The 60,948-nt window shown below is 35.8% G+C and overlaps 1 protein-coding gene across 1 annotated transcript; it reads right to left on the bottom strand.

The window, feature by feature from the left end:
• Positions 1–38,257: 38,257 nt before the first annotated feature.
• On the bottom strand, positions 38,258–41,550 carry zfp36l2 (zinc finger protein 36, C3H type-like 2). Its single transcript, XM_073828279.1, has 2 exons — positions 41,324–41,550; positions 38,258–40,644 (listed from the first exon to the last, which is right to left on the bottom strand). The coding sequence occupies exons 1-2, from the start codon at positions 41,363–41,365 to the stop codon at positions 39,544–39,546; spliced, it is 1,143 nt and encodes a 380-aa protein (XP_073684380.1). The 5' UTR covers positions 41,366–41,550; the 3' UTR covers positions 38,258–39,543.
• Between the last annotated feature and the right edge of the window lie 19,398 nt (positions 41,551–60,948).

The following is a 60,948-nucleotide window of genomic DNA, read 5'->3' on the forward strand; positions in this document are numbered from 1 at the left end:
AGCTGCTGCACGCCTATATATATCTGAGATATCATCACTGAGATATCAAGTTTCTTTTTTAAGTTCAGACTGAACAAAAAATGTATCTTTTGACAACAGAGGCCTCATTTATAAGACTATGTGGCCCAAATCCGATTTTTTGCTCACATGTGATTCAGATCTGTTTTTCACGACAGTGTGAATAGCACAAATCACATGAAATCTGATAGAGGTCAGATGTTTTGCAATGTGACCACAGTCGGAATTCACACGACTTTTATGTCCCTCTAGATCAACATTCATCACTATTCTGCACAAAAGACAGCCACTGCAAGGATTTTACAAACCTAAAGTTGGCGAGACATTTGCAAAAGGTAATTGTTGAAAGTGTGATGTCTCAGAACTCATAAGTATTACAGTGACAGCTCTGTATACAAGCAAAACATGAGGACTTGTATCATAAATGACTCTCTGTGGTCATTAAAAATCCCAGGATGTCTTTCGAAAAGAGTAGAGGTGTGACCTCGGCATCCTGGCCAAATTTACCCATTGGCCTCTGACCATCATGGCCCCCGAATCATCCCCATATTCCGATTGGCTTCATCACTCTGTCTCCTCTCCACCAGTCAGCTGGTGTGTGGTGGGCGTTCTGGCGCACTATGGCTGCCGTCGCATCATCCAGGTGGATGCTGCACACTGGTGGTGGATGAGGAGATACCCCTGACACTGTAAGCGCTTTGAGTGTCTAGAAAAGCGCTATATAAATGTAATGAATTATTATTATTATAAAAGTTTTAAAACTCTTCTTTCAGATCTTTGTCGTTTTTATATTGCCTGCTGGCTTCTGCTGTAGGTCACACTATAAATAAACGAATAATCGCTTACTTTATACTTTCATATTACTTACGTATGACAGCGCGCTGTGTAAGTGTTGCCAATTTCACAGTTTTGCCGTGGGTTTTTCAACTCCGTGGGTTGAAGCAACCCCACTAACGTGAGATTTATCCCCTGGAACGCGATTGGGCTAGTTTTGGACTAGATTTGAGAAGCAATTGGACAGATTTTATTGTAAAAACCTGGCAACCCTGTTCGTATTGGATCAAGCTCACACTGGAAATCTGATATTGGCTACATTTAAAACAACAATGTAAACAGCTATACAGAAAAATTGGATTTGTGCAAAAATCTGCAAAAAGTGAGCACTAAAGGCCTTTCCACAAAACGCAAGGCGAATCGCTGCAAAATGGTGCTTTTACACCGAGCGCGAAGCAAATGTTACCCTTTTGCTAATTTACGCCTGCATGCTAGGTGGCGTCGACCAACAATGCATTTTCCCTCAGATATGTATCTTGTATATGGATTTAACATCGCCCATTGAGTGCTTGTAATAACTTCTGATTGTGATCTGCAGTTGATTTTGATTATATAATAGGCAGACATGCACTCTTTGTATGTTTAATAATGCCACACTTCTAATACGGAAGACCTAGAGCAGGGGTGCCCAAGCCTGTTCCTGGAGATCTACCTTCCTGCAGAGTTCAGTTCCAACCCTAATCAAACACACTTGTATGTAATTATCAAGTGCTCCTTCAGATCCTAATTAGCTGGTTCAGTTGTGTTTGATCAGGGTTGGAGCTGAATTCTGCAGAAAGGTAGATCTCCAGGAACAGGGTTGGGCACCCCGATCTAGAGAGTGAATGTGCTATGACTCATATAACACTCACGTGGAAGAAAACGGACAGTGTTCTCCTCCAGATCACATAATTCAGTGGAGAATTAACAGAAATTATATAAAGAACATGTGAGAATAACCATCTGTTCTCAGATGTGATGATAACAAGAGCGCATCCTCTTCTCTCTTGGAATACTTTTCTTCTGTGTTTGTTTACACTGGTTTTAGAAATAGCGCCACCACTCTCATCCCTTTGTGCAAGAGCAGCTGCTCCGGGCACGTGATGTAATGCTCAAATCTTATTGGACGGCCTTGTTTTCGCTCTGCGAAACTGAAAAGATTCGTTGTACTGGTTATTAAAAAACATTCGCTTTTTCAGTGCACAAATGTTTACGGTCTATGTGGAACCATCCAAAGGAATCCATTTTTTTTATTTTTTTTTATTCCAGTGCGTCATCGCGATATTCGTTTTGCTTTTTCCTGCTCAGTGTGGAAAGGCCTTAAGGCTTGTGTGAAGGTAGCCTAAAAGTGTGTCTTAAGTAGCCTAAAATCCACACCAACATTCAGACTTATAAAAACAGTCTTTGAAGCGGGAAAAGTGCTTAGCGACATGTTGGGTATAAGCAGGCGTAAACACTTTTCCTTGTTGTGGTGTCAGAGTACTGCATGTATTTGGAAATCAATAACCTTAATTAGGAGGCGTTTACAAGGTAGAGATCTAAAACCTTTCAGCTGCGCACAATTTTAAGATCATTTTCTAGATTGGATGTAGAAAAAAGGTGTATTTGTTTCTCTGAATCACATGTATGCACAATTGAGAAATGATCTTAGATCAAATGTAGGACATTCTCTATGCAACATTTTGTAAATGAGGCCAGATGGGGAAGATAAACACACACACACACACACACACACACACACACACACACAGACACAGTGTTGCTTTAGTTTGATTTTGATTGAATCTGATTGCATAATGATTGATTTGATAGAGGTTTCTACCACCACCCCCATAAAACACAATGCCAGCCCTACTTTTAAAAAGCCATCTACATCTGGAGATGATTGGAACTTCACACATTTCTGTCTTTACAATAAAAGCTTTAGACAAAACCACGTACATTATTATAGCCTTTGAAATTAGTAGATTGGTACTTTCATTAAACCAAAAGGTATAACATTTCTTTCCTTTTATTCGATAAAAACTGAAGTTCTAACAATTGCGTACTTTTGTTCATTTTTGTTAATGTGTTAATTTCTGTCACCGTTTACATACTCTCATGTTGTTTCAAACCTGTATGTATGACTTACTTTCTTCTGGGGTACATAAAACAAGATATTTTAAGGCGTCTCAGTTTTATTTATTTTTTGGCCAATCAATGGTCATCAAAACTCTTACCAAAATTCCTCAAAATAACTTCTTTTGTGTTCCTCTGAAGTCATAAAGGTTTGGAAGAATTTAAGGGTGATACCACTTTAAGACATATCGCTGTGCTCCTTGGCAAAGCTGCATATATTGAACCCATCTGTTAAATGTTATGGATGCCACAAGAGCTAAAGAGGAAACTGTTTATTGGCTGTAAAATGCAGGTGATAGAAGCTCAGTGGAGAAGTTGGCGTGGGATATAACAGCACCCTCAAATACCTACAGCGTAATGTAGCATAATGTAGCCTGTCAATGAAATGGGTAGTTGGACAGTCTTTCTTAGATCAAAGCTCCATATCTTCCCTCACTGGGACTAGAGAGAGTTACATTGAAGAGTTAAAGGGACTTTTTTTAGTGAGGTTAGCTAGGCATGCATGATATATCAGTATCATATAAGTTGGGCCTATTGGTCGACATTTTTGTATTATATTGTATCATTTTGCATTGTATCATAGTGTAATGTTGTGGTGCCTGAATTTAATTTGAAATTAAGGTTTTTAAGGAAAACATTTCAGGATTTTTCTCTATATAGTGGACTTCAAGCGGGATCAGCGGGTGTTTACAAAGCAAACATGCAAAGAAAGTCAAACGACTTTTACAAAAAAGGTAAAACTACGATGTTGGGCGTTTTTGAAGTTGGAGGACAAAATGAGATGTTGTAGAGTTTTTCACCCTATCCTTCCCTTTTATACCAGAGTACACAGACCAAAAACTAACCATGCGTGACCTTTCCAGTGTGACGTAATGCATGAAGTCATGGATGTGCATCGCAAAGCTAGTGCAAGATGAGCTTTTGTTGTTAAAAGTCTTAAGTCTTTCACTCTTTGCTGCTTCCTGACATCTTATCTCAAAGACCACTCCTGAACCCCCTACTGTTCTTCTCCTTTAGAAACAGGAAGGACCCTTCTCGACAACTCTGAGCTTTCCACTTACCACTGTATCTCAGCCATCTTTCCACAACTTTGTTAAAAGACGAATGTCACCTTTTTGTGAAGGCTAACATAAAAAGTTCTAGAGTGGGGGTGGTGTTTATCTGTGTTGATGGTCTTACACTAGTGCTTTGCTATGGCTAGTTTCCTATGTCCTTTCCAGCGTTGAGGGATGAGTCCTGGGAGGGGAAGTGACCCTGTTGCTGTTGGCTATGCTAGTGTTGGTTGCTCAGCAGGAGTCTAGGTCTGTCCACCTGGAGAGGGCAGGGGGCACTGGGGAAAGGGTCAATGACAACGCTCTCAGAGCAGTTTCCTGCGTTCTTCCACATCTGCAGCCCACTGGGGTTACATCACTCAGCGTCATCTGCAGCTGTCAACCCCAGCACACCAGCTTCCCCAATGTGCCCGGATCCTGCTCCTGACCCCCTTCCTGCCTGCCCCACACCGTTCGGTGCGCCTGTGCAACCCCTCCAACCCTAGAGATAAACAGCAGCGAGTCAGATTACACAGAGTCCCCACTCCTCTGAAGCAGCCCATTCACAGGCCTCTGGATAGCGATAAGAAGATGAATCACAGCACTGTTCTGAACGCTTTGTGGAAGCCGCACCGCTCCATCTAAGAGGCTCTCTTTGTGTGTTGATGCTTCAGCTGTGTGTGTATCTGTGTCCATGTGTTTCAAGAGTTTGTATGTGTGTGCACTGGCAATGCAACTATTTCTTGTGAATTAGAGGCCAAGATGAGCAACTCTTTAAATTGTAACGAATGACCTGGGACAGGATGACCTGAGTGTTCTGGACAAAAACATACTGAGTAGGGCTCAACAATAAGGATGGATGCCTGCTGGCCATTAGCCAACATGGGAGAATTTCAGGCCAGTTGATGATACTGGCACTTGCTCTTTAGAAACAGGGTTGCAGTGAAATTGAAAATGTAACATTCATTGATCTCATACATTCATTTTAAACCTTGCTAATTTAATATTAGGCTGCCTGTCACGGATTTTACATTGTTGTTGCAAATTTTAGAGATTTGTTGAGGTTTTGCTAACCAATTGCTAACGTTTTACAACAAATTATTCATCATTATAGTTAAGTTATAATTTGTGAGTTATATTTTTATTTATATAGTTAAGACAAAAATAATAATTTAAAAGAACAAAAACTTGAAAAATATGAAAATGTAAGATTTTGAATATAAAAGGCAGAAAAAATGATATACAGTTGAGGTCAAAAGTTTACACCCCCCTTTCAAAATCTGCAAAATGTAAATTATTTTACCAAAATAAGAGGGATCATACAAAACACATTTTATTGTGTATTAGTACTGACCTGAATAAAATATTTCACATAAAAGATGTTTACATATAGTCCACCATAGAAAATAGTGAATGAAAAAAAAATGAAAAAAAATATGATGATTAGGCAAAATAAGAAAAATATACACCATCTCCATTCTGTTCAAAAGTTTTCAGTTTTAATAATGAGAATTGGTTCTCAAACGTAAATGTGATGCAAATTGTTTTGTAGTGGGGCCAATAAAAATGTTGCCAAGTATCAGAATTACTGAAGAAAAAAAAATGTTGAGGCCTATATTGACCGACTTCTCATTATTTAAGTGCAGAAAAGTGCAAAAAAAGTAATTTGCACAGCTGCTAAATGTTTCCCACCAAACTAATTGCCATGACTTATAAAGACTCTCATCTTTTGTTGTATTTCTGTTCGACAATTTTGTCTTGATCCAGGTTCAGATGACTGTAGTCATTAACAACACCCAACCAATCCAAGGATAATTTGTAACCCTCAACCACAAAACCAATCATAAGGGTCTTTTTTTTTTTTAAACTGAGATTTATGCATCACCTGAAAGCTGACTAAAAAAGATTTCCATTGTTGTGTGGTTTGTTAGAATGGAACATCTTTACTAATATCCTAATGATTTTTGGCATAAAAGAAAAATAGATAATTTTGGCTATTGCTATAAATATACTTGTGCTACTTAAGACTGGTTTTGTGGTCCAGGGTCACATTTTACCATTTACATATGTAACTGCATTGCAAAAAAAAAAAAAAAAAATAGTGTAACAAAAATTCATTGTGTCCACATATTGAGTAACATTGCTCGTCTTAATGAGGCAAAACACACAACCAACTGTTCGCCACTAATTGTGGTGAGTTAAATAAAGGTCAGGCTAGGTGCAGGGTCTAGACAGACTTTAAGTTTTACCCTGTCACTCCATCTTTAACGTGTTTTATGAGCCTCCGTTAGGACCGCAGGCTTGTGCAGCCGTAAACTAGCAACCTGCGTGTCACTCTCGAATGTGCGCTTGGCAGAGATACACAGTTTGTGGCCGGATGGGAATTCTATTTACAGATGCTCTGTCAGCCCAAACCATATTCAAAATGTTGGATTTCCCCTCTTGCACTGGATTGCTATGTTTGTAATCAAGTTACTCATCCACATGGCTGGAGTCAATGGCATTTAGTCATAATGGTTCCATTCAAGTCTTCATTTTCAGTTTGTTGCACTTGCATCGAAAAAGCATGATCACGATGATGAACTTTGAACTGATCATTTTAATCTTTTTTTAACCTCTTCATAGGAAGTAGACTATTGAATTATTGAAGCCTAGTCTTTTGTACTGAAAGGGTGGTGAATTTGTACCATAATCAACAGGATTCAGCAAGTAATTATGAGTCATTTGTCATGAAGTGGCAGGATGAGCAGAAAGCTTAATTGTAACTTGCAGTAAATCCCTGACTTAGCTAAGTTTCCACACCCTGTCACACCTGATTTTCATTCTCATGGGTGCACCGGCTCTGGGTAACCCCACTCACCCATCATTTGTTTGAATAACATGAAGGGTTGAGCTAATCGTTCAAGCTGACACAGATAGTGTCTGTGCTCAATTCTTAAGTATATACAAGAAATGGGTGTGGTGTGTGAACTGTTTGAAAGTTGTTGTTGTTATCACTTTGAGGTAGATTTTTCATGGACCATGGTTAGTAAAAATGGTAAACCGGTTTGAATTACCAAAAACAGTATGGAAAAAAAAAAGCGGCATAGCACTACAAGTGCGAAAGCAATGTACACAGAATTGAGAGGAGATCCATGCTAACTGCATACACATCTGACTAATGGTTGGAAAACTTTTAGAACTAATAATAACACAATTCATTCTATATCTGGGCAAATAAACCAACTGTGAATGGCCATTAAACATAGCCAGGGACGCTAAAGACGGACACAATACTGTAGCAGGCAGATCATTCATTAAATATAGGAAGAAAATATATGTGACCCTGGAACACAAACCCAGCCATATGGGTCAATTTTTTGAAATTTAGATTTATACATCACCTGAAAGCTGAATAAATAAGCTTTACATTGATGTATGGTTTGGATAGGACAATATTTGTCTGAGATACTATTTGAAAACCAGGAATCTGAGGGTGCAAAAGAATCAAAATATTGAGAAAATCGCCTTTAAAGTTGTTCAAATGAAGTTCTTAGCAAGGCATATTAACTAATCAAAAATTAAGTTTTTATATATTTATGATAGGAAATGTACAAAATATCTTCATGGAACATGATGTTTACTTAATATCCTAAGGATTTTGGGCATAAAAAAATAAATAATGTTGACCCAAACAATGTACTTTTGGCTATTGCTACAAATATGCCCATGTTACTTAAGACTTAAAGTCTTAAAAATATCTTAAAATATATTTATATAAATATATCTCTGAGGGGAACAGACTGTTTTCTGAAAAGTTTTGATGTATTTTCTTCTCATCTTATCTCCATGTAATGCATATTAATGTAGTATTTAAAGGCGCAGAGCTGCTTTGTTTGAAGCGGTAACCAAGAAATTGCTGTGTTGCTTCTGTTCCACAAGCGCCACCTGCTGTCAGAAAGTGAATTTGCGTCTCATTCAGCCTGTTTGCTGTTTTTGTTTCTTTCAGATGTTTTATGTAGCATGATATCACAAAGCATTTTGCTTAAAATTCTGAAATTATACAATCTAATAATTTACATTAAAAACTTATAATGCTATATGTAGTATGTTTGTTTGGATTGTGATAAAAATGCAGTGGTTATGCAACTGTTTCATGCATTCTGATTAACATAAAGGCACAGTCTGGGAACAGTTTTTAAAGAAGTCTCATCTGCTCACCAAGCCTGCATTTATTTGATTTGAGTACAGCAAAAACGGTACAATTTTGAAATATTTTTACTATTTTAAATTACTGTTTTCTATTTGAATATATTTTAAAATGTAATTTATTCCTGTGATTTAAAAGCTGAAATTTTAGCATCATTACTCCAGTCACACGATCCTTCAGAAATCATTCTAATAGTCTGATTTGCTGCTCAAAAACATTTATTATTATTAGTATTAATTTTATTATGTTAAAAAAAGTTCTCTTTTAAAAAAAATCTTTCTCTTCATTAAAGAATCCTGAACAAAATGTACTCAACTGTTTTAAATATTGATAATAATAATAATAATAATAATAATAATAATACAGTTTCTTGAACAGCAAATCAGCATATTAGAATGATTTCTGAAGGATCATGTGACACTGAAGACTGGAGTAATGATGCTGAAAATTTAGCTTTGATCACAGGAATAATTGACATTTTAAAATATATTCAAATAGAAAGCAGTTATTTTAAATAGTAAAAACTTTTCACAGTATTACTGCTTTTGCTGTATTTTGGATCAAGTTAACTCAGGCTTGGTGAGCAGAAGAGACTTCTTTAAAAAACATTAAAATCTTACTGTCCAAAATCTTTTGACTGGTAGTGAAAGTACTAAGTTTGTCTCAAATATACTGCTAAAATGATCACAGACTCTTTAAATGTATCTCAGATGTTTCCTAATCCCATTGCTAGAAACATTTGAGACATCAGAAATCTCATTTGAATTTGATGATTTTTATGAATCCACATCTATCCTTAATTTTTACAGCAGACACAACAAACCTGATGACAGATCAGCATAAAGAGGGAATTTCTCTTTTATGCCCAGGCCCTGTGCCACAGAACTGGCAAAGCCCTCGTAGGAAAATAGTTTCCATAAGATGGCTCCCATGGGTTTATAAATAAAGCACATGCTGAGTGAGTTACTCATAATCTTCTCCATGAAAAATCAATCTGACTTGTTTGGAGAGAAGTTGTGTGGGGGTAATAGAATATTGTAAACCGTGCTAACTTGTACCATCTGTGGCGATCTCTCTCCGACTTTTGTAAATCTAGAGTTATTTTTGGTCTGAGCCATAGTGATGAAGGACATATGGACAGCTGCAGTGAAGAATGATTCTGCTGATAGTTTTCCTATGGTGAAATATTTCAACAGTATCTTTGACAGATACTTTTGCATGATTAGATTTGCAATAATGCTGAATGTATATAAACATGAAAATATATCTCACAGTATTGAGTAAAAATATTGACTTTTCCATTTGATTGCTATCTCACATGGTAACAAATTCACATTTTACACAAGTTTGCAGTTGGAATTGAATGGCTGTACTGAACAATTGTGAAAAAGAAAACATGTCTTTCTGCTGAGCTGTACTCGCAGACTGCACGCAATACAAACAAATGATTCTTTTGATCTGGCCCTTTTAATGATTAATTCCAAATGATTCATAAACTGAACTGCTTTAATCAATCTGACGAATCATTCACTGAATAAGTCAGATGATGGAATATTTTAATATATTACATGATTGATAAATGAAATATGTTATATATAAACAGCGCTCATGCTGTTTACAGTTGAAATCAAAAGTTTACATACACCTTGCAGAATCTGCTAAATGTTATTTTACCAAAATGCATGTTATTGTTTACTTAGTACTGACCTGAATAAGATATTTCATGTTAAAAAAATGTTTACATGTAGTCCACAAGAGAAAATAGTTTAATTTATAAAAATTACCCTGTATAAAAGTTTACATACGCTTGATTCTTAATACTGTGTTGTTACCTGAATAATCCACAGCTGTGTTTTTTTGGTTTAGTGATAGTTGTTCATGAGTTAAACTGTTTGTCCCAGTTAAACTGCCTGCTGTTCCTCAGAAAAATCCTTCAGGTCCCACAAATTCTGTTTTTTCAGCGTTTTTGTGTATTTGAAACCTTTCTAACAATGACAATGAGATCCATCTTTTCACACTGAGGACAACTGAGGGACTCATATGCAACTATTACAGAAGGTTCAAACACTTGTTGGTGCTTCAGAAGAAAAAAAACGATACATTAAGAGCCAGGGGGTGAAAACTTTTTGAACATCATGGTCAATTTTCGCTCATTTTGTCTTATGGGGAACATGTATCATCTTCTGTAGCTTCTGAAGGGCAGTACTAAATAAAAAATATGATGTTTAGCTAAATAAGAAAAATGTACACATCTTCATTCTATTCAAAAGTTTTCACTCCTTGCCCTTAATGCATTGTTTTTCCTTCGGAAGCATTAGTGAGCATTTAAACTTTCTGTAATAGTTGCATTTGAGTGTCTCAGTTGTCCTCAGTGTGAAAAGATAGATCTCAAAATCATACAGTCATTGTTGGAAAGGGTTCAAATACACAAAAATGCTGAAAAATCAAAGAATTTGAACAACGGGCAGTTTAACTGTTCTGGACAAACAAAGGACTCATGAACAACTATTACTAAACAAACAAACAAAAAAAAACCTGTGGATCATTCAGATAACCACACAGTATTAAGAATCAAGTGTATGTAAACTTTTGAACAGGGTTATTTTTATAAATTCAACTATTCTCTTGTGGACTATATGTAAATGTCTTTTATGTGAAATGTCTTATTCAGGTCAGTACTAAATAAAAAATAACATGCATATTGTATGATCCCTCTTAGTTTGGTAAAATAACATTTTGTAGATTCTACAAAGTGTATGTAAACTTTTGACTTCAACTGTATATATACATGCTAATTGAAAAGCATGGGATCAGAATGAATTAGATGAACTTCACAGCCATACAGAAGCAAAGTGTGACTAACTTTATGTTCTCACAGCTGTATTTTTACATATATGGATGTGGCAAAAAGGCAAGGGCTGGATAATATTCTCTCCAGATGTATTCCATCTCAGAAAGATCTCTTCTCCCCTGACCCAACTCCCTCCTCTGCCTCTGATGTCGTAGGCCATATAAACGCCTCCTCTCATAAATATTATTTCAAAATGGGATTTAATAACCGGCCCATGACGCATTCTCCCCTCTTGAGATCCCTCAGTGCACATCAGAGAACACCATAGGGGGAAGAAGCACAGAAAAGCCAGAGAGTGAGCTCCAGAAATATCATACAAAGTAAGGGTAAGGTATCAATCATAATAACAAATCTTAATCTTAGCAGTTAGATGCATACTGAAAATGACTTTGAGAAAGAATGTGTGTGTAGACGATGCTAAACCAGGCACAATAAATAATCTAAAGGTGCTCAGAGGTTACCCATCTGGATTTCCCTTTTCACCATCCAAAAAAAGGTTACGGCCCCCATCAGTGTCAAACCGTTGAATATATAAAGCTTAAAGTTTGTTCTTTTTTGCATGACCCTTGTCTTTGTTTTTGAAGAGTTCATTCTTCACACTGTAATGCATTAAACTGACAGGCTTTAAAACAGAGGCAGACGTAAGGAGGTTTTCAAGCTTGATACTGTGTGTGCAGGACACCAAGGAGAAAAAGATGAAGTCCAGACCTCTGAAAAGACCCACATATGCAATCCAGGCAGGGGAGGGTTTGACCCAGAGCCTCTCTAATCTCCAGCTGAATTATCCAGAAGAAATATGTTAGAGCGCTGCGTGTGTGTGTGTGCGCACAGGAAAAGAAGAGGGCAGGTCAGTGGAAATAAGTTATGTAACCGACTCAAGGGACGCAGAGGAATAGGAGGTCATAGGAGGGGCCGACAGTGAAGCGGTAGGAGCGAGGGGGAAGGAAAACTAAACACAGAGCTCCTGTGACACCTAAACATGGTTTTATTCTGCTGCATCAACACATTAGGCCTAAACCTAAATCAATGGATTGAATTCATGCTGTTTTTTTTCCCCTCCGGCTATTGTATACGAAAGCTGTTCGATTTACAAAAGAAAGGTCTATGCTGCCACCAGCGTAGCAAAATGAGCACAATGTTCCTGTTTACAAAGAGCTCCTTAGAAAGCAAATTGATTTCTCACACTCTTTATGCCCGTATGCTTTATCCATGTTCTGGGCAACTAGGTTTGCATGCTAGCACCGATTTCTTTTTCCTCTTTATTTAAGAAGCAATTCAGGACCGTATTCATCTTTCCGCCAGTGTTCCAGTGTCTTTTAGCGAAAGCAAAAGGCTTTCATAAGAGCCGTGCAGCTGTTTGTCTGCATAAGACTGGACATCAAAAGCGTCTTTGGGAGCTCTTTTCTCTATTAGAGGAGAGAGTGGAGCATGCAGGGGTTTGGGGCTACATTCCACTAGATCATTGTTCCCAGAATGCACCTTTATCTTCAACTTGGGGGACCCAGCGGAAAAAGGGGTTTTAATCACCGCAAAGCCTTTTCAGGGAAATATTGTAAGGGCTTGTGAGCACATGAGAGAGAGAAGAGTAGAAGGAGAATTGGGTTCATTCTTTTTTGCTCCCATTCAGGTACTATAGTCATCATTCTTGCAGAAGTAATAATGGTAATAGCTGGTAAGCCTTGCTGGTTTATATCTTGCACTTGTCACATGCATTAACAAACCTTTTAGGAGTGACATAATGAGCAGCTGGCTTTATTAACCAGCAGAATGGGAAGACACATCCCTGTATTCAGGGTTTTGTACATGTATGATCACACACACCTAATATGACACATCTAGAACTGCTGGTCAGTTTTAAAGAGAGGGTTGACCCAAAAATGAAACTTTAGTTATTATCTACACACCCTCTTGTCATTTCTAACCCTGTATAGGACATTTATTTTTAACTTTGATTTTTTTCCCTGCTGTGGAACAAAAAAGATCTTGAACTTGTCCATGCAATGAAAATCAGTGGGTATTTGTATATAACATTTATGTTTTTGTAGATTTGAATGTACAGTTGAAAAGTACAGTCAAAAGTTTATATACACCTTGCAGAATCTGCAAAATGTTAATTGTTTAACCAAAATAAAAGGGATCATACAAAATGCATGTTATTTTTTATTTACTACTGGCCTGAATAAGATATTTTATGTAAACAATAACGTTTACATATAGTCCACAAGAGAAAATAATAGTTGAATTTATAAAAATGACCCCATTCAAAAGTTTATATACACTTGATTCTTTTTTTTAATTTAATTGTTAATGAGTCTCTTGTTTTGTCCAGAACAGTTAAACTGCCGGCTGTTTTTTCAGAAAAGTCTTTTAGGTCCCCAAAAATCTGCATTTTTGTGTATTGGAACCCTTTCCAACAATTACTGTATGATTGTTTTTTGTTTAGTACTGCATTTCAAAAGCTACAGAAGATACTTACTCTTTTTCCAGAAGACAAAATAAGTTAAATTTACCCTGATCCTTGAATTCAAAAGCTTTCACCCCCAGGCTCTTAATGCATTGTGTTTCTTTTTGAGCATTTGAACCTTCTGTAATAGTTGCATATGTGTCCCTCAGTTGTCCTCAGTGTAAAAAGATGAATCTCAAAATCATACAGTCATTGTTGGAAAGGGTTCAAATACACAATAATGCTGAAAAACTAAAGAATTTGTGGGACCTGAGGAATTTAAATAGCAAGCAGTTTAACTGTTCAGGACAAACAAGGGACTCATGAACAACTATCACTAAAAAAAAAAAAAGCACACACAGCTGTGGATCATTCAGGTAACAACACAGTATTAAGAATCAAGTGTATTTAAACTTTTGAATGGGGTAATTTTTATAAATTCATCTATTATTTTTTTCTGTGAACTATATGTAAATGTCTTTTATGTCAAATATCTTATTAAGGTCAGTACTAAATAAAAAATAACATGCATTTTGTATGATCCCTCTTATTTTGGTAAAATAATTCACATTTTGCAGATTCTGCTGATTCTAATTTAACATTTTAATTTTAAAGCACAGCCACCACAAAATCAGACTTTAGCACCCTTTTTTTATTTTGAGATTGTTCTAAGGTTAAATACAGAATTAAAATTATGATACTGTTGAAATCAAATCTTTGCATCTTTATGACAGGAAACCCTGGCATCTTACAATGCCTTGGGAAAAGTTAATTTAAAAAAATAAAGCATATACACAAACCCAAATAGGAAATAAAACAGTTATAGAATAACCATGTGTCCTAAGCTTCTAAAACATTGGTGTCTCATATTTTAAAGGCAGTCAATGCAATTTATAAAATAAATCAATTACATCTGTATGTGGGTGTGTATGAAAAAAAAAAACAGATGTAACCCCCTCTGTAATTGTTAACATTTTCATAAGTAGCTGTAATTTAATGACACATTTTTTATCAGTAACTGATTACAGTTACATTTATTTTGTAATTAAATTATGTAATGCGGTTACATGTAATTAGTTACTCCCCAACACTGGTTACAATGCTATTATATAGATATTTTTTTAACAAAATTTGTTGAATATGATACCAGAAATCACACAGGACAGAATGAAACTGCTATAATGTTGAATTAGTTAATTGAAAACAGTTGTACATCTCTAAAAAAAAAAGTGAGTTTAACTGTCTGTGCAAATGCATTCAATTGCCTGAAACACAATTTACAAATACACACTTATGACTGAGATCACAGTGCTTCATTACACTTCAAACCATGAATGTGGACTTCACATTATGCACACCTGTCATAGACAAACACACACATACATGTATAATATCTTCCTGCTAATTGATGATACAAGTGTCTGTCCTGTTTGACCGGTTTGTGTGTTACTGTTCACAGTCAAGAAGCGATTACACAATTGTTGTTTTTTTTCTTTCACCATCACACAACTTACAATATCTCATGTCAACACTGAGAGATTTTTATTTGTGTCTGTTTGTGGGGGGCAAGTCTCAGCTGGTTGGAGTGGTGTGACTGTTAAAAACAGGTGTGGGCATGCCTGTTGCTTTAGGATCAGTTGTAGATCTGCTTCTACATACTGCATGTCAATCCAATTCCAGCCAATCTCAGCTGTTACAGGGCAGCTCAGAAGATCAAGCCAGTTCGATCTTCAGAATCCTGTGATTGTTTGTTGCAGGAACATCACGTAGAGGTGCTGTCAAAACCCATGGTGGCAATTGATCACCATGGTGGTGGAGATGGTGTGGGAAGACTTTGTTTTCACTTGGTTCTTCTTTCCTCAGTGAAGTTTCTTGCAGCTCACTCGTAAACTCCAGTGTTCTTCTTGGTCGAGTTTTACTGAGTTTAGAATTCCCCTCTGGGAGTCTTTCTTCATCATGTTCAGACAGAGAACATTCTCTAGGTCTACACTGATAGACCGCACTCTGGAGACGCAAATTTTACCCTACTGATCAATATATTGCTTTGAAATACATCTTAGGTCTTACAATCATTTTAATGTCCTTACTGGATTGTAAATGAAGGACAATAATGAAACGCAAGTCTATAAAACTTCAGGATGCCAGATTACACACTACTGAACCTTGTCAGATTTATTGCCATCTAGTATATGCTGCATTCATATTCATGTTTTATATGCTTCATATTGCTCAACACGACACATGTTCTTCACACCTCGAATGAATGTTTCCGTTAACTGACGTCTGTTCTTCACATCTAAACTGATGATCCTTATAGCACCCATATTTGACGTTGACAGAGCATTCAAGTTCACATAGATTGCACGTTCAAACATGTTGATCTTGGGTGAACCTGTTTTACTGTGAGGTTTTACATCTTTATTATTGTGACTTCTTGACACCACCTTGGAGGAGCAAAAATCATGCCGCTTCGGAGATTTAGGATACTTGCTGTGTATCCTAAATACATGTCTGTTCATGCATGTAAGTTTATTATGGCACTCTGGTGTGTGGCAACTCACATTTGACTCTAGTATGAGTTGAGTGTCCATTAATGTACTTTCATGTTCCCTTGGACAGAGCAATGGCATGTTAGCCACACACCTGCTGCAGACTATGGGACCTCATGGTGGATTTATATCAGGCTGCTTTTGATGCTTTATTGGGCTGGAGACCTGTCCAGATGGGCCTTGTAAAGAGCCCAACAAACCCGCACACCTCCTGCCTGGTCAATCTCCATAAACCACCAAATGAGATTCACAACACAGACAGCAGCAATGAGGGGAAAATAAACCCAGAATGCAGACCACAAAAGCCTTGACCGTCCACCCCCACCCCCAGACTGGACAGCAGGAGATGGGACAGGAGGCAAGAGAAAGCGGGCTGTAAATACCCGCATGTCTGTCTCCATGACAGCCTGTTGGACATTCAAGGACAATCCCATGAGGCTTCATTGCCAAGGCCTGGTGCACATTGGCATTGTGGACCGTTGGTGTGCCCGCTACCATTTGAGCTTTAGAGTGAATGGAGATTTTAATCAAATGAAGGGTTGACATAGAGTTTGTGTGCAGTGTTCACAAAGAACGACGGTACCTTACAGTTGGTTCTGACTGAAGCTTGTTTGGATCTAACTTGAACTTGGACTTGAAATAACTTTTATATATGTGAGCATATGTATGTTAAAAAAACTAAAACTGTCATTATTTACTCACCCACATGTTGTTTCAAACCTGTATGACTTACTTTCTTCTGTAGAACACAAACGATAGTTCAATAAATGGATGAGAACTAATGGTGTGTGCACACCAAAATTAAATAGATGTTTTTTGTGTCACTCGCGCGGAAAAAAACGTTGCATAATACTCTCCTCCATTTTCTGGTACAACCAGGCTTCTCAATGTGTGCTCTTTGTTGACTGGCTTGCGTGACAACACGTCATGCTAATTTTTCCCTTGAGTTGAAATTTTTCAACTTGCGCAGATGACGTGATTAAAGGGTAGGCTATATCGCATGTTTGCGTCATTCGCAACGCACCATGCAAATTTGCGTGTATTTATGTCTTTGCATTGACTTTGTATGTAATCTGCTCGCGCAAATAATTAAATTCGCTTTTGGTGTGCAAACACCATAAAGCTTTTAGTCATAAACACATCATAAAAGGGGTCCATATCACATAAATCTTCTGAAGTCTTGTTATAAATGTATTGATATCACTGACAATCTTTGATTCACAGACTGAACTTGAGAATCAGATCCATTTAATCTATATACGAATCATTTAATCATCAGTGGATTAAATGTAAAAAAATCTTACTCAAAAGAATGATTTGTTCACAAATCAGGCAATGCTACATCTCTTATGATCTTGAACGGTGAGGCGAATGGCAAGATTTTCAATGAATACTGACTTTTGGTCTGTTTTTTACACAAAACATGGATGACTTCAGAAGACTTGAGCTGCTTCCTGAAATCATATACTGAGTAGGTATTACATTTGATGAAGAACTTCTTTTGAGACAGTTTTTCATTTCATTTCATTTATTTATTTATTCTCTTTTCATGGTAATGCAACACAAAATACCACAACAATCCAGCAATACAACAAAAAAAGAAATACAAACCATGACAAGAAGAACAGGAGTAGGATAAAGAAAAAAATCTTAGAAACTCCTACCACATTCTTGTATTTTAAAATATTTACAAAATAAATTGGATTAGATGACCTCACAGACATGAAGAGAAAAGGAAAAATCCTTCCAATGTTATTAATTCTGCTTACACAACAAGGGAACAAACAAACAAAAGCAACAATAATACAATAATAACGATTCTGACAACAAAAACAAATCATTGACCCTCATCTTTGTACAAGTGCAGTATCTTCTGTTTATACTTATATTTAAATCGCAAAATATTTGAACAACATTTTAGATCATTTTCTAATGAATTCCATCTTTTCACACCAGAAACTGAGACACACATTTGTTTAAGAGTATTTCCAGCAAAAGGTTGTTTAAAGTCATTATTTCTTCTACTTGTCTCACTATTCACAGTAAAAAGAGTTTGCAATCCATCCGGTAACATATGTTTTGCTTTATGAACTACTAATAAAGTTTGCAAAGAAACCAAATCCCTCAATTTAAGTAGTCCTGACCTCTTGGAGCAACTCCATTAATTATTCTTATGGCCCTTTTTTGCAAAATAAATAAGGGCATTAAATTAGTAAAATATGAATTACACCATACCTCCAAACAATACATCAAATATGGCAAAATAAACGAACAATATAGGATTCTCATTGCCTTTATAATTTAACATAAACTTAACTTTACTCAAAACAGCAATATTTTTACAAATTTTATTTCTTACATAAGCTATGTGTGACTTCCATTTAAATTTTTCATCAATGAGTACTCCTAAGAACCTAAATTCTGACACTCTCTCAATAATTATTCCATTTAAAGTCAAACAAACGTTATCAGGGCATTTTGGATTTGTAAACAACATCAATTTTGTTTTACTTAAATTTAACGATAATTTGTTTTTATTAAACCATTTCTGAAGTACAATCAATTCATGTTCAACAATTTTAAGTAATATTTTTAAGTTCTTCCCCGATACAAAAAATTTGTATCATCCGCAAAAAGAGCAAAACTTAAAATCTTTGATTCATCACAGAGATCATTAATATATAAAGTAAATAACTTAGGCCCCAGCACAGAGCCTTGGGGGACTCCACACTGCATTGTTTCCAACTTAGATTCATGTCCCATGTACTCTACATATTGTTGTCTGTTTTCTAAGTAACTAGTAATCCAATTTAATACTACCCCTCTAATTCCATATGTCTGTAATTTAGATATCAATATACCATGATCAAGAGTATCAAAAGCCTTTTTAAGATCAATAAAAACTCCAACTGTATAATTTTTATGCTCCAATTCTGTAATAATGTCCTCTGTGATTTTCATCAAAGCCATAGGTGTTGAACGGGTGCTTCTAAACCCAAATTGATTATCGTGTATCAAAGAATATTTTTCAAGAAAATAATAAAATAATAATAATAAATAATAAAAAAATTTAACGAAAAGCTTCTCCAAAATTTTTGAAAATTGAGAAAGCAAAGATATAGGCCTGTAATTTGTGAGACTATGCCTATCGCCAGATTTAAAAAGAGGAATAATTCTGGCCACTTTCATTATTTCTGGAAAAGAACCTGTATATATAATTAATTATATATTTTAATGGTCTAATAATACAACATATAGTTTCTTTGACAATGTACATATCTAAACCATCACTATCACATGAATATTTACTTTTTTAATTTAGTGACAGTAGAAATAATTTCACTCTCACTAACTTCATCCAAAAAAAGAGGTTGCATAACTCTACTTTCACCTGTCCAGCTTTTATTTTCATTATATAATGGTATAGTTTTGGCAAGATTCGGACCAACATTAACAAAAAATGAGTTAAATTCATCAGCCATTTTTTCACCACTTATCTCAACATTCTGTTCGTTCATTAAATATAATGGCTGACTATAATTAATTTTACTGCCCATAACCTCCCTCAAAACCTTCCACATTCTTTTGATATTACTTTTATTTTCCATCAACACATTTGTATAATAATCTTGCTTTGTACATCTCATTATAGTAATCAACTTATTTTTATAAGCTTTATATTTTTTTTTCTGCATTTACTGTCCGATATTTTACAAAATCCCGATAAAGCTTATTCTTCTTTTTACAAGATTTCAATAAACCCTTCGTCAACCAAGGTTTATTATTATTTCTTACTTTATCATTCAATATTTTTATTGGACAATTTTTATTATATAACCATAAATACTTTTTAAGAAATAATTCATAAGCCTTATTTACATTATTTATATTACAAACATCATTCCACTCTTCTTTCATAAGATCATCCCTAAATCCATTTAGTGTTTCCTCAGTTCTTAACCTAATAACTTTACTAAACTTTTCTTTATTATTTTTTATTTCACAAAAATAAGTTACAAATACTGGAAAATGATCCATCATATCATTTATCAAAAGACCACTTTTAACCGTTTTTTCAAATTTATTTACAAAAATATTATCGATTAATGTGGCACAACTGGAGGTTATTCGACTAGGCCTAGTAATGGTAGGATAAAAGCCTCTACTATACATTAAATCCAAAAAATCTAGACTACTTGTATGGTTAGACACATTCAAAATCTAGACTACTTGTATGGTTAGACACATTCAAAAGATTTATATTAAAGTCCCCGCAGATTACAGACACTTTATTTTCATTCATCCCAACTAATAATTGCTCCAACTTATTATTAAATACAGTAATATATTATTAAATACAGTAATACTAGACAGTTAAAAAACTATGTTCTATATAGTATATAAATATGTGTAGTACGGATGAAATCTGGACATCCGGCCTACATCTGGCATGTTGTCTGCCATCCTCTTTTGTGGCTATGTGGAATAGTAAAATATCCATCAGATGCACACTTCAAAATCTCTGAGGAAGTAGCAGATTATTTGGCACATTTTATAGTTGTTTTATAAGTATTATGAATTCCGACATACAACTCTTTCAATACTGTTTTTTGCCTAGTGGGGAAGTAGGCATATTCTGACACATTATTGGAATATAGTACTTGAGTCATATGTGCCACTTGTATGATTTTTTATTGTGCTTTTTTTTTTTGTCATTTTAGAACAGGTTTGCTGGTTTGGAACAACATGTAGGTGAGCAAATAATGACAAAAGGCTTATATTTAGGTGAACTGTCCCTTTAAAGACTTTTATGGCTTAACCTAAATGATGTCTCACTGTGCGTTCACACCGCCGGCTGTGAGAGCGTCAAAGTGGCCGGAAGTCATTCATTTTCAATGTGAGCCGGCGGCGAGAAGCGGCGAGAGCGGCGCGGCGCGTTTTGGGCGGTGTGGGCGTCGGGGAGAGTTGAAGTCAGGTCAACTTTATGGTAATGAGCTATGACGCGGCTCGGCGGCAACCAATCGGAATGTAGAAGTTCACCGCTGAGAGGTTTCCAAAGAACGCAGTCCTGTAAACTTGGTTCCGGCCACATTAGTTCCCAAGGAAAATGGAGAAGTTAATTATTGCTGTGGCGGGTTTCCCCATAATCTAGGACGTGTCCCTATTTTTAAGTTTGCACTTAACCATGAACACAAAACCCACTCCGTGCAAATGGCTTTTAATTGGTTTATTTCGTTAGCAAACATGTAACTATATTAAATTCAATTTCTTATTTTCATGTTTAAAATATTTAATGAGGTTAACTAACTTACACCCTACTTGTGGTCAGTCTGCACAAGATCGACATGCTTGTTTGCTTTGCGGCCGCTTTAAATACAAGATCAAGCGTTCGATCGTCAGAGCGTCAAGGAATCTTTCTACAGCGTTGCATGCAGGGCGGCGAGAGCGAATTTTGACGCTCTCGCCGGCGGCGGTGTGAACGCACAGTTACTGAAATACGTTAACCAATTAAAAAGTTATTAAAAAGTTATTTAAAAAATCCACATCATTTTTTACATATTTTAGATTATGGGGGGCGCCATTATTTCGATGACATAAAATGGTTGCACTCGGTGAGTTACTGGCGCTACCTGTTACTATTTTTGTGTCACAGCACAACTGGAAATACACAACACAGAAAATAAAATACTGCTACAATAACCATAGATACTGAAAAAGCTTACAGGTGGTGATGGATATAAGCGTAGGCTTAAAGCAAATGCTGTACTATTGATTGTCTAAACGGCCTCGGATATCAAGTGAAATCCATGCTAAGAAACTCCTTCATTAGCCGTGGCATCATGACAAGTGTCGGCACGTTTACATCCTGCCAGGATGGCATCTAGCGTTTCTTGTCTCTGCCATTTATAAGCTCTTTCAGCAGCTGTCCTCAAAGGCATCAGGGCTAAAGTGGAGGATACAAAGACGTGGGTTTTATTCATCCATAGGCATCTTCTTATCTCTAAGAAAAGCTGTTGCAGTAAAAATAGCAAAAGGTAGTGCCAGTAGCTCACAGAATGAAACCATTTTACGATCTTTGAAATAATGTTGACCCACATAGTCCAAAACATGTATAAAATGATGTGGATTTTTAAAATGACATAGTATTTAATGGGTGTTCTACTACATATTTCAGTAAGAGATATCATTTGCAAGTCTTAATACCGAGGGTTCCCTTTAAGATTTCTGTTTTATGATAATGAATGAGCTAGTATGGCTGTTTCTACACTCTGTTTGCATAAAACCCCCAAAAGACTGCACATTATAGCTTTTGCAGCCCACTATATGCCAGCCAGGGAGAATAAACGTGGAGATCCGCGACCTGAGATCTTAATTCCGTCAGAGAGCGCATTCACTGGAAATGTTAATGACAGTTTTGTCATGCAGTTCATTACCGCACCCATGACTCCTCTAGGCCCTCGCTCAGATGGACAGAAAAGAGAGGGAAGGCCTTTAAGCTTGAAAGAAGGAAGAAAAAAGAAACCTTTTTGAGAGCAAGCACAAAAGACACAGGGAGATGCTGAATGTGGTGGCTGCCAAGCGCTGGGAATTCATGATTGGGTTTTCTTCCTCCTCATTGGCAGTGGTTCCTGCTTGAAAAGAAGGTCGAGGGGGTAAGTTTGCTTGAAGCGACAGATTGCAGATGTCTGTATTGGACTCTTTGAAAGTGTGCCCCCCTCCTCTCCTCCACCCCCAGGAGAAAAGCCCCATACAGTACACTGTTCTTTACTCATTCTATCACAAGTGCGCAGGAGGACCAGACACTTTTCTAAAAGAGTTACCCTTGAAAATCCCCAGAGCTGAACACAACATGGGATTTTAACTCTAGCTTAGTATGCTGACAGGGCCGTAAACACCATAGACATCGAGAGGGACATGTTCCCCTCCAATACTCAGAATAGCGGTTAACCAATATGGCGTTTTCTGTGGCTTATTTTTGAATTATTACACTTGGTCTCCCTGATCTTAAATATGTGGTTACGTCCTCGTCTGCTGAGATAATACACATTGCATTTATTTGTACTTTGCTATAAATTAACATTACATTGAAAGTGACAAGACTAGTCCACTCAAACCTCTTGTCCTACAGGCTTTCGAGAGGTTCTCAAGTCCGTGTGTACGGCACATGTCAAGTGTTGACAGTGTAACCCAGATAGAGGGATGAGAACACAGATCCCAGCTGACCTTTCCCCTACTTTCTCAAACATGCTACAGAACGCATGTTGGCATGACAGATTAAACACTAGAAAGGTGAGAGGGACTAATTCAAGTAGTGTCATTTAAAAATTAAGCATGCCTTTTGCACCACTAGTGGCGTCCAAACAAACCGCAGTCTGTTTGAAACCTGTTGAAAACAACACCACCATTTTTGTCATACAAAAACCAATATTAACCAATATTAACATACTAAACTACTATTAACTATTAAGTAACAGTGCTTAGTAGAATGTGGTAATTAAATATTAGCTAATCATTTTGTCATACCTCCCCGAGAATTACTAAGAACTACTATATGTAGGTTTATAATTAATGTGAATAATGCACAATGTATAATTAATTCTAAAGTGAAGGTCACCAGTAATGACTCAAGTATTACCAAATCCTTCAAAAGGGATCACTAATTATTTGTATCAGTATTCTAAAGTGAAAAGTATGATAACTCTTTAGTAATGACTGAATCATTGTAAGCGTTTGAGGGTTTTGTAAAGTATTTGATAGTAATGACTCAAGTGTGACTGCGTCTTTCTAAAGGAATTCTAATTATTTGGATCAGTATTCTGAAATGAAGATCATGGAAACCCACTTATAATGACTGAAGCCATTGTAAACTTTTGAGGTTTTTGTAAGGTTCTGGATAGTTATTCCTTCTGATGGATTTGGTAATACGTCAGGAGTTTATCTAACTTTTTAAAAATTCCATAGACACATACTTGAGGAAAAACATTTTAATCAGTTCTCTTGTGCGTAAATTTCTTCATGGATATGTATTAGTTGTGTGAGGAATGAGGTGGTGGCATTCTGCTGAAAAGCCCCTCGAGCAGGTGGCCTGAAGTGGTAAACCACAGTAATTCCACAGCCCCTGAAATTACGCAGGAGAGGTGAGTAATGGCAGTTTCTTGTAGAAGTCCAGATGGTAAGGCACCTCTTGTTGGGGAACGGTACTGTTCCACTTCATCAATTTGGAGCTGGGGAAGGCCTCTGCCATGCTTCCCCAAGGGTCATGAAACGCAAATATTTTCATCAAACCGCCACACAGATTCTCACGGGGTTTACGCTTCCTCTCAATTCATCAGTGATGATGCTTAGTCTGCAGGCCAGGCCAGGCCAGTTCTGATCACAGGGGAGCACACAGATCTGTGGTTTATGTCAGCTTCTCGCGATCAGTGGTTATCTGGTGGATGGTGCTTTCATGCCTCGTCAGCACACAAATGTCGTAGCTTGTGTCATCATGTGTTCTTCATCATGTGTTGATTATGTGTCTGGTAATTTGGTGGTGTTCTGTGGTTGACCTCTCATATTATCCCACTGATGAGCCGCAAGAGACACAGGTACAGAGAGATAGAATATCAGAACAAGTGTGGACAGACGCACAGGACCGTAGATGTAAAAATAGAACAAGAAATGTAAACAAGCTGAGGGCATGCAAGGTTATGAAATGACTCCCCAAACACAAGTCATCTATCTATCTATCTGTCTATCTGTCTATCTGTCTGTCTGTCTGTCTGTCTGTCTGTCTGTCTGTCTGTCTGTCTGTCTGTCTGTCTCTGCCTATCTGTCTGTCTGTCTGTCTGTCTGTCTGTCTGTCTGTCTGTCTCTCTCTGCCTATCTGTCTGTCCGTCTGTCTGTCTGTCTGTCTGTCTGTCTGTCTGTCTGTCTGTCTGTCTGTCTGTCTGTCCGACTGACTAACTACCTGACTGTCTGTCTGTCTGTCTGTCTGTCTGTCTGTCTGTCTGTCTGTCTGTCTGTCTGTCTGTCTGTCTGTCCGACTGACTAACTACCTGTCTGTCTGTCTGTCTGTCTGTCTGTCTGTCTGTCTGTCTGTCTGTCTGTCTGTCCGACTGACTAACTACCTGACTGTCTGTCTGTCTCTGTCTGTCTGTCCGTCCGTCTGTCTGACTGACTAACTACCCGTCCGTCCGTCCGTCCGTCCGTCCGTCCGTCCGTCCGTCCGTCCGTCCGTCCGTCCGTCCGTCCGTCCGTCCGATCCGTCTATCTATCTATCTATCTATCTATCTATCTATCTATCTATCTATCTATCTATCTATCTATCTATCTATCTATCTATCTATCTATCTATCTATCTATCTATCTATCTATCTATCTATCTATCTATCTATCAGGGGTGGAGCCGAACCCGAATTTTACAAATACTTTTGTCGAACAAATACTTAAAAAAATATTTGTATTCGGGAACAAGAAAAACTTTGGATCAAAAAGCTGCATTTCCTCACGAGACTGCAGTGCATGCCCGCATGAGTGAGTGACATTCAGGAGTCGGGGGGTGGGGGGTAAAAGAGGTGACTGACACAGGCTGCTCCACGCAGCAACAGGGAAAAAGGACTTCACTGCATCACTATTTCTGTTGAATAGATTTTTGTACCTTGACTGGGTTCCGGAGGCAGTTTATGACTTTCGGGAAGCGGAGTTTGATCGGGAGATTATTCCATTAGGGGCCGTTCACAAGTAGCGTCTTTTGCGTGCTCAAGTTCGTTATTTCAAATGTAGACGCGCTCGTTTTTTCCAGGCACGTCCGCGACGCATTGAGATAAAAACATCTCAACTTTTCAGAATTCCGCGAGCGCAGCGCGAATCATGTGACAATCTATCTATCTATCTGTTTGTATACCATAGCTTGCATTAAACCAAAGGCAATCACAGATCTCTGAGAAAGGTCTTTGTTGACATTATAACAGGATTAAATGCACTATTAAACAGTGTAGTGTTGTTTCTAATTTGCAAGAGATTATTACAGTAGTGAGCATCACTAATATAATATGTATGTGGTTTTTGTTCAATAAACTATGTTCCCCTATCTAGTGTACCTTCTTTTAGCCTTTTTCTACTCTTGGTCCATGTTGTTTGGTCTGAACCCAAGTCCGATTCCACCCTTGTATTAAAAGAGATGCAAAGAATGTGAGCTGCTCTGCATGTAATTTATTTGGAGACAAAGAGCAATAACAAATAAATTAGACTTTAATAAATCAAACAAGATGCAAATTACATAGTTGCATCAATAGTTGTTCACTTTTGTTAGGCCAGATTGCATTACCATTTCAGAGTTTATATGAACCGTATTCCAGACAGGCTTTTCAAATGGACTCAGGTGTGGTTTACTGGCACACACCCAAGTCCGAAAAAAACAATATGCACATCAATCAAACGAACTGAACTCTGACGTCAAATAGACTCGGGTTTGCACTATAAACTCTGGTGTAACAAGTGGAATTAAAGAAACTGAAGAGAAAGCTTTCAGAACAGATGTTACCTTGGTATTTTTCCATTACTTTCTAAAGAAAAGCAGCAAGCCAAGAATTGTTGGAATTGCTGAGGCATCCTCACATCATCTATGATTTGTCTGGTAATAACCTGTCGAGAATGTTTAAACATATGTAAGATAGACAACACGTGGATGTCTGTACTGTCTGAGGACGTGCCCATGTTCACAGAATTACAGCCGCAATTGAGCTGTTGACCTGCAAAGGTTTACAATTCCATTGTCTCGTGGTCAGCCATTAATCATGGGTTTACAGAGGGGTATAAGGTTACACGGGTTAAACTACCAGGCATACCTGAAAAACCAATACGCCGTGTTGCAACATACATCTTTTAAAAGCACTTGAATGTCACAGCTAAGACAGAACCTGATGGTAATTCATGCTAATCTTCATCCAGTAAAAACTGCACTTACGCACAGCTGTTTCACCATTTTATGGTCCTGCAATGATGGTAAAGCAAGAGCTTGTCAGTCTAGCCTCACAGTGCTTATCAGGTGAGAGAGATATTATGACACGGGCCTGTAAAAACAAGTGAAGTAGAGCAGCAAGACACAACCTACAATCCTGACAAGACCGTAGATGCAGTATGGGTCTATAAAAATCAAATTTGCTTAGTAAACATAATTTCCAGAGAAAATGAGGTACATCGTAAATGTACTGTTGACATTCTAATTGGTACTTCTCACTGTTTTGGTTGTACGGCTTCGTGTAAAGGAAAAAGTATACTTTATATACAATGTTTTACATAATTGTGTACTTTCTGAATTTTCCTTCATTGTAATTTAATTTTATAACAATGTACAACTGTAGACACACTGATGGGGATGACCAACTCCTTTGTCTTGCTATGGCAAATTTTATAGCTAGCTAGTCGTATAGGCAAACCATTGACAGCTACACATTAGTCATTAGTAAATTATGTAAGAGATTAAGTGCTTGTAAAAAGTGTGTGACCTTCATAACAAAAAGAAAAGATAAAATCAGATGTTAGAATAAAGCACATTAAAGTGATTGTATAGACTCTGATTTCTCTACACATGCACTTCCACACAGTCAGCTTATGTACTGTTAGTTCTTCCAAATTCTTTTCTTTTTTTCAAGTTGTAAAGACTAGCGGTTTACCCTGTAAACACTTCAGTGTGTTTTCATTTCTTTATCATTACATCAGACGTGTGGTTTGAGATCCATCCAGTTCAGAACAAGACTCCTCATCAGCAACTCCAGCTGAATCCAGAATAATTCAAGGTGAAGACAGGCAAGATGTTTAGCTTTAGCTATAGGTGACTATGGATTAGATACAGGAATACTCATATGTCATTTTCTCCTTCAGGGCTGAGGTGTGTGTACATGTCCTACCTGCAGATCAGGTGAGTTTCCTGATTGACTAATACAGGCTGGAAGCCTCAAGGGTTTTGCTTGACTTGCTTGATTATATGTGAAGCAAATTATTCAGTAAAAGCGTTATTTCATATATATATATATATATATATATATATATATAATATATATATATATATATATATATATATATATATATATCTATATATGCATCAAAATCTTTCTCTTCATGACAGGATAACTGCAGAAATGTTTGAGCTGCGGGTTAGTGGTCATCCAGTAGGATCCTTCAGTCAAGTCACCATAATTTTTATATTACTTTGTACAATTCAATTGTTTCAAAGCAGCTTCAGAGTAGCAAAGTAGCAGAATGAACTAGATGAGTAAAGGTTGTAAACAAACTTTGAATTTGGCTTGAGAAGGCCTAGCCTGAAAGTTTGAAGTAGCTGTAAAAGATTAGATAGATGGATTACACAGATGTAGATAACATGTTGCTAGCATTATTTAACTTGAGAAAGCCAGCCTACTGATCTACTATTTAATCCTATTCTTCTTCTGAGACTAAATTTGAAAGTGTATCTCCTCCTAGAGATTTTAAGCTACAACCACCAAACTTCACTCGGCCCAGAACTTCAGACTGGTCTGACTCGGGTTACTGTATCTTTTCTAAGAGTCTTATGGTGTTAGTAACAGGCTAATCATGCTAGCAACATGTTAGTAACAGGCTAATCATGCTAGCAACTAGCTAATCATGCTAGAAACATGTTAATAACTGGTTAATCATGCTAGAAACATGTTAATAACTGGTTAATCATGCTAGAAACATGCTAGTAACATGTTAGTAACAGGCTAATCATGCTAGCAACATGCAAGTAACTTGCTGCTCATGCTAGCAGCATGCTAGTAACATGATAATCATGTTAACTTGCTAATTATGCTAGCAACATGCTAATAACTAGCTGATCATGCTAGAAACATGTTAATCATGTTAGAAACATGCTAATAACATACTAGTAACTAGCTACTCATGTTAGCAACATGCTAGCAACTTGTTAATCATGTTAGAAACATGCTAATAACATACTAGTAACTAGCTACTCATGCTAGCAACATGCAATTAACTTGTTAATCATGTTAGAAAATGCTAGCAACATGGTAGTAACTAGCTAATTATACTAGAAACATGCTAATAACTTGTTAATCATGCAAGTAACTTGCTAATCATGCTAAAAAATGCTAGCAACATGCTGATAACGAGCTAATCATGGTAGAAACATGCTAGCAACTAGAAAATCATGCTAACAACATGCTAGTAACAATGCAGTAAATTGTTATTCATGCTAGAAACATTCTAGCAACATGCTAGTACATTGCTGATCATGCTAGCAGCATGCTAGTAACATGATAATCATGTTAACTTACAATTATGCTAGCAACATGCTAGTAACTAGCTAATTATGCTAGAAACAATTTAGCAACATGTTAATCTTGCTAGAAACATGCTACTAACTAGCTAATCATCAACAACATTATAGTAACTTGCTAATGATGAAGTACGACATATAGTACACTAGCAACGTAAACTATTTATTTAAGCTTTCAAACTGTTAAACTTAAAGCTTTTACAACTATTTCAAACTTTCAGACTAGACTTTCTCAAGCCAACCTTAAAGTTTATCTATGAACTTTACTCTCTAGTTAGCATGTTGTTAGGATGTTTCTAGCGTGATTAGCATTTTGCCAGCATGTTTTAAATGTGACTTAACATGTTGCTAACATGAAGAAAATTTTTAGCTAAAAACCAGCTAAACCTAGCTGATTTAGATAAAAAAAAAACATGCCTAAAACCAGCTGGTTTAACTGATTTACTAAAAGAAAAAAGAAAGAAAGAAAGATGGAAAAACTAGAACCCCATACTTTTGCAAAAGCAGCTAAAAAAAAAACATATAATTTACAAAAACAAACAAAAAACAGTTGAGCCCAAACCAGCAAATTTTAGCAAAAAGAAAAAAAAAAACACAGTTAAAAACCAGTTGAACCCAGCTAATTTAGCAAAAATATATACAGCTTATAACGGGTTGTCTAGTCTGATCTGGTTGATGACAGAATCTGGTTAAAGCTTGGATGGTCTTTTAGCAGGTCTCCAAGCTTGACCAGCTAAAAACCAGCCTGACCCGCTAAAAAGTGGCCAAAACCATTTTAAAACCAGCCTGGGAGACCAGCCCTGTTTTTTCAGTAGGGGGTTCTTAAGCTTTGTTAGAGCAATAGACAGCTTAAATACACCATGGCCCGGTTGTCTTAGCCTAAACCAGGATTAGGCCATAGTTCAATTACCACATTTAAGTAATTTTTATTAACGTGCCTTAGAGAAAAAAAACATTACTGGTGTGCATCTTGAGACAAAACAAAGGCACTGATATATTTTATGATCAGTCAATTTTAAAAGTTTCTTTCAGTTAAAACAGCTCACGCTTACTATTTAGGGTTATGTCTGTGAAACTCGGGGGCATAAGTCTCATTGTACAAAAGTTTTCACCCCCTCAATGAAAGTTTTGGTTTTGATAGTCTGGTTTACGGCAACTGTTAGTAGGATCAGTTAGAAAAAAAGATATAGCACACCAATTCAGACCAGTCTGAAGGTCTGACCTGAGTTTGGTGTTTGTAGCTTTAAAGCTCTAGGAGGAGATGGTTTAAATTTTGGCTCACACTCTTAAAAATAAAGGTGCTTTAAAAGGTTCTTTAAGTTCAAGCGATGCCATAGAAGAACCATTTTTGGTTCCACAAAGAATCATTCAGTCAAAAGTTCTTTAAAGAACCATCACTTTCTTACCTTTTTATAATCTGAAGAACCTTCTTTCACCACAAAGAACCTTTTGTGAAACAGAAATGTTCTTCAGATGTTAAAGGTTCTTTACGGAACCATTTAGACAAAAAAGGTTCTTCTATGGCATCATGAAGCACCTTTATTTTTAAGAGTGCAGAAGAAGAAAAAAATCTTAAATAGTAGATCAGTTTGCTTGAGAATAACTCAGACTTGAATGTTGATTCAATATCGATTAATTTCAGTTCAATTACTGTCCTTGTTACAAAATTTGTCAATTATGAATACATTTGAATAATCTATAAAGCAGCTAGACAATAGGCAATGACAATGTAAATAATATTACATAACATTAATATTAGTATCTTTTAAACCTCAGCTAGCAAGCCGAGGCCAACAGTGGCAAGAAATCATCAGGTGACAAAAGGAGAGGGAGACAATGAAAACTTTCCCTAAATCAGCGTCTATAAATTAATCACAGGGTGTGATTTTTATAGGAGAGTCTTATCTGTTTGACTTCAGCTTTTATATGCAATCAACTCAAAGTGCTGTAAAAGTGGTTCGTCCTGTTTTCCTCGAGGAGCAAAGTCCCAGATTGTGAGTCAGACAGGAAATTGTTTATATGCACTGATATTCGCTCTGAGCTCAGTCGTCCTCTAGCCGTCTCATGCCTGTCTGTTGATTTGTGAGCGCCAAGTCACAGCGCGATGACTGTGTGGTGTTAGGTTTCTTTCCAGTCCCTGGAGTATGCGAAAAATGAAGCGCACATGCAGCACAAGTCCAGAAGAACATCCAAACAGCCTCAGAATTGTGTAAACATGAAACACAGAAAAGATGGAAGAAGTATCTGAATGAAGTCTGAATGTGGATTCAAATAAACATATGTGGAGCGGTCCAGACTCAGTGTCTTTGGCTCTCTCTGATGGTTTTTACCACCAAAGTGTTGCAAAAGGCTGTGGCCGGCGCTGTGGCCTTCACTTGGTGACTGTATCTTATTGTTCAAGAGTTGAGAGAGAGTGCTTCTACTCTTTTAGTCACATTTTTTGTGTGAATTATCCGTTGACAGATGCCTGAGTGTACATGCGGACAAAACGTCTTCTGAAATTCAGAATGTGTCCATCGCTTATGACTGCGGTTGGTATGTGACTGTCAAGCAGGTATTTTCAGCTTGTCAGTTACCTGATGAAATAATAATTAGTCATGTCTGAGTTCAACCAAAGCTGCCTTTAACTTTAGCTCTGCTCCAAATCCTAGTGACCTACTGTACCTCATTGCCTAATAAAAAATATACAAATAAATGTATTTCTTCCATGTCAGAGACTGGTATTGGCGTCAGTTACTGCTATTTTTGTTTTCTTTGCACATAAAAAGTATTCTCATAGCTTCATAAAATTAAGATTGAACCACTGATTTCACATGGACTATTTTTATGTTTTTCTTACTACCTTTTTGGGCCTTGAACGTTTCAGTTGCGTTTAAAAAATATTTCAACTTTTTTTTTCAGAAGGTGACCAAAGGTCTTATGGGATTGTAACAACATGAGGGTAATTATTGACAGAATTTTCATTTTTTGGATGAACTATCCCTAACAACAAACATAGTTACTTGTTATTAAACACAAATTTGGATTTTTTGTGTTTGTCTGCAAAGTAGACATCCAGACATCTTTCTTTATCCCTCAGAAGGAGGCAGGTAATAATTACATGTGAACATCCCAATTCCAGTCAGGAGAAACAGAAAGGCAATTCTCTCTCATCAGCCTTGCGCTCAAGGTCAGTTTCGTGTACGCTTCATACTGACGTCACTGTAGACTCGAACATAGCAAACTGTATGTTAATGTGTGTGTGCTTGACCTATTTAACAGCTGGGTTAGCAGGGGGATCAGAAAGGTGGCTTACTCCTGTATGAGTCAACATCATAAAACTTGGACAGGGGCTGGAATGCTTCATTACAGATAAGTACATTTAAATGGACATAGTGAAAATAAGTATCAGGTCAACACCAGTCGAATGAGAGCATTAAATCAAACTTTATCTAACAGTAGGAATGTATTAAGTCACTTCCCTGGTGAAAAAAACAGCTAAAACCAGCCTAGGCTGGTTGGCTGGTTTTAGCTGGTCATCCAGCCTGGTTTTAGCTGGTCATAACTGGAAGGCAGGCTGGTTTTAGAGGGGTTTTGGCCACTTTTCCAACCTGGCCAGGCTGGTCAGGCTGGTCTTAGCTGGTCAGGCTGGGAAACCACCAGCTAAAACCAGCCTGGCCAGGCTGGGAGACTATTAGCTGTTTTTTTTCAGCAGGGTTTGCATCTGCAAGCTATGGAAGTCAGTTTCTACCTAGGAAAAGGAAAATGAAATCATCTATTGGAAAATAATAAATTAGAATAAGAAATAAAGTCATATTCTGACATAGTTATTATTGTGAGATATGAATTGTCAGATTTGCAAAAAAATAAAAAAGTCTCACTTTTGAGAAAGTTGCAGCTGTGAGATAAAGTCAAAACTGTGAGAAATGGTCTCAATTTTGAGAAATAAAGTCACAGTTGTGAGATATAAAGTCTCAATTGTACAAAATAAATTAGCAATTATGGAAAGTAAAGTTAATTTACAACTTACAGTTGTGAGGCATCACATTGTTGCCTATAAAATCACAGCTACGATAAACAGTCTCAGTTTTGGGATATATAGTCACAATTGTGAGATAAAAAGTCTTAATTATGCTAAATAAATTCTCAATTTTGCGAAAAAATTGCATTTAGGAAAAATAGTCTTAATTTACTAGTTATAATTATAAGGCATCACATTGTTGCCTATAAAGTCACAGCTACGATAAATAGTCTCAGTTTTAAAATATATAGTCGCAATTGTGAGATATAAAGTCTTAATTGTGCAAAAAAAATTGCATTTGCGAAAAATAGTCTTTATTTACAAGTTACAGTCGTGAGGCATCACATTGTTGAAGTCACAGCTACAATAAATAGTCTCAGTTTTGAGATAAATAGTCACAATTGTGAGATATGAAGTCTTAATTGTGCTAAATAAATTTGCATTTACGAAAAATAGTCTTAATTTACAAGTTGGAGTTAAAAGACGTCACATTGTTGTCTACAAAGTCACAGCTACAATAAATAGTCTCAGTTTTGAGATATATAGTCACATTTTTGAGATATAAGGTCTTAATTGTGCGAAATAAATTAGCATTTACGAAATAAATTAGCATTTACGAAAAATAGTCTTAATTTACAAGTTACAGTTGTGAGGCATCACATTATTGCCTATAAAGTCACAGCTATGATAAATAGTCTCAGTTTTAGGATATAAAGTCATAATTGTAAGATATAAAGTCTCAATTTTGCAAAAAAAAAAAAAAAGAAATTATAAAAAAGTACAGTCTTAATTTACAAGTTACAGTTGTGAGGCATCACATTATTGCCTATAAAGTCACAGCTATGATAAATAGTCTCAGTTTTAGGATATAAAGTCATAATTGTAAGATATAAAGTCTCAATTTTGCAAAAAAAAAGAAATTATAAAAAAGTACAGTCTTAATTTACAAGTTACAGTTGTGAGGCATCACATTATTGCCTATAAAGTCACAGCTACGATAAACAGTCTCAGTTTTGAGATATAAAATCACAATTGTGAGATATAAAGTCTCAATCGTGTCAAATAAATTTGAATATACTAAAAATCAATATACCAAAAATCTATATTTACAAAAAAATTTACAGTGATATATCACATTGTTGCAATAGTGAGAAATAGTATTGGTTTTAATATGGTTTTAAGTTACAGCTATGAGATATAAAGTTTCAGATGTGCAAAATAAATTTGCGCTTATAGTACGAATATCTTAATTCCGTGAAAGAAAATTGCAGTCGTGAGACCTCACTTTGTCACATTGGGTCGCAACTGTAAGAAATAGTCTCAATTTTGAGATATAAAGTCACAATTGTAAGATATAAAGCCTCAATTGTAAAAAAAAAAAAAAAAAAGGTTTTAATCAGAAAAATGTTACAGTGAGACATCACAATGTCGCATATAAAGTCGTAATAGCTAGAAATAGTCTTAGTTTTTAGATATAAAGTTACAATTGTGAGATATAAACTCAAATTTTTACTTAATTTCATGAGAGCAAATTGCAGTCATGAGACATCACATTGTCACATATTGGGTTGCAATTTTGAGATATGAAGTCAGTTAATACATTTACACTTTTACTTGTGAGATGGAGACATATTTGGAGTTTTTTCACAATGTCACATACAGAGTTGCTTCTGCAAGAGATTGTGAGATGTAAAGACGCAATTGTGATTTTTTTTTTTTTTTTTTTTTTTTGAGGTGGAAACAGGCTTCCATAGCAAGCAAACATCACCACATGAATTCTATTGAGTGAACAGGTTGTGCCATTGTTCTGTGCTGTAGTATTCTGATTCAAATCCCAGATGGGCCTCTCATTTCCTTTAGTTTAGACCCCTGCTGAGTGCGTTGCTCTTTAAGTGCTCTTTGAATTCATTGTTTTGCACTGTGGGCACTGCATGACACGGCAGATTCATCATGCTCGGCGGTTTATTTCTGTGTCCCTGATTCTATTATGCCAGTGAATCCATCCACTGTAGAGACTTCCCGTCCCCTTGAGTCCATATGGTGGAGTTTGTCTCAATCCAAGCATCACTATAGCTCCATTGGAATCCAGCCCATCTTGGAGGAAACTAAATCAAGCAGGCCGATAGCCTTATCAGGCCAGTAAACTCTTAACCAGCCACACCCCTCTGAATTCGTGTTTATGGATGTGATGTGCTCTAACTTTTCTTATGACTCACTGAACTATATTGTGTTGGCTTTCCCCCGGTTGCTCTCAGATAACGCTTAAGACAATACGGCTACCGCAGAGGCAGAACACATGGGGTTATGAGTATAGGACTGTTTGCTCAAGGAAGGAAGTGTTCACTTAGTGCTTTTTAGACTCCAGCACTTGAGGAAGAGGAGGAGGAGGGTGGGACTTCCTTGCCTTGTGCATGGAGGCACTGAAACTTGCACCAAGCACACATTTCGGACAACAAAACAGGAAAGGCACAGACCAGTTGGTTTGTTTGTCACAGGTGCTTAGTTGCTGAAGATAAGCCTGAGCCAAAGTGGGGCCGGCCCTCTATCCTTCAATGCCACAATCCTGTTCCTCAAAATTTCAAATTAAGTGCTCTTGCATTAAAAACAGCCACACCCAATAGAGACAATATGAAAAGCTTACTATGATGTGTTTTACTATTTGTAGTAAAATAGTTGAAGTCAAAAGTTTACATACACCTTGCAGAATCTGCAAAATGTTAATTATTTTAACTAAAATAAGAGGGGTCATACAAAATTCATGTTATTTATTTATTTAGTACTGACCTAAATAAGGTATTGAACATAAAAGACATTTACATGTAGTACACAAGAGAAAATAACAGTTGAATTTCTAAAAATTACCCTGTTCAAAAGTTTACATAGACTTGATTCTTAATACATTGTTACCTGAATGATCCACAGCTATTTGTTTTTGTTTAGTGATAGTTGTTTAGTCCCTATTTTGTTTATTCTTCAGAAAGGTCCTTCAGATCCCACGGATTCTTTGGTTTTTTAGCATTTTTGTGTATTTGAACCCTTTCCAACAATGACTGTATGATTTTGAGATCCATCTTTTCACACTGAGGACAACTGAGGGACTCATATGCAACTATTACAGAGGGTTTGAATGCTCACTGATGCTTCAGAAGGAAAAGCATTGCATTAAGAACTGGGGATGAAAACTTTTAAATGAAATGACATTTGTACATGTGTAAATTTTTCTTATTTTGCCTAAATATCATATTTTTTCATTTAGTACTGCCCTTCAGAAGCTACAGAAGATACTTACATGTCCCCCAGAAGACAAAATGAGTTAAATTTACCCTGATCTTCAAATTCCAAAAGTTTTCACCCCCATCTCTTAATACATTGTGTTTCCTTCTGAAGCATCAGTGAGCATTTGAACCTTCTGTAATAGTTGCATATGAGTCCCTCGGTTGTCCTCAGTTGGAAAGATGGATCTCAAAATCATACAATCATTGTTGGAAAGGGTTCAAATGCACAAAAATGAAAAACCAAATAATTTGTGGGACCTGAAGGATTTTTCTGAAGAACAGCAGGCAGTTTAACTGTTTAGGACGAACATGAACAACTATCACTAAACAAAAAACACAGCTGTGGATCATTCAGGTAAAAACACAGTATTAAGAATCAAGTGTATGTAAACTTTTGAACCGGTGTCATTTTTTTAAAATTATTATAAGTAGGTCAGTACTAAATATATATATATATATATATTAAAAAAAAAACAAGCATTTTATATAATCCCTCTTTAAATAATTAACATTTTGTAGATTGGTGTATGTAAACTTTTGACCTGTATATATACACACACACACACACACACACACACACAGACACATTGTATGTTGAACGTATTTTAAAATACCTGGATCCAATGTTCGTGTATGTCATATTAGTGGGGGTTATGATATATTACATCATTAAATTAATTTGTTAGTAATGTTTTAATAGTACAATTTAATAATGCAATCTAATTAAACAATTATATTATTAAACAAATTATATTATTAAATAAGAACACGGTGCATTTTAAATCCTGATAATTTTAGCTCCTATAATGGCTGTCAAAGAACATAATTCACTCTGACTCAAAGTTTGACAAAGTGTATGTATGCATATCTGAAAAATGGAACTGTGCCTCAAGCCTACTTCACATAAATCACAAAAGAGGGGTGTAGTGGAAAATATCCAAGAGGAATAGCTCTGCTCCCAAGAGTCCCTAATCAGCGAACAGAGTGGTTTCCTGCTTTTGTGAGATGTGGTTCATTAATGGCTGACAACCTTTCTTTTGCACATGCACACTGATACGCAAAGGACCCCCACTACTCTCACACACGTGCACAGTGCATCCAGATATATCTTCACATATAAGCTAATGCTAATCATTAGAGCGTTTATCAACCTTATACATATGCTTGTGAGCATACATTGTCAACACTCTAAGCTAAACAGCCTTGTCTAAAAAGTTCTTAGTATGTAAATATTTGCAAAGCACCTTATCTTCATGAGCAGACCCTTAACACTGATACACGTCTAAGTGTGTTTTCCTAATTGCATTTCTTACGATAAGTACTGAGAATTTCAACTGCAGAAGAGTCTCCAGACTGTTTTTATACGATACCGAACACATCTGTATAAACCAACAGTTAATGCTCCACTGGACATTTTTGGTGTGTAAACTACCTCCCAAAGATCGCTGTGCACAGGCCACCACACCCCCCTCGCACTTCACTTTCTGCCATTCACACAAAGCAGGCCTCTATTGAACATTCTGTCAGAAGAGGAGACCAAATGCTAGGACATTGAAGTAGCTATTTTTCCCTGCGAGAAAAGCAGGAGGGCGGGAAAACTAGAGAGCAGACAATAATTTACAGACATCGCATGAATAAATCCCTGTTGAATAAAAACCCTTGAAACATCTAGATCTTGTTCAAAAAATGCCTTTATTAGAAGTTCTATGGAAAATAGTTTAATTTAAAAAACAACATACAGTACAAGTTTACTCTGCACACTTTGTATACACACTCCAACTCCAGCTGACGTTCACTCGTTACATTCAGTGTTGCTTTACTTCATCTAAAAAGTTAAAGTAATAGTTATTAACCAACTACAAAACTTAATATCCCCAGTCAGCATGTCTAGAGAAGCACAGTTGAAAGGCAGAGTATCTTTCATTAGGAATGGTGCGTTCAAATGTTCTAAAAGTAGAAAAATAAACAATGAAATAGCATCTCAGTCACCATAAAAAAAGGCATCTTGATCTATGAGCTACATTCAATTCGATTGGCTTTAGATATACACCAGGTTAAACTATGTGGGATCTTCAACCCCAGCAGGCACATATTAGCTAGTTATTAACCTCTAGATAGGAGAGTGCTACATTCTCTGGCACTAGCATTCGTCACGCGATGGTGTGCAAATGGATACTTTTTTGGTTGTCGTTATCGATGGTAAAAAACTAAAAAAAAAAAGAGGAAACAGTCATACTCGTAGGTGTGAGTTAGTTCTTTACGTCCAAAAAGACCTCATAAGACAGGCTACATTCTACAAATGCCCATAGATCCTGACGCTTCCCTTCCTCCCGCACAAGAAAAATCACAGCGTGACCTCATCAGACGCTCCCACTTTTTTAATATATACACACACAGTAAACAAAATTGAAATAAATAGCATACAATCTTAAATTATTTACCTATTTACAGTAAAATAAACGAGTTAACAAAAATATATTATTGTGAGACAAACCCAACGGTTTCCAGATTAATATTGGCGATCACAATTTAAACAGGAATATAAGTGTATTGCTTTAGATTTGATAAATACCATACGGACTCAATTTATCCTTGCAGGCTATACTTTCACATGACAATAAATAAGTTAAATAGATTTCAAAGCATGATGCAAAATGCAATGATACCACACAGTTTAAAAAAAAAAAATCTGCAGTGACATTCCATGACCAACTTATGAGTCCCAGTTCTTGTGCTCTCACACCCCTTCCAAACTTATGGAATGTTTTCCCAAGATAACTGCAACGTAGGACTGTTGAAGCCATCATCTTGGTATGTCGTTGTAAGGAAAAATGAGAAAGAAGAAACATAACATTGTCAGATCTCAATCATGAGACGAACACCAACGGCTGAGACTGATATTTGACCTGAAACTCATGTTGGCACTACTTTCATAAAAGGCTATAACAACAATAGCAAGTCAATCGTCTGAAATCGACAGCCTGCTGAAGATTGGCAAACGTCTATTCGCGTCCATACTGGGCGATTCCGAGCCGCTGATTGTGCCAGAGGAACAGCAAGAGCCGCTTAGGTACCCTTCGGGATCTGAGAGGGAATCCGGTGGGCTTGGTGGAGAATCGAACACTGGAGACTCTGAGAGTGGATGCATTGAGGGCAAGTGGCTCATTTTGAAAGGTGGCGACGGAGGGCAAGCGTTGGTTTGGATGTTACTATACAAGCCACCGCTGCTCTGACGGGCAAAAGCACTTTGGGTCTGAGGGATGATAGGGGCAAGAAAAGCCTTAAGATCCTGATCGGGGAACGCGAACGCATTTAAACAGGGCGAACTTGGAGTGAGCGCACAGGTGGGTGGTGGGGGTGTGCGAGATGTTGGGTTGTCAATCAAAATGGACTCATTACTGCAGGAGCTGGAGAAGCCGGAAAAACTCAGGCTGTGATGTAGCTTTGGTCTTTCCCTCGGTCTCAGGAATGGGTTTGATGGCTCTTTCTCTTCCAAGACACCAATCTCCCTGCTGAGTCTCGGTTGGGTATTACTCGAAGCAGCTCTGCGCTCATCCGCGTTGTGAATGAAGTGGCAGCGCGGGCCATACGGGCAGAAACCAATAGTGTGGAATGTACGACAGGGCTCCGTCTTGTATTTCGGGTGGCGGGACAGGTTTCTCAGTTCGTGATAGCCGTGAGCAAACTGACACTTTTCCCCATACTTGCACGAGCCGTTTTCTTCGAAAGGCCTGCAGAGTTCAGTTTTGTAGCGGGTCGAGTTGATTTGAGAGCCTGGTTTTTGTTGAAGAATTTCCTGAAGTTGTTGACTGCGTTCTCCCGTGTCGCTGTAAGCACGGTCTCGGAACTTGTTCTCTTTATTCATGAAGGCAGGTGTCGAGCTTTCGAAACCGATCTGGAGCCTGTTGCTCATGTTGAAGTCCATGTGGTTTGTTGAGTTACTCCTGAAATAACCAAAAGACCTGTTGCTGTTGGTGTTGGAAGCAGCAAATGGGACCCCGACATTCCTCTTTTCAAGCATGTTGTGGAAATAGATTGCATTTGAATTTGGGACTTTTTCCTGAAAGAAAACAAACGGAATTCCTAAGCATGAATGTCTTAAAGGTTTCGGAGGCATCACCATTAGTTTTAAGTAAATACATGACCCTCCTGAAGTGGCATAAGTTTTAAACATACAAGATGTTTTGAAGTAAGTAAAGTTTGTTAAATGACAGAACTGTATTTTAAAGTCTATTTGCTTTCTGGAGTTAAATGTTCCCTGTGTATTTTAAATAAGAAGTTTAAATTGAAAGTACTGGCATGCTATTATTTTAAACATGTAATTAAATACTAATTCATCCACAAAACCTAAAAAAAAATCAAGGTTTACACTTGAGCTTATATCACCACTGGGGTAGGTTGTCACAACACCTCTCATTGTACTTGGCATTTACAATTTGTGACTTATAAATACATTTCAAAAGCTACCCTAATTTGTAGCATACATATATGTAGATATAAACCCAAAGTCTACAACACAGAGTTATAGGATTTCTAACAAAATGGGTTTCAAGACTGGTTTTCCAACAACGCATTATTATGCGCTACGTAAGAACGTTAGTTGGTAAACACGGAGCTCTCACGTTACAAGTTTGCCAGCGCGCATAGATTGAGAATGAGAAAACAAACCAACATAAACAATATATTAAGATAAGCTAAGAAAAAAAGCAGAAGTAAACAAGTCAAATATAAACTCTTACCCTGTCGAAATCATATATGGAAGACAGCACCGAAGCAGACATTTTCTATAGTGAGTTCCAGCTCAGGGGGGAAAAAGTTTTCGGACCGAGAAGGATCCTTGTGTACTCGGAGAAATCCACGGCTGAATGGGGTTCGCCTCTTCTAACGTAGTCGGAAAGGCGCTGGAGTTCTTTGGAGTTGAGCCGCACAGGTTTTGGGGAGTGTCGTACACGGGCAAAGTTTGCACATGTGTATAAATGCGTTGCAGCTGTTAAAGGCGGAGCTCGAAAAAAGTTTCAACAGTGCGCTGCCCGAAGCCCCGCCTTTCCCATCACGTGGTTTCGGTAACTCCCCCCACAAGACTTCTTGGCTGCCTCAAGACAATCAACACAACATAAATTCAACTCAGGTGCTTGAAATTCGATTCTGCTTCTTCTCTAGTTCCCCACAAGAGGTCTGTCACTAGATTCTTTCTTTTTTAAGGCTGAATTTTAAATAGTATCTCCATCTCCGCTACTTCCAAAATTCTTTGAGTGATGTACCACTTACTGCATGGTGTTGTTGTTCACGGATTTTTATATAGGCTAGTAGTGGTTCTTAGTTCTGCCTCCCTCATTTGACACATTCATTTCAGGTCTTACCGCCTCTGCAGTGCCCCCTGTATTGAAATATGATTTGACATTATGATGGGTTTTGCAGTTTTTGGAATAGATTAACTATTTATGTGTAATTTAACAGACAAAAATGTAGATTTTTTTTGGTCAAAACTACAGAAAAACAATAATTTTGTGAAATATTTATAACAATTTATAACAGCTGTTTTCTATTTAAAAATGTAATTTATACTTGTGTTAGCAAAGCTGTATTTTTAGCATCACTACTCCAGTCTTCAGTGTCACAAGATCCTTCAGAAATAATTCTAATACAGTGTTTTCACGACTCATCATCAATTGGCCATATTGGTGGCACTTAAGGTAAACACTGCCCCTGAACTGAATGAAACTTGCATATTTTGCTGATTATTGCCACAAAAAAAAAAAAAAAATTATTGTCATGTTTTTGGCTGTACTAATTGGTCAGAACATTTAGAATACTATAGACTGCCAAAAGTTATAACAAATCAAGGAGAAGAGTGCAAAAAACTGTCTGAACAAAAGGTGTTTGTGGCTGGCCAAAGTGAACCAGGATTTCCAGGGCAAGAATCTTGACAACATTCATGTTAATCTTATCATTTCCAGTCAGGTAGGTAAAATATTATCTAAATGTAAAATATTATCTAAATGTATCTTAATTAATACTGCTGGTACATATTGTTCACTCATTCACTTTCCTCGTTTGACGTTTATAAGGAAATCCACTCCAATAGCGATCCATGTATAATCCATTCAGCTTCCCGAAGTGTGGTAAAAACTGTATGCATTCCCTGCACCAAGCCTGCTAACTCTAACAACGTATTCAGTAGTTCATTAACTGTTCAATCCATGCTGTTGTTTACATCCAATGATCTCCAGGGGCCGTGCATCCAGATAACTTGTGCAAACCAGGGGTCCCCAAACTTTTTTCTGAGCGGGCCACATAATTTTCTTTTCTTTAATGGGGGGCCGGGTCGGTTTCTAAAAGAAAATTCCATGGGCTGGACTACTATTATTATTGTTATTTTATTATGGTTTTACCTGCATTTATTATACCTTTTAATGCTAGAATAGTTTATTTATTTTTTTATGCACCAGACAGACAAATGATCATTTCTTTTCAAAAGATATACAGGTGCTTCTCAGTAAATTAGAATGTCATGGAAAAGTTCATTTATTTCAGTAATTCAACTCAAATTGTAAAACTTGTCTATTAAATACATTTAATGCGCACAGAGTGAAGTAGTTTAAGTCTTTGGTTCTTTTAATTGTGATGATTTGGCTCACATTTAACAAAAATATATCTCTGGCATTGTTCAGAGGGCCGGTCCAAATGTGGGGGCGGGCCGCATTCGGCCCCCGGGCCTTAGTTTGGGGACCCCTGCTCTATACGAACAGGGTTGCCAGGTTTTCACAACAAAATCAGCCCAATTGCTTCTCAAAACTAGCCCAAAACTAGTCCAATCGCGGTAGTGGGGTAGCTTCAACCCACAAAGTTAAAAAAACAAACGCAGCAACAGTGAAAAAGTATCCCAGTTCCACAGGAAAACTTTGGACTTGGCAACACTAGTGCAGCACTCTGCGTAAGCGATTATACGTTTATTTATCGTGTGATCTGCTGCGGAAGCCAGCGAAATTATGCGCAGGCAATGTGAAAAATAAAGATAAGGATGTGGCATAAAATAAATTTTGAAATCTTTATATGAGCCCTCATTTAGTTTGTATACAGTTGTGACTGTAGGCCTAAGAGTTCTGACACATCACTGTACTTCCACTGACTACCTTTCAAAACTATCTTGATAACTTTGGATATGTAAAATCTTTTAAGTGACTCCCATGAGTGCAGAATCGTGAAGAATGTTGAACTAGAGTGACATAAATGTTGCGCGAATTCCGATATGAATGCATTGCAAAACATTTGACCTGTATCGGATTTAGTATGCTAAACATACTATGTTTAGTAGCAGATCAGATTCAATTTGGTTTGTGCTGTTTACACTGTCATGAGAAAAAAACAGGTCTGAGTCACATTTGAGCAAAAAAACGTATTTGGGCCACATGGGATGGTGAATCGAGAAATGATTTAGCATTGATTCGGAGATTTTCCGAACACATCACGATTCTGAGTTTAGTTTTGAACAGCAGATGGCACTGCTTGCTTTAGAAACAACCGTGCTCTGCTTGTTTCCAAACCCTTACACACACTTGAACCTAAAATAATTGTTAATACAATTCGAAGAGGTTAAAGCGAATTACAAGTGTGTTCACAGTGGGCTGTGTTTACATTAATCTCACGTCATAAAAGCATTTTGAGCCAAGGCACAAAATCTTCAGCACTTTTCTTCAAGAGCGTTTGAGTGTGCGGATAAAAACTAGATTAGAGCGCCATCTGTTGTTAAAATCTAAGCTCAGAATCGATTCCAAAGAGAATTGCGATGAATTCGGAAGATCTCAGAATCGATCCACGAATTGATTTATCGTCCCATCCCTATTTGCCTGCAGTGTGAACGTAGCCTAAGAAACCACATTGCTTGAAATTTGAAAATCTGTTTTAATCCGACACTAGTTTGACCAGTAAACCTATTCATTTATCCTTTATATTCCTAATTGGTTAGAATTCAGTCTGCCTGACTGGTTAAACATATGCATGTAATTTCATTGACTGAAAACATTATTTGTTTCCGTACTGAACTCATTGACTCATGGAAAAGAGAGCTACAAGCTCTGTTTGTGGGATCCTAGTTCAGTGGTTATTTAAGTTCAGTCCATGTGAAATTCCCATCACTTTAAATTGGCAGTTTCTCTTTGCAGTCCTCACCACAGCGGCATCCCAAATGTAGAATGATTAGACCCGTGTATTATGTAATGTGTTACATGAGTTACAGGGCCATCTCCTTTTGTGTGATTCAACTTGTGTATATAAACGAAAGATTAACTGCTCATAGTGGATAGGAAAGTGGAAGAACACTAATCATAGTCGATGCAGTTCTTGGATACAAACCTTCAATTTAGAGCTCTAAATTACACGCAAACTGCAAGCCTTAGATCTGCCACGGTCCGTGGATAACTGAATCTACCCAGAGAAAAAAAAATCAAAAATAAAAGAAAACTCTCAAACAAAATTCTGTCCACAGAAACCACTCATCCATTACACTGACTCCGGTTCTCGCTGAGCTGCTGCGATCATTCCAAAACATTACATCACTGCACAGAGAGGGAACATCGCTACTATGGCCAGAGCGGCTGCCAAGGCGTCTGCACAGGACTGTACACTGGCTCCTTTGTGATGTCCACAATGTGTGTCCAAGGCAACCACTAGGTAGAGAGGACGGCCCATAAGGGAACGCTTCTTGTCTTCCACGACAACACATGGTAATGTTGAACATTCTTTCTCCGTCTGTACTGTTGCTGTGTGGAGTCCCACTGACTGTTTGAAGATGCTGCTGAATATGGACCATTGACGTCTCACTGAAAGTGGTGTCAGGTTTGGGCCCTTGTTTTCGCCCCAGGAGCTTCCCTACAGGCCGTAGAGCATCCAGAAGCCATGTTTGAGGTCTGCTCTGCTTGTTTATGTACGGTTACACCCAGAGCTGAATTTAACCCCAGCTTCCATCTGCTGCAGCACCCAGGGCCTGCACAGAGATGAGACCGGTTTTGGTCGGTCTGCGCCGCTCGCTTGCTACTAAGCACAGCTTGCTCCTATGTGTTATTATCGTCAGAGGCGTCTCCTCTGTGGCAATATTCTTTTTTAGCCAGGTTTTTTTTTTTTGCTTACGTTGACCCTAAGGTTCATTTAAGGTACTTTGTAGCCAGATTTCACCTCAGTTTAAAAATATGTAATATGTATAGTATATATTTAAATGATAAATAAGCAAATATTTAACAAAGAATATTAAAAAAGAGGAAAACGCATTAGAAAAAAACTGATTTTGTCACACTGTCATTTTCCCTTGGGAGAAATTTTTATTAGCATTTCATCTAATTGTTTTTAACTGGATTTCATGTCAATTTTATGGTAAATATGAAATGTTTCAAATAATACTCAAGGAACTATTAAATAAATAATAATAAAAAGCAGCTGTTTTATTAAGTTTTGTTTACAGTTCTTGTCTAGTTTATGGTATATATGAAAATATTTAAATAAACAGAAATAATTAACAAAGAATATTTTTACAATTTTCTCATTTTGAATGTTACTTTTACTTGCAAGACAGTTTTAGATTGGCATTTTATCAAATTTTACTTTTAGCCATATTTCATGTCAATTTTGTAGTAAATATGAAAATATGTAAATTATAAATAAGACTATTCAAAAGGAGGAAAAGACATAAAAAAATCTCACATTGTCAGTTTCCATTTCATGTCAATTTTATGGTAAATATAATTTATTTTATTATATTTTATATATTTTATTAACTTGTTTAGATTTCTTGTCTGGTTTATGGTAAACAAGAACATATTTAAATACTAAACAGGGAAATAATTAAAGTATTTTATTAAAAGTTATATTAAAAGTGTATTATATTTATATTATTTAAAGTGATTAAAAGTGTGGAAATATTAAAAGTGAGGAAAAAACATACAAATACAGTTTTGTCATTTAGAATGTCATTTTCACTTGCTTTCTATTAGCATTTTATCAAATTTTACGTCAATTTTATAGTAAATGTGAAAAATGTAAATAATATAACAAAAAAATGTATTAATTGTATTTTTATTTATCAACAAATATTAAAAATGAGAAAACATAAAAAAAAAATTTGTCACACTGTCATTTTCCTATGTGAGAATTTTTTATTAGCATTTCATGTAATTGGTTTTAGTGGGATTTTATGGTAAATATAAAACATTTTAAATCAGGAAAATATTAATTAAAAAGAAGAATAAAAAAGAAGAAATTATATATATATATTTCCTTACAAATGAATATAATTCAGTTGTAAGGAAATTTTTTTTTAACATTTTATCGAATTTTGTGTATATATATTTCCCATCTAGTTTATGGTAAATATGAAAAGTTGTAAATAATAAATGAGAAATATTGTCTTATTTCACTTAGTCTTTTCACTGTCATTTTAATTTGTAAGACAGTTTAAAACTTTTAGCATTTTATTGATTTATTTTTTTAGCCAGACTTCATGCAATTTTTATGGTAAATATAAGAAATATTTAATCGAGAAATATTTATATAGCACCTTATATTACAATTTTTATATTATAATTTATCAACTTTTGTTTAGATTTCTTTTGTAGTTCATGGTAATTATAAAAATATTTAAATAATAAGGAAATCATCAACAAAAAAACATTAAAAGGCAGGAAAACACATAACAAGAATACAATTTTGTCAATTTGAATGTCATTTATACTTTAGTCAGTGAAATGTTAAAATTTTCTTTTAGCATTTTATCAAATTTTGTTTAGCCAGATTTCATGTCAATTTTACAGTAAATCTGAAACGTTTTAATAATAAAATATTTAACAAAGAATATTGTTAATTTTTTTTATTTTCTTTTAGCTAGAAATAATAAATAAGTTTAACAAAGAATGTTAAGAAGGTGGAAAATATGTTGTAAAAATATTTTTTCTCATTTTATTTTGCATTACAATTTTTATCTTTATTTATTTCAATGTAGTCTAATATACGCATGCACCCACCCTTGTTTCCAGATGACATTTTGGGAGTCACTCCTAAACTGGTGCTTTTCCTCCCTCCTCGTCATGCCACAGAGCTGGTATTCTGGGCTTCAGCGTGCCCTATTGGCCTAGCCACAGCCCGGCAGCCTTTCATTACACTAGCCGAAGGAGGTGCCCTGGACATCCCCATCGAAGACACCATCACCACACCCCAAAGCGTGCCCAGCTCCGAGCTGTTCCCTGGATACATCAACAAGAGAGATTAGAAAACAACTGCTCTGTTTGCACACAATTAAATTGGCAATCGTCAAGGTAGTTAAACCTAAATCATAAAAGCTTGAGGGCTGTCCTTGTTGTAGCATAGTTTGATGATATTGTAGTGACATAAAATCATCATTTTGTTCATTATTTGTGAGGTTTGATTAGAAAACAATAATAACATGCAGGTGTTAAATCACTTTTATGGTCATCCATAAAATCTGAGTTGTATTTCTGCCTGACCTGTTATAGATGGGCTTGTGATAAACTGTTCCCGCCAATATGAGACGTCGTGATAGGCTCCGGTATCCCTACATAGAACAAGCGGTTTGGAAACAGGATGTATGGATGTCATGGCTGGAACTACACCGCCCCCTGCTGCTGAAATACAACCTGCAAGGCAGTTACTTCCTTCCACATCCTACAAAAGTATGTACGTCGTTGGAAAACACATACATAACGTACATCAGTAATTTAAAGAGTGAAATATACCACAGCTAATTAAGTTTTGTGGTATTATAATATAATAATAGGATTAGTTCAAATATGTATAAAGAAGTAAGGTGTGCTGTAGATACCTTTAAATTTAACCATAGGTGTGTCAAAATAACGCATTTAAGAGTCAGTTTTACAGGTAGATTTTAAATGTATTACTTGCTTTAATCAAATTATTACATCGTTGATTCTAATTTATCTGCATGCCAATATTAAACAGGACACCAGAGGGCAGTATGGCCATATTTTACATTAAAATGGCTATACTTGTTTATGGCCACATTTCAGTCTTCACAATATAGTTAAACGTGAAAAACGAACTTATGATAACATTTCCTATATATATATATATATATATATACACACATACATATATATACACTACCGGTCAAAGGTTTGAGGTCAGTAAATTTTTCTTCTTCTCCTGTTTTTTTTTGGAAAGAAATTAATACTTTTATTTACCAAGGGTGTGTTAAATTGATAAAAAGTGATAGCAAATACTTAAATTGTTAGAAAATTTATTCATCAAAGAATCCTGAAAAAAATATCACAATTTCTAAATAAATACTTTGCAGGGCAACTGTTGCAATATATAATCCAATATAGATCCAATATAGATCATTCTAATAATAAATCAGTATATTAGAATGATTTCTGAAGGATCATCTGACACTTAAGACTGAAGTAATGGCTGATGAAAATTCAGGAATAGACAGGAATAAATTAAAATTTCAAGTATATTACAATAGAAACCATTATTTTATATTGTAATAACATTTTGCAATATTACAGTTTTTTATTAAATAAATGCAGCACTGATGAGCATAAGAGACTTTCTTTAAAAACAACTCTTACTGACCCCAAACTTTTGACCGGTAGTGTATATATAGTTAAAAAAAAAAAAAAAAAAAAATGTAACAAAGAATATTAAAAAGGAGTAAAACGCATCCTAACCTTTGTCTTTTTACTGTCATTTTAATTTGTAAGACGATTTTCTTTTAGCATTTTATTGATTTTTTTTATTGATTTATTTTTTTTAGCCAGACTTCATGCAATTTTTGTAAATATAAGAAATATTTAATCAAGAAATATTTATATAGCACCTTATATTACATTTTTTTATTATCATTTTATCAACTTCCGTTTAGATTTCTTTTCTAGTTCATGGTAAATATAAAATATTTAAATAATAAGCAGGGAAATCATTAACAAAGAACATTAAAAAGCAGGAAAACACATAACAAGAATACAATTTTGTCAATTTGAATGTCATTTTCACTTTAGTTACAGTGAAATGTTACAATTTTCTATTAGCATTTTATCAAAGTATGTTTAGCCACATTTCATGTCAGTTTTACAGTAAATATGAAACGTTTTAATAATAAAATATTTAACAAATATTTGTTTTAATTTTCTTTTAGTTATTTTTATGGTAAATATGAGAAATAATAAATAAAAAAGTTTAATGAAGAATGTTAAGAAGGCAGAATATATATATATATAATTTACATTTTTTTTTTAAATCCTAAAACAAAAATCCTAAAACACTACTAAATACAAATAGTGTAGAATCTGACATTTAAATGTAATATTATTGAATATTATTCACAAAAATAATATAATTTTGGTAATAGTTTACTTAAATGTATGATGCATGATAATGTTATTCATAATGTTTGTTATAATGTATTATAAAATAATATAATACTGGCAATACTTTACTTAAAAATGTATGATACACTTTAATATTATTCATAATGTATGTTATAATGTATTATAAAATAATATAATTTTCGCAATACTTAAATGTATGATAATGTTTTTTATAATGTGTGTTATAATATATTCTAATTGTTTTTAGCTGGATTTCATATAAATTGTATGGTAAATATAAAATGTTTTAAATAATAAACAAGGGAAATTTCTGACATTCTGACTGTCATTTTCAGTTGTAAGAAATTTTTTTTTTATCAACTTTTGGATAGATTCGATTTAGATTTCTTGTCTTGTTTATGGTAAATATGAAAATATTTAAATATTAAACAGAAATAATTAACAAAGATTATTAAGTGAGAGGAAAATGCATCATAAGAATACAATTTGGTAATTTTGAATGTTTTTTCTATTAGCATTTTATCAAATTTGACTTTTAGCCAGATTTCATGCCAATTTTATAGTAAATATGAAAATATTTAAATAATAAATAAGGAAATATTTAACAAATAATATTAAAAATGCTTTCATTTTCCCTAGCTTGTGGGAAATTTTTATTATCATTTCATCTAATAGTTTTTAGCTGGTTTTAATGTCAATTTTATGGTAAATATGGAATGTTTTAAAGATTAATAAAATGGAAAAAAAGGACTGATTTTCAGTTGTAATAATTAATAGTTATTTTCATAAATAATGGCAATCATTACATTAATTTTTTTTTATTATAATTACATTATTACATTATTGTCATTATTATTTATTATTACTATTATTTCATTCAGATTTCAGATTATTTCAAGGTAATAATGATAATACATTTTAGGATTTAAAATTTATTATTATTATACATTTATTTATTAAATACATATTTTAGATTTGGCACAATTGAAATATTGAAAATTGACCTCGAAATAGTGGGATTTTGTGATTTTGGGGATCCCAAATACTTGGGATTTTGAAAATGTAAACATAAAACACTTTATGTTTAAAACACTTTATGTATAATGCATTATAAAAGTATTTTTAATGCAGTAGTTATGCACATTATAATGCATTGTATGGTCTCATGAATATTTGTAACTACAGTTACAGTACATTATAATATATTCTTTGAACACACTTTTAAAAAGTATAAACCATTAAAACACACAAACAACCAATTTTACAACCTGCAAATATTATAATTTAATTCATTACATTTTAACTTGGGTACAATTATTTATGGAAAGATAGAATACATTATAACATACATTATGAATAACTTTATAATGCGTCATACATAAGGGCTTTAACTAAGTGTTACCAAATATTTCATTAGAATGATAACAAACAATATTTATGAATAATATTTACAAAAATAAAGGTGCTTTAAAAGGTTGATGCCATAGAAGAACCATTTTTGGTTCCAAATCAAAGGTTCTTAAAAGAACCATCTCTTTCTTACCTTTTATAATCTGAAGAACCTTCTTTTGGCACAAAGAACCTTTCAGATGTTAAAGGTTCTTTATGGAACCATTTAGACAAAAAAGGTTCTTCTATGGCATCATGAAGCACCTTTGTTTTTAAGAGTGTATTGAGACTGCTTTTGACAGGTTCTTGAATGCTTAACAGCCCCTGACGCCCTGAAGCTCACATTTCTGAAAACATCTAAGCAAATTTTCGAATAGAAGTTTTCTTTATTTACAAACTGCATATCTAAACAAGTACATTCTCACCTGAAAAAAACTCTTAAAACTTCATTCTGTGAAACAAAAACAATATTATTTATAAAATTATAGTGAAATACCACAAACAGTTCTGTTATCACTGGAATATCGCACTCCTCTCAGCAAATCAGACTCGAGGACCAGAAAGATCTGTTGAAATACTTACATTTTAGAAATCCAATTCAAAATGAGCATTTTGGACCTAATGTGCACATCAGTGTTTATTTTTGATCATAAATGAATATGAAGAAACAAAAATATCTCACAATATAAAACCAAAAGCACACCATGTTCACACTACTGCTTACCCTGGCCTTATTTGTGCCTTAAAAGCAGTGACTATTTGCTGACTATTCGGCACATGAAACTTTCATTTGATGCATTAATGCTGCTGAGTGGATTAATGTGCGGGGCGCGGGAGCTGGTTGGCTGAGGCGCCCTAACGGACACTGGAAGTGAAAAGCTGTCCCATGCTTGAGTGGACCTCACCTCCTCGTAAACTCACGCAACCTGGCAGACTGAACTCTGACCCCCGTCTGCGCCTAAGCTGTAGTGACACGGTCAAGGTGACATGGCAGAGTGGAGCTGACTGAGGGAAAGGCTGTGCGCTGGTCTGTAGCCCAACGTGGTCACATTAAGAGTCCACCAGTAAATAATTGAGACCGAGCAGTCGCAACAATGCAAACATGTTGTTATTAGTGTTTCACTTCAATATTCATAGCTGCGAGAGCGGGGACGGGGTGCTCGGAAAGTAGTGATGGAGTGTAGTGATGCGTTTATGTGTGTGTTGTGTCTCATGTTCCAACCCCGCAAGACCTTCGTTCATCTTTGGAACACAAATTAAGATATTTTTGATGAAATCCGAGAGCTTTAGACAGTAAGGAAACTAGCACGTTCAAGACACAGAAAATGTAAGGACATCGTTAAAATAAATAGTCCATGTAAGATTATTGGTTCCACCTTAAAGGAACACTCCATTTTTTTTGGAAATAGGCTCATTCTCCAACTCCCCCTGAGTTAATAACTTAAGTTTTACTGTTTTGAAATCCATTCAGCTGTTCTCCTGTTATGGCGATATCACTTTTAGCATAGCTTAGCATAGATCATTGAATCCAATGAGACCAATAGCATTTGATATTTGTCCTATTTAAAACTTGACTCTTTTGTAGTTGTATTGTGTACTAAAACCGGCGGAAAATGTAAAGCTGTGATTTTCTAGGCCGATAAGATTAGGAACTACACTCCCGCAGCAGGCGCAGTAATATCACGCAGCGCCTGAAATTAGTTCCCAGCTAGGTAACTGCCAATGTGACTTGCTTTTTGTAATTGTGACCGAACTTCAGGCGCTGTGTGATATTACTCCACCTGCTGCGTCCATATTACGGCAGCAAACTTCCTTGACTATTACGCCGGAATGGGAGTGTAGTCCTAATCTTATCGGCCTAGAAAATGGCAGCTTTACATTTTCCACCGGTCTTAGTACACGATATAACTACGGAAGAGTCAAGTTTTAAATAGGATAAATATCGAAACTCGTTGGTCATTTTTGAACGCGATGCTATTGGTCTAATAGGATTCAATGATCTATGCTAAGCTATGCTAAAAGTGATATCGCCAGAACAGGAGAACGGCTGAATGGACTTCAAAACAGTAAAACTCAACTTATTAACTCGGGGGGAGTTGGAGAATGAGCCCATTTCTAAAAAAAGTGTTCCTTTAAGTCAGTTATTTCTCTCTTTTGCTGTAGTGTGTCAGTAGGAAATATCAGTTTAGATTTCCAAACATTTATTTTGCCATTAATTGTAACAATGTAGTGAGATAACTGTTTGCACAAGGAGCCTGACAACAGCCAGTGCTCCACACAATACATCTGATCTCAGCATCATCCAGCCTGTCTGTAATGACACAATAAAACTAAGACAGACTAAATCCAGAAGAATTGTGGCAACGTCTCCAAGATGCTTCAAGAAACCTACTTGCAAAGCTGCCTGAAAAACTATGCATAGCTAGGGCAAAAGCTGTTTTAAACAAAGGATGGTCACACCAACTGTTAATTTAGGTAATTGATAAATAATGATTTTTGATTTTTAATAGCATACTTCTTTTACAGCATTTTTACACAAGTGCCTAAAACTTTAAACAGTACTGTAGTTCTGCAGGTATATGTCTCTTGAAGCATCTTGGAGATGTTGCCATGGTTCTTCTAGATTTAGTCTGTTTTATCTACGTCCTTACTACCTGTCTGGGCCTTGAGTGTGTCAGTTGCATTGCCGTCTATGCAGGGTCAGAAAGCTCTTGGATTTGATCAAAAATATCTTAATTTGTGGGGTTCGGAATGACATGACGGTGATTAATTAATGACAGAATTTTCATTTTTGGGTGAACTATCAATTTAAACACAACTGACAGCATTTGTGGTATGATGTTGATTACCACAAAGTAAATAATTTCAGTTTGCTCCTAATAAAAAAAATTAAGGATTTAAAAAAGCAGTATTCAGTAAAATAAATATGATTTCGAAGTGCTTTTTACAGTCGTTTTAGATCTATGTTTAGCACTGATTTGAACAGTTTTCGCTTTTTAAATTGTGCTTGATCTATACATATTTCTCTCCTGATTCAGACGAGATGACATTTTAGCCGCAAACAAAAATAAATAAATACTTGTTATGATGTTTTTATCAGCTGTTTGGATCTGCATGTTGACGTCTGACATGGAAGAGAAGAAATTGTTAAGTAAAGTCGTTATTTTTGTCCTCCTTGCACACAAAAAGTATTCTCGTGGCTTCATAAAATTAAGGTTGAACCCTGATGTCACATGAAGTATTTTATCTAAGTCCTTACTACCTTTCTGGGCCTTGAGTGTGTCAGTTGCATTGCCGTCTGGGTCAGAAAGCTCTTGGATTTGATCAAAAATATCTTAATTCGTGGGGTTCGGAAATGACATGACGGTGATTAATTAATGACAGAATTTTCATTTTTGGGTGAACTATAAATTTAAACACAACTGACAGCATTTGTGGTATGATGTTGATTACCACAAAGTAAATAATTTCAACTTGCTACTCATTTAAAAAAAAAAAAAAAAAAAAAATATGGAGGATTTAAAAAAGCAGTGTTCAGTAAAATAAATATGATTTCGAAGTGCTTTTTACAGTCGCCTTATATTTGGGTTCTAAGATGTTGATGAGTTTGTTTCTTCATCAGAATAGATTTGAAGAAATTTTGCATTACTGATCTTGCTTACCAACAGATCCTCTGCAGTAAATGGGTGCCGTGAGAATGAGAGTCTGAACAACTGATAAAAACATTACAAGAAGTAATCCACATGGTTCAAATTCTGTTAAGTGAAAATCTGTTTGTAATAAACAAATTTATTATGAAAATTCTGGCTTATGGACAAAATACCAGTAACACTTCCTACACTAAAAATATTCATCCCCCGTTGTCCTCCCAAAATCTAACAACATATTTGTTTAACACTGATTTGGACTGTTTTCGTTTGTAACAAGCAAAAAAGACATTGTGATGTTTTTATCAGCTTTTTCGACTCTCATTCTCGCGGCACCCATTCACTGCAGAGTAGAAATCTGACATAGAAGAGAAGAAATGAATAAAGTTGTTATTTTTGTTTTTCTTTGCACACAAAAAGTATTCTCATAGCTTCATAAAATTAAGGTTGAGCCCTGATGTCACATGGACTATTTTATCAGTGTCCTTACTACCTTTCTGAGTCTTGAACATGTCAGTTGTGTTGCTGTTTTTGTTCAGAAGTTCAGAAAGCTTTCGATTTCATCAAAAATATCTTAATTTGTGTTTCAAAGATGAAGGTGAAGGTGATTAATGACTGACTTTTCATTTTTGAGTGAACTATCCCTTTAAATAAAAGCAGATAATACACAAACTAAATTCCCCCACTGCAATTTTCATTCTTATTATGCCATTCGCCATGCTCTAAATATGAGCGGAGCTTGATACAGTAACACATTCCTCCACTAAGCAGTTGCCAAGCCGCTTATAGGGAACAGTACAAAACCATATACAATGTGTTATTTAACTTAAATATCATGGAAAGAATAATCTTTCCCAGATAAAGATCCAATACATCTCAAATATAGATTAGGGAGTGTTTTTTATGATGAAACTAGAGATATATCCAGTGCTCTGGGTTCATCCCATCTTAACAGCTTTTTGGAACAAGCCGTTTGTCCTCTCTCTCCCCCCCTTACATGTAGCATCCAGATCCCTTCATTTTTCCCTAAGCGTAAGTCTCAATCAAACTTGCTCTGTGCCTTATTTTTTTTAATACAGAGTCTCGGCAGATTAATCGGGTTGCTGAACTGAGCATCAGCAGCTGCTCCTTATCCTTATCATCGCTGTAACGACCGGCCAGCCGTCGCCTCCCACAGAATCCTGCGGGGACCTGAATTAATACTCGGTATAATTCCACACAATCCCAAGAAAAAAAATCTCATCCTGCTGCCAGGCCACTTGACTCGTGTGTTCCAGCGGGCTCTGGATGGCACCAGCAATCTCTGTAATCAGTCACTAAGCCCCTGCGCTGCTCAGTTCAACTGCTTCTTCAGAGCGTTTAAAAAAAGAGCAGAGCTGGGGTGCATTGTGTGTCAAACATGTATGTTTATCCTGTCCACTAATTAAAATGGGGTCGCTTAACATGGCTTATATGTAGATACATGAATACACATGCAAACAAACACACATATGCAGCATGATTACCAAAAAACATTCGAAAAAAATAAATTAATCCATTAAGATGTATCAAACAATTAAAGTTAAAAAGAGCAATATCTGCTCATTTAGTAAAAGACAATAATTACTGTTATAACTTTGAATGAACAGAAAATGTAATATAGTATTATTTGATAAAATTGTAAAACTAAAAAAGATATTTCTATTATTTAAACTTAATAATTATGAAATAAATAATTATTTATTTCTGCAATTTATTGTGGATGCTGGATGCTTTTAAAGCCAAGTTTCCATATCAAAAACGTCATAAGAAAGTAAAAAAAAAAATTGGTTTGAAAAATATTGTCTGCACATTATTATATTAGTTGCATTTACACTACCAGTCAGAATTTTTTTAACATTAAGATTTTTTGTTTTTTAAAAATAAAAAATAAAAAAAGGATCTCCTGCTCACCAAGCCTGCATTTATTTTATCCAAAGTTCAGCAAAAACAGTAAAATTGTGAAATATTTTTACTATTTAAAATAACTGTTTTCTTTTTGAATATATTTTAAAATGTAATTTATTTATGTGATTTCAAAGCTGAATTTTCAGCATCATTACTCCAGTCTTCAGTGTCACATGATCCTTGATTTGCTGTTCAATAAACATTTATTATTATTCTTATGTTGAAAACATGTTTTTCAGGTTTCTTGATCAATAGAAAGTTCAGAAGAACAGCATTTATCTGAAACAGAAATCTTGCTAAATAAAATGATTACTTTTTGTAGAATTTCTTTCCCCTGACTGCAAGCTTTTGAATGGTATAGTGTATAATGTTACAAAAGCTTTTTATTTCAAATAAATGCTGATCTTTGGATCTTTTATTCATCAAAGAATAATAAATGTTTCTTGAACAGCAAATCAGCATATTAGAATAATTTCTAAAGGTTCATGACACTGATGACTGGAGTAATGATGCTGAAAATGTACCTTTGATCACAGGAATAAATTACATTTTAAAATATATTCAAACCAAACATTTTTATTTTAAAAAGTAAAAATATTTCACAGTGTTACTGTATTTCAGATCAAATAAATGCAGGCTTGGTGAGCAGAAGAGACTTCTTTAAAAAACATTAAACATCTTAGTGTTCAAAAACTTTTGACTGGAAGTGTATATTGTTTAAAAAAAATCGTTTTAAAGACAATATTACACTGACAATGCTCCGTAATGTCAAGTGCAAGTAGAGATAAATATTAAGTAAATATTTAATGACTACAATATTTATTTCTCACTAGAAATCAAAAAAATTAAACTACTGAACTGCACACATATGATTGTAGGATATCAGAGCAAATGCAGGATAAACTGACCAGATGAAGGCATTTTAGAAGCCAAGATATTATGCAAACATTGCATTTGTACAAAACCATGATTTAGTGGTTGATACAGTATTTCTTATATATTTTTTGGCCTTGATTTTTGTTAAATTTGGACTTCAAGTTTCCTCAATAGTGCTAGTACTTACGAGTGCTTATCAAACATCAAAACTAAAACTTGGATATAGTAAAAAGTAAATAGTTCCCAGCAGTGTTTATGCTGACTGTAAAGCTTTAAAGTCTATATGTGCATTAGACAGCAGGTATATGTTATATGTGCAAAGACAAACAGGCTATATATCTGACCTAAATGTATATGTCTCCTGGTCAGGAGGAAGTGAAAATGAGAGTGTGGCTTTGTGTCTCGTCTCTCCACTGCGACATAATCAGAGCCCCAGATTTATGAGCAACCAGATCCCTCCTGAGGCTTAGTGCTGTAAACAACTTGGATCAGGCCACAGATTTAAGAACATGAACCACTTGCACTTGGTACTTTTGGTCAAAGAAGATTAGACATGACAATTTTTAATTTGTTTCGGAATCCGTTTTATAAGACGATAATGCCTCCAGTGTCTTTTTATAGCAGAGGGGCTGATATTCTTATAAGAAGAACCCAAATCAGCGTTCGAGCAATCAGAGATGAGAACCACAAGAGATGAGGATCATGGGAATCGCTGGCACTTTACAAATTAATCTGGTGCAAATTAAGAATCCTGCATCGATGCTGTTTTTGCGCAAATGAAACTTTAAATCTGTACCACACAAATAAAAACGCCATCACACATTGATGAACAAATAAATAAATTCATTGTAAATATAAAATGTAAAATTATATTCATATATAAAATTAATAATATAGAATTAAAATATACTATATAACATATATAATCTAATGCATATTCAAGCATGTATAAACACACATTTTGGATCAAATTTCCTTCTGACATGAAAAAACAGAATTCCGCCATGAATAACAGAGAGTATGATCTGCAAAAGTAAGGCTGCTTTAGTCTGTCCTGAGACGCCCATGATAACTTATCTTGTAAACTTGAATCTCTGATCCATGCAGACAGAATTATTCAGGCCTGGCGTGTATTTAAACATGGCAAATCTCTCAGGGACCTTTCCCAGCTTTGCCCTCTGTCTCATAAACATTTTCTTATCCCGCGTGAGCAGGAGCTGACATCCGATGAGTTTTTCATTAATAAGACTGGACTTAATCGCACGTAAACAGGAAAAAACACAAAACGACAATGACAATAATAATCATATTTCTGCAAGGATAAGGCAAGGAGAATAATCTTGGCGTGACACGAATGTAATCCCGGCTCTAGCACATTGTCTGTGAGGATCTAAAGCCCACACATGCATACAAAACCGCCTAAATGCTGAGCAACAATTAAACTCTGCTAATGAGAAAAAAGTGTATGTCAGCAGCAGTTTCAATTATAAATATGGGTTTCAAAATAAATAGTGCTCTGTATGCTTAATTAGTCCCCTGCCGGAATGAAAGAATGATCTCTCTTTAACCGCCCCATATGACATTATGACGCCTGTAAGAAACATAATTCAGATATCAAATGAAAGGCCTCAAATCTGCCAAAACATCTTATCGTGAGCCCTAATATCTGGGCTGGGGTACTTCTGAATAGCTGTTGTCAGGCATGTTTTTGGCCACTGCCTGGCAACTAAGTGCAACTGATGAGATGTTTGACCTTGCCATCTTGCACCCAAAATTGTGCGGCTGACAAAGACGTGACTGCAGCTCCAGTGTATAGATTTCCATTTGGGGTTCAATTAGAATGAGATGTGTCTGTCAATAAGGAAATGGGTTTTCAAGCACCAACACAATGAAAGTTTAATATACTTTTCATTTTTGATTGTTTGTTTGTTTGTTTTCCATACATTATGTGTCCTGATTATTACATTTTTTTCTGAGCAAATGATTTACAGAAGATACCCACTAAAATGTCATTCAGTGTGACAATAGTATATCTGTTCAAGCATATTCAGAACCAGAATCATTGACATTAAAAAACATTAGAGGTCACAGAAGCCCCTCGAAACTAATTGGCCTAAATGTCATTTTAAATATTTAAAGATTTTTGCTATAGAGTGTTTTCAGGATGCGTCATCAACTGGTCATATTGGCGGCAATGAATGTAAACAATGCCACTGAACCGAACGAAACTAGCATATTTTGCTGATTATTGCTGCAAGAAAATGGTCAATTATTGTCATGTTTTGGGCTGTACTAATCGGTCAGACCGGGAAAAAATCATTAGGAGTACTATAGACCTCCAAAATCAAGGAGAAGAGTGCAAAAAACACTCTGAGGAACAAAAGGCGTTTGTGGTTGTCCAAACTGAACCATGATTTCCAGGGCAAGAATCTTGACAACATTTGTGTTCGTTCTTATAATTTCCGGTCAGAAAGGTGAAATTTTAGGCTAATATCATAATTAATACTGCTCGTATGTATCTTTACCATCTATTAACTTTAGTTTGTCGAACTGTTGCACACTTACCTGCTTACTAAGTCTACCTCTATATGATTTAGCAGCTTCCACACGTTTTTTTTTTCTGTGGTTTGGACAGCATTAGCAGAACAACATATTCAGTAGTACATTAACCATGCAATCCATACTGTTCTTTACATCCAAATATCACCAATATGGCCGTGCATCCAGGTACCTGACCAAATCATGACATAAGGGCATGTAAGTGCAAGTGTCATCAAAGTTTAACACAAATATTGGTCCCAGACGCAGAGATTTACTTTAAATTTCACCAAGCTGATTACTCACTAAAAGCTTCCACAGATCATGTTTTCATGCCATCTCAAGTCTTATTTTGACTTAAAGTGGATATATCTAAGTGTGTGAGTTGTTTACTTCCTTTTTTTAAATTAGTCTTTCCATTAATGCCATTATATTTTTCATTCAGACTGATTTGTGAACGCCAAACGTGCACAAACACAAGACATAAGACATAACCAGTCATATCCAATCATATCACGATGGAGGCATTGCCTCCACTTATGTGACATCCCCATTCATTCTCAATTACCCCCCACCAAACTCACAGCATGCTTTGTTAAAGGCAAGGCAAGGCAACCACAAAACCTGGACCAC

This window comes from Garra rufa, chromosome 22 (assembly GCF_049309525.1).
Source record: "Garra rufa chromosome 22, GarRuf1.0, whole genome shotgun sequence".
Taxonomy (NCBI): Eukaryota; Metazoa; Chordata; class Actinopteri; order Cypriniformes; family Cyprinidae; genus Garra; species Garra rufa.

Coding starts and splice junctions, on each gene's coding strand:
- zfp36l2 (XM_073828279.1), bottom strand. CDS start 41,365: ATGTCTGCTTCGGTGCTGTCTTCCATATATGATTTCGACAGG. Junction 40,645..41,323: donor CCATATATGATTTCGACAGG/GTAAGAGTTTAT, acceptor GTTTTCTTTCAG/GAAAAAGTCCCAAATTCAAA.